This window comes from Bufo bufo, chromosome 2 (assembly GCF_905171765.1).
Source record: "Bufo bufo chromosome 2, aBufBuf1.1, whole genome shotgun sequence".
NCBI classification, from domain to species: domain Eukaryota; kingdom Metazoa; phylum Chordata; class Amphibia; order Anura; family Bufonidae; genus Bufo; species Bufo bufo.
Genome location: NC_053390.1, coordinates 447,047,170 through 447,119,258, shown reverse-complemented (window position 1 = coordinate 447,119,258; position 72,089 = coordinate 447,047,170). Strand labels below are relative to the sequence as shown.

At 45.0% G+C, this 72,089-nt stretch overlaps 1 protein-coding gene across 2 annotated transcripts; it reads right to left on the bottom strand.

Moving 5' to 3' along the window:
• Positions 1-32,593: 32,593 nt before the first annotated feature.
• On the bottom strand, positions 32,594-57,347 carry PTBP1 (polypyrimidine tract binding protein 1). Of its 2 annotated transcripts, none has more exons than XM_040417529.1 (15): positions 57,226-57,347; positions 52,318-52,348; positions 49,699-49,762; positions 47,674-47,846; positions 47,193-47,339; positions 44,818-44,988; positions 43,332-43,442; positions 43,071-43,242; positions 42,752-42,823; positions 40,011-40,159; positions 37,079-37,112; positions 36,234-36,326; positions 35,930-36,146; positions 35,770-35,847; positions 32,594-35,685 (listed from the first exon to the last, which is right to left on the bottom strand). In XM_040417529.1, exons 1-15 carry the CDS (start codon positions 57,231-57,233, stop codon positions 35,553-35,555), a joined length of 1,653 nt encoding a protein of 550 aa, XP_040273463.1. In that variant the 5' UTR covers positions 57,234-57,347; the 3' UTR covers positions 32,594-35,552. The 2 variants fall into 2 exon arrangements, with proteins under 2 accessions (XP_040273463.1, XP_040273464.1); XM_040417530.1 differs by having other exon boundaries at positions 40,011-40,138.
• Positions 57,348-72,089: the final 14,742 nt, after the last annotated feature.

Here is a 72,089-nt window from a genome sequence, read left to right as displayed (position 1 = left end):
CTATTCCTATCAGTTTAATCCCTGTTACGTCCCCTATCAGGGGACGTGTATGGAATAGATTTTAGGAACCGGAAGATGGAAAAAGATGCTTGGTTGGTCCTCTTACTTCCAATTTGGGGCACTGCGCGTGTGCCGTGCAATGTACTGTGCTACCTGATATGAGTGGTATGTTAAGTAGTACTATTCCTATCAGTTTAATCCCTGTTACGTCCCCTATCAGGGGACGTGTATGGAATAGATTTTAGGAACCGGGAGATGGAAAAAGATGCTTGGTTGGTCCTCTTACTTCCAATTTGGGGCACTGCGTGTGCGCCGTGCAATGTACTGTGCCACCCGATATGAGTGGTATGTTAAGTAGTACTATTCCTATCAGTTTAATCCCTGTTACGTCCTGTCACGGATGGTGTACAGGAAACAAGACAATACAATATGAACAATGACTCACTGGATCCACAACTAAGGAACAAAAGGGAGACCCCTGCAAGAGACCTGCCGCTCTCCCTTATTGCTCAGCCTATGCGACCACCCCAAAGGTGGATGGGCGCATATCCACGTACCTCGACTATCTTACACCTGATGACCCTACAATAGTGAGGGGACACGACTACCGGCTCCCTACACAGACACGGAGGGAGTCAGGGTCACCTGGATCCAGAAAACAGAAAATCATAAATACATAAACAAAACTTATCTTGCAGACGACTGGGGACTGTGGACTGAGAACTAGGAACAGCATGCACACACACTCCAGGAAGTTGTATAAGCCGCACACTACTGCATTCTGGGGAGGAACTTAAAGGGCAGCAATCAGTCCAACTGCATGACAGCTGAGATAGACTAACGAGATGAGGAACTTAACCAAAACAAAGAAACTCAAGGAGGAGGATCTGGAAAGCTCCTGTCAGAGCTTCTCAACTGTCTGGTTGTGACAGTACCCCTCCCTCTACGAGTGGACTCCGGACACTCAGGGCCCACCTTCTCAGGATAGGACCTATGGAAAGCCCTGATGAGACGAGTGGCCTTAATGTCCGTCACTGGGACCCACATCCTCTCCTCAGGACCATAACCCTCCCAATGAACGAGGTACTGGAAGGAACCGCGGACAAGACGAGAATCCACAATCCTAGAGACCTGAAATTCAAGATTTCCATCAACCATAATCGGAGGAGGAGGCAAAGGCGAGGGTACAATAGGTTGAACATAAGGTTTCAATAAGGACTTATGAAAAACATTATGGATCTTCCAAGTCTGAGGAAGATCAAGACGGTAGGCAACAGGATTGATGACAGACAGGATCTTGTAAGGCCCAATAAACCTAGGACCCAACTTCCAGGAGGGAACCTTCAATTTGATATTCTTGGTAGACAACCACACCAGATCACCAACATTCAGGTCCGGACCAGGCACACGTCTCTTATCTGCCACACGCTTATATCTCTCACTCATGCTCTTTAGATTATCCTGAATCTTTTGCCAAATAGATGACAAAGACGAGGAGAATCTGTCCTCATCAGGTAAACCAGAAGACCCCTCTCCCGAGAAAGTCCCAAACTGCGGATGAAACCCATATGCACCAAAAAATGGTGACTTATCAGCGGACTCCTGACGACGGTTATTTAAAGCAAACTCAGCAAGGGACAAAAAAGAACACCAATCCTCCTGATTCTCCGCCACAAAACAGTGCAGATATGTCTCCAGATTCTGATTGCCGCGCTCTGTCTGGCCATTCGACTGCGGGTGGAAAGCAGAAGAGAATGACAACCGAACCCCCAAGCGAGAACAGAAAGCCTTCCAGAATCTGGAAACAAACTGCGTGCCCCTATCAGAGACTATGTCTGAAGGAATACCATGCAATTTGACAATGTGGTCAATAAATGCCTGCGCCAGCGTCTTAGCATTGGGCAAACCAGGAAAAGGGATGAAATGCACCATTTTGCTAATACGGTCCACCACCACCAGAATCACAGTCTTCCCCGAGGAACGAGGCAAGACCGTTATGAAGTCCATGGACAGATGTGTCCAAGGACGGGAAGGAATGGGTAAGGGAAGGAGAGGACCTGATGGCCGTGAATGAGGGACTTTGGCACGAGCGCAAGTCTCGCAAGCTGCCACAAAACCCTCAACCGACTTACGAAGCGCAGGCCACCAGAATCTCCGAGCGATGAGATCCAGTGTGGCTCTTGCCCCCGGGTGCCCAGCAAGGACCGTATCGTGGTGTTCCTTAAAAATCTTGTGTCTCAAAGCGAGAGGCACAAACAACCTCCCAGGAGGACAAAGATCAGGAGCCTCTGACTGGGCTGCCTGCACCTCTACCTTGTTCAGGAAAAAGAGCAGAGACCACCACACCTTCAGCCAAAATAGGACCCGGGTCTTCAAAATTCCCACCTCCCGGAAAACAACGTGACAGGGCATCTGCCTTCACATTCTTAACCCCAGGGCGGAACGTGACAACAAAATTAAACCTTGAAAAGAACAAAGACCATCTGGCCTGTCTCGGGTTCAGACGCTTGGCTGACTCCAAGTAGGCCAGATTTTTATGGTCAGTAAACACGGTAATAGGGTGTCTGGCTCCCTCTAGCCAATGGCGCCATTCTTCAAAAGCCTACTTGATGGCCAACAATTCCCTATCTCCCACATCATAATTTCTTTCTGCGGAGGAGAGTTTCTTTGAGAAAAAGGCACACGGTTGCCATTTGGCAGGAGAGGAACCCTGAGACAAGACCGCACCCACCCCTACCTCAGAAGCATCAACCTCAACTATGAAGGGTAACGAAATATCAGGTTGTACCTGGATGAGAGCGGAAGCAAAACTCTCCTTGATATTAGAAAAGGCCTTACGCGCCTCTACCGACCAGGAAGAAAAATCTACCCCCTTTCTGGTCATATCAGTGAGTGGTTTAACAACAGAGGAATAATTCAAAATAAATTTCCTGTAATAATTGGCAAAGCCCAAAAAACGCATCAGCGCCTTCTGATTCTCAGGAAGCTCCCACTCAAGCACAGCGCGGACCTTCTCAGGGTCCATGCGAAAACCAGAAGCGGAGAGAAGAAACCCCAGAAATTGAATTTCTGGAACCGCAAACACACATTTTTTCCAGTTTCGCGTATAATTTATTCTCCCGCAGAATGAGCAAGACCTGACGTAAGTGTTCCTTATGAGTCTTGAAATCAGGAGAAAAAAATCAAAATGTCATCCAAATACACTAATACAAATTTTCCCATTAAATGATAAAAAATGCTGTTCACGAAATGCTGAAAAAACGGCTGGGGCATTCATCAAACCAAAAGGCATAACCAAATTCTCAAAATGGCCCTCAGGGGTATTGAAAGCCGTCTTCCATTCGTCTCCTTCTCTGACCCTGACCAGGTTGTATGCCCCTCTTAGGTCTAATTTGGAAAAGACTTTAGCCCCAACAACCTGGTTAAACAGGTCCGGGATCAGAGGAAGCGGATAAGGATCACGAATAGTGATACTGTTCAGCTCCCTGAAATCCAGACAAGGTCTTAAAGAACCATCTTTTTTCTTAACAAAGAAAAAACCAGCGGCAACAGGTGACTTTGAGGGTCGTATGTGTCCTTTTCTCAGACTCTCAGAGATATAAGCCCGCATAGCGACCCTCTCAGGTTGGGAAAGATTGTATAAACGAGATTTAGGCAGCTTGGCGCCTGGGATGAGATTAATAGGGCAATCGTACTCCCTGTGCGGGGGCAAATCCTGAACTCCACTCTCAGAGAAGACATCCGAAAATTCAGAGAGGAAAGGTGGTACAGTCTTAGTAGAAACCTCAGAAACAGATGTCATGAGGCAATTCTCTCTGCAAAAGTCACTCCAACCATTTATTTGCCTCGCTTGCCAATCAATGGTGGGGTTATGTTTAGTGAGCCAGGGTAGCCCCAACACTAGAGGAGTAGGCAAACCGCTAAGGACGAAACATGACACATCCTCAACATGAGCATCACTCACAATTAAACGGATATTGTGAACTATGCCCTTTAATGATTTCTGAGAAAGTGGAGCGGAATCAATAGCAAAAACAGGAATATCCTTTCCCAAAGTGCATACCTGGAAACCATGAGTTATTGCAAATTGATTATCAATGAGATTGACAGCTGCTCCACTATCCACAAAAATCTCACAAAAAATGCTTTTGCTCTCTAGCGCCACCCTAGCAGGCAGGAAAAACGGGAACTACAAGCAAACGGAAAACCTTCAATTTCCACCTCAACCCTGCCAATAGTAACAGACGGAACATTTTTAAAAGATTTTTTCCTTTTTGTTTCTTTATTACTCCCAGAAAACTGCCTGAATCTCCTAGAGGGACAAACATTTGCCAAATGATTTATACCTCCACAACAAAAACAAACCCTCCCATGCGGGCTGAATCTTCTATTGTCAGAGGCAATCAACCCCAGCTGCATGGGCTCCTGCTCAGAAGGGACTGACAGCGACTGAGACCCCTGCGCACAGAAAGAGACCGCTGCACTGTCCCGGGACTGAGTATGACAGGAAGGAGAGATCTCTCCTCTCTCTCTAAGACGCCTGTCAATACGAACGGCCTGAGACATAGCAGAATCCAAGGAGGTAGGTCTCTCATGAAAGGCAAATGCATCTTTCAATCTCTCTGAAAGACCATGGCAAAATTGACTTCGGAGTGCAGCATCATTCCAACCAGTATCAGCTGCCCATCTCCGAAATTCTGAGCAGTATATCTCTGCGGATTGTTTACCCTGGCATAACAGACGTAGTCTAGACTCAGCCAGTGCAATACGATCCGGATCATCATATATCTGACCCAGGGCTAAAAAGAATTCATCCACTGAACGGAGGGGCCGTGCCCCCTCCGGCAGCGAAAAGGCCCAGGATTGAGCGTTACCCCTGAGCAGCAATATAATGATCCCCACCCTCCGTTCTTCATCACCAGAGGAATGGGGAAGAAGGCGAAAATGGAGTTTGCAAGCCTCTCTAAAACGCACAAAATACTCACTACCCCCGGAGAACGTATCCGGGTGCGAGATCTTAGGCTCAGAACAAACTCCATGAACGCAAGCTGAACCGGTCACTTGAAACTGAGAAAAAGTCTTACGGAGATCAGCTACCTCCAATGAAAGACCCTGGAAGCGCTCAGCCAAAAGTGAAACCGGATCCATGCTTGAGACGGTTTTGGCGGCTTATAATGTCACGGATGGTGTACAGGAAACAAGACAATACAATATGAACAATGACTCACTGGATCCACAACTAAGGAACAAAAGGGAGACCCCTGCAAGAGACCTGCCGCTCTCCCTTATTGCTCAGCCTATGCGACCACCCCAAAGGTGGATGGGCGCATATCCACGTACCTCGACTATCTTACACCTGATGACCCTACAATAGTGAGGGGACACGACCACCGGCTCCCTACACAGACATGGAGGGAGTCAGGGTCACCTGGATCCAGAAAACAGAAAATCATAAATACATAAACAGAACTTATCTTGCAGACGACTGGGGACTGTGGACTGAGAACTAGGAACAGCATGCACACACACTCCAGGAAGTTGTATAAGCCGCACACTACTGCATTCTGGGGAGGAACTTAAAGGGCAGCAATCAGTCCAACTGCATGACAGCTGAGATAGACTAACGAGATGAGGAACTTAACCAAAACAAAGAAACTCAAGGAGGAGGATCTGGAAAGCTCCTGTCAGAGCTTCTCAACTGTCTGGTTGTGACACGTCCCCTATCAGGGGACGTGCATCAAATAGAATTTAGACAAACGCAAAGAGTTGTCAATAGTTGACACACTCATGACATAAATTTTATTCCTCTATGCGTCAATCTTGGTGTCGTGATGACTGTGCTCGTGCGCACGTTTGGGAGATTGCAGGCGATGGCGGTTTTTCAAAACCTATGGTCGTGCTGAGGTAGTTCGGTGACAGTTAAGTGACCCAGAAAACAATGATTCTGCAGTGTGGGCCCATTGTTGGCCTAGCAGGCTTTAATGATCACCTTAGATGATCACAAAGAAAAATAATGTTTTTTCTATGCAAAATTATCCAGCTGATCGCTTTTGGTCTGTTCACAATGAAGCAACGACCTTATCATCTGGGGTGTGCCAACATTGCCATTGCCAACACACTCATAGAGGTGATCGCTTCATTGTGATACGCAAGCCCCTTCACCACAACAAGGTAACGATCACGAAGGGGAATTGACAAATGTATGTGCCTTTTTTTTTTTTTGCAGCCACAGTGCAGCACCAGAGGCCAGAAAAATTAGGCATGTACACATGCCTGAAAAACTAGGTATTGTAGCAGCGGGCAGAAAAATGTATGTTTTCCAGGCAGAAAGTGCACTAAAACATTGCGGCTTGAACCCTAGTTGGTGGCGGAGAAGTCACGCAAGTCATCCGGCATGCAGAGATTAAATACAGCAGCGTGTTGACCATTTTTAGCCCAAGACATCTCATGAGGCCTTTTTTAGTCAAATGCATCCCATCCCCCACTGTCAGTCCCTTCGGGATCCATGCCTCATTCATCTTAATAAAGGTGAGGTAATCTAGACTTTTTTGACCTAGGCGACTTCTCTTCTCAGTGACAATACCTCCTGCTGTGCTGAAGGTCCTTTCTGACAGGACACTTGAAGCGGGGCAGGCCAGAAGTTCTATCGCAAATTGGGATAGCTCAGGCCACAGGTTAAGCCTGCACACCCAGTAGTCAAGGGGTTCATCGCTCCTCAGAGTGTCGATATCTGCAGTTAAGGAGAGGTAGTCTGCTACCTGTCGGTCGAGTCGTTCTCTGAGGGTGGACCCCGAAGGGCTGTGGCGATGCGTAGGACTTAAAAAGCTCCACATGTCCTCCATCAACAACACGTCTGTAAAGCGTCCTGTCCTTGCCGGCGTGGTTGTGGTAGGAGGAGGATTACTTTCACCTCTTCCCCTGTTAGATTCCCGTTGTGCTGTGACATCACCCTTATACGCTGTGTAAAGCATACTTTTTAACTTGTTTTGGAACTGCTGCATCCTTTCCGACTTCCGGTAATATTTCAGCCACTTTCTGCTTATACCGGCGGTCTAGTAGCGTGGCCACCAGTACAGGTCGTTCTCCTTCAGCCTTTTTATAGAGGGTCCCTCAACAGGCATGACAGCATGAAAGACCCCATTTGCACAAGGTTGGATGCTGAGCTACTCATGTCCCGTTCCTCGTCCTCACTGATCTAATTGAAGATCTGTTCTTCCCCCCAGCCACGTACAACACCACGGGTACCAGATAAGTGACAACGAGCACCCTGGGATACCTGCTGTGGTTGGTCTTCCTCCTCCTCAAAGCCACATTCCTCCTCTGACTCCTCTTCCTCAGACTCCTCTTCCAGCATTGCCGCAGGTCCAGCAAGCGATGCTGATAAGGCTGTTTCTGGTGGTGATGGTGACCACAACCCTTCCTCTTCCTCTTCGCGCTCATCTACGGCCTGATCCAGCACTCTTCGCAGGGCACACTCCAGGAAGAAACAAATGGGATGATGTCGCTGATGGTGCCTTCGGTGCGACTGAGTAGGTTTGTCACCTCCTCAAAAGGACGCATGAGCCTACAGGCATTGCGCATGAGCGTCCAGTAACGTGGCAAAAAAATACCCAGCTCTGCAGAGGCTGTCCTAGCACCCCGGTCATACAAATACTCGTTGACGGCTTTTTCTTGTTGGAGCAGGCGGTCGAACATTAGGAGTGTTGAATTCCAACGTGTCGGGCTGTCGCAAATCAAGCTGTCACGGCCTTTGGTTTGCGCTGTGACACTGTTGCCACACTTGCAGTTGCTCGCGGCAACGTGTTGCTGTGAGAGCATGCGGTGGCAGTGTCTTGGCATTCTGGGTGATTGCCGTGACATGGTTGCCACGCATGCTGTTGCCGGTGGTAACATGTGGTTTAGTATGCGTGTGTGTGCACTTCCCCTTTAAGTTGTAGCCTTCCCTTGTCTGGTGTTGGAAGGGTTAACTCCCTTCCTAGTGTCTTGTGAATACTGGGTTTTTGTGTGTGTGGGTGTGGCTGCTTGGGCTATTTAGTCTCTGCTGGATGCTTGAAGCCCAGTGTTCCTCCAGCCTTGGTGTATGCTGGCGGTTCTCTGTTCCATCTATCCAGTGAGGGCCACCCTTGTGGTCATCAATGTTATCACAGTGTCTCCTTCCCTTCCTGTCCCTTTGTGTATGGAGTGGGTTTTGATCAGGGTGTTGGTATGTCTATTTTTGGTGTTACATGTCTGGTAGTGTTTGGTGTCCAGCATGTTGTTTAGACATTCCCCTGTTTCACATTTATTGCAGCTATGAGTGTCCTGGGTCCCTGTGTGGTTCGTGGTGTGTGCTGTGTCCTTTGATGCTGGTGTGGACACTAGCACTTGTGCACAGGTTCCAGTCAGTGTGTTTGGTTTCACTTACCTGCCATCTCCATATGCTGTATGTGTTCCCCTCTGCTTGCAGCCTGGTCTTAGTTAGAGACTCCTATTCCTCCGTGTTGAGGATGAACAGGTAGTCTCTCCCCTGCTCCTATGTGAGGGATTTCCAGGGCGACTCAGGATATTAGGTATCCCGTGTATGAGCCGTCCTACCATCGGGGTCCGCTCATACGGTGAGGAGTCAGGTAGAGGATTAGGGATGCGGTAGGAGGTGACCTGCTCCCTTATCACTCCTTTTGGCCAGGCTGATCCCCTTTACCCTTTGACACCGCATGGTGGGGGGTTTCCCCCACTCCCCGTCGTGACACAAGCGCCTCACTGGCACTGTTTTGCCGCTGAATATCGGAAAAGTGCCCCATGGCCGTGTAGGAACGCCTGAAATGGCCACACACCTTGCTGGCCTGCTTGAGGACGTCCTGTAAGCCTGGGTACTTATGCACAAAGCGTTGTACGATCAGATTCAACACATGTGCCATGCACGGCACATGTGTCAACTTGCCCAAATTCAATGCCGCCAACAAATTGCTTCCGTTGTCACACACCACTTTGCCGATCTCCAGTTGGTGCGGAGTCAGCCACTGATCCACCTGTGCGTTCAGGGTGGACAGGAGTGCTGGTCCGCTGTGACTCTCTGCTTTCAGGCAAGTCAACCCCAAGACGGCGTGAAACTGTCGTATCCGGGATGTGGAATAGCCCCTGGGGAGCAGGGGGGGAAGGGGGGGTGCACTTGATGTGGAGCAAGACGCAGCAGCAGAAGAGGACTCAGCCGAAGAGGTTAGCGAAGAGGATGGAGTAGGAGGAGTAGAGGAGGTGGCAGCAGGCCTGCCTGCAAGTCGTGGCGGTATCACCAACTCCTCTGCAGAGCCACGCATTTCATGCTTGGCAGCCGTCAGCAGGTTTACCCAATGCGCAGTGTACGTGATATACCTGCCCTGACCGTGCTTTGCAGACCAGGTATCAGTGGTCAGATGGACCCTTGCCCCAACACTGTGTGCCAGACATGCCATGACTTCCTTTTCCACAATAGAGTACAGGTTGGGGATTGCCTTTTGTGAAAAAAAAATTCGGCCGGGTTCCTTCTACTGCGGTGTCCCAATCAGGGCCGTCTTTACCAAGGGGCAAAAGGGGCAGCTGCCCCGGGCCCAGTTGCTCCTGGGGGGCCCAAGGCAGCTGCCTCTTGAGCCCTGCTAGCCACTGCCCCGGGTGTCAGGCTGTCAGCTTACCAGGGGGTGCTGCCATGCCTGCCTGCACTGAGTCCAGGCATCATGATCAGACTGTGTTAAAGTTGTGTTTAGGACCTTAATGACATCATCACCATGTGACCAGTAACCTAGCAATTACTGGTCACATGGCTATGAGGTCATCACAGGTCCTGTTGCAGAAGTTAACTGTGGAGCTTTTTTGTGTGAAGATTACATCAGAAAAAGGTGACTGGGGCTGTTATGTTAATATACTGTAAACTACTGTATAGTGGTGGGCTGTATACTGTGGGGGTCTGTATACTGTGGGGGGGCTGTATACTGTGGGGGGGGCTGTATACTGTGGGGGGGGGGGCTGTATACTGTGGGGGGGGGGGGTGCTGTATACTGTGGGGGGGGCGCTGTATACTGTGGGTGGGGGCGCTGTATACTGTGGGGGGGGGGCGCTGTATACTGGGGGGGCGCTGTATACTGTGGGGGGCTGTATACTGTGTGGAGGCCTGTATACTGTGTGGGGGCCTGTATACTGTGTGGGGGGGGCCTGTATACTGTGTGGTAGGGATCGACCGATATTGATTTTTTAGGGCCGATACCGATAATTTGTGAACTTTCAGGCCGATAGGCGATAATTTATACCGATATTCTGGGTATTTTTATTTTTGAGAAAAAAAAAATTTCCTACACAAATCTGCTGAAAATTATTGTGTATTTTTTATTTTTTGTAAATCTTTTTCATTTATACTTAATATTTTTGTGGTTTTTTTTTTACTAACTTTTAGCCCCCTTAGGGACTAGAACCCTTGTCCTATTCACCCTGATAGATCTCTATCAGGGTGAATAGGAGCTCACACTGTCCCTGCTGCTCTGTGCTTTGTGCACACAGCAGCAGGGAGCGGAACATGGCAGCCAGGGCTTCAATAGCGTCCTGGCTGCCATGGTAACCGATCGGAGCCCCAGGATTACACTGCTGGGGCTCCGATCGGAGGAGGAGGGGAGAGGGGACCCTGTGGCCACTGCCACCAATGATTAATACTGGGTGGGGGGGCGCACTGCGCCACCAATGTTTTTACTATTGGGATGGGGGTAGGGGGGCGCACTGCGCCACCAATGATTAATACTGGGGGGCTTGAGGGGGGCGCACTGCGCCACCAATGAAGATAAGTCTCTCATTCATATACAGGAGGCGGGAGCTGGCTGCAGAATCACATAGCCGGCTCCCGACCTCTATGAGCGGTAGCTGCGATCCGCGGCACCTAAGGGGTTAACTACCGCGGACCGTAGCTACCGTTCATAGAGGTCGGAAGCCGGCTATGTGATTCTGCAGCCAGCTCCCGCCTCCTGTATATGAATGAATGAAAGACTCATCTTCATTGGTGGCGCAGCGGCCACAGCCCCTCCCCTCCTCTTGTTTTCTCTCCTGTCATTGGCGGCAGCAGCACAGGGGGAGGGAGACACTGCTTCCTTCTCCCCTGTGCTGCTGAGGGAACACAGAGAGCGCTGAGAGCAGCGCGTTCTGTGTTCCCAATACGTTATCGGAATATCGGCAAAATAGATGCCGATACCGATAACTGTCAAAATTCTCAATATCGGCCGATACTATCGGTAAAACCGATAATCGGTGTATCCCTACTGTGTGGGGGGCTGTATAGTGTGGGGGAGCTGTATACTGTGTGGGGGGGGGCTGTATACTGTGTGGGGGCCTGTATAGTGTGTGGGGGGCCTGTATAGTGTGGGGGGGCTATACTGCTGTACTGTATACTGTGGGGGTCTGTATACTGTATACTGTGGGTGCGGTATAGTGTGGAGTGCTATACTGCTGTACTGTATAGTGTGGGGGACTGTATCGTGTATAGTTTGGGGTGCTGTATACAGTGAGGTGTTGTATACTGTGAGGTGCTATATACTGTGGACTGCTATACTGCTCTACTATATACTGTGGGGTACTGTATAGTCTGGGGTGCTATACTGCTCTACTATATACTGTGGGGTACTGTATAGTGTGGGGTGCTAAACTGCATACTGTGTGGTGCTGTATACTATAGGGTATATACTGTAACACTAGGGTGAGCCGAGCCCCGGTCTTCTTCCTACAGAGCGGTGCCCACTTCCAGCCTGAGCCCAGCTGCACAGAGCACTGATCCTGAGCCGCTGGAGTCTTCAGAACTGGAAGTATTTACAGTCATTCACTGTACTCTACCAGGTGTGGGGATTTTTTGTGTGTGTGTGTTGTGGTGGAGGGCGTGATTGCCTGCTAAGGTGTGGGAAGGCGGGATCCAGGGGGCCCAAGTAAATTTTTGCCCAGGGTCCAATCAATAATAAAGACGGCCCTGGTCCCAATAGCTATAAATTTTTTGAAGGCCTCAGACTCCACCAGCTTGTATGGTAAAAGCTGGGGGGCTAAGAGTTCCGACAAGCCAGCTGTCAGATGCCGGGCAAGGGGGTGACTCTGTGAAATTGGCTTCTTACGCTCAAACATTTCCTTGACAGACACCTGACTGTGGGCAGATGAGCAGGAACTGCTGAAGGTGAGAGGCGGAGTGGCGGATGGTTGAGAGGGGGCAAGGAGGACAGCAGTGGTCGACGTGGCTGAAGATGCTGGACCAGGAGGAGGATGGTGGCTTTGAGTTTGTGTGCTGCTTGTACTCATCATGTGTTGATCCCATAAGCGTTTGTGATGTGAGATCATGTGCCTTCGCAAAGCAGTTGTACCTAGGTGGGTGCTGGATTTCCCACGACTCGGTTTCTTTTGGCACAGGTTGCAAATGGCATCGCTGTTATCAGAGGCAGACACACAAAAAAATGCCACACTGCTGAGCTTTGCAATGACGGCATTCTGGTGGTGGCAACAGCATGCGTTGATTGGCGTGCTGTCTGGCTGACCCCGGGTGCCGATACATGCTGTCTGACTGTGCCACTAGCTCCTTGTGACGACCTTCCCCTGCTTCCAACTCATCTCCTCCTCCTCCTCCTCTCTGTCTCCCCATCTGAACTTTCTCCCTGTTCTTCTTCTCTTCGAGCGGGCACCCACGTGACATCCACGGACACATCGTCATCATCAACTGCTTCACTTGTATCTGACAACTCAGCAAAGGAAGCAGCGGGTACAACATCATCATCATCATCATCATCATCATCATCACACAGTACGTCCATGTGTGTAATGCTGCCTGACTGAGACACATCCCTGTTATCTACATCCTCTGGCAATAATGGTTGCGCATCACTCATTTCTTCCAACTGATGTGTAAATAACTCCTCTGACAGATCAAGTGAAGCAGCTGTGGTGCTAGTGTTGGTGGTGGCGGCAGGCGGGCGAATGGTAACTTGAGAGGTGCCCGAAGCTAAGCTGGAGGATGATGGTGCGTCATGGTTCCGAGGCGGAATCTGTAGAAGATTGGGTGTCCTGTGTTAGCCAGTCAACTATGTCCTCAGAACTTTTCGAGTTCAGGGTACGTGGCCTCTGAACACTGGGCATTATTCTAGGGCCAAAGGAAATCACAGCACCGCGACCACGACGGCCCCTGCGGGGTGGCCTGCCTCTGCCTGTCAATTTAGTGTCTTTGCTCTGCCTGACCGACAGGGTTTGCTTCTTATAGTTTAGGGGGAATATAATTATATTGTGGTCACTATTACCTAGTGTTTCTCGAACAGTAACTTTTCCAACAAGCTCTGCATCATTAGAAATTACCAGATCCAACAGAGCATCGCCCCCTAGTGGGAGCTTCTACAAACTGGCCCATAAAGTGGTCCTGCAGCAAGTTGAGGAATCTTCTCCCCTTTGCGGTTGAGGCAGAACCATGTCCCCAGTCAATGTCTGGGAAGATAAAATCTCCCATTATAACCACTGTACCAGCCTGTGCAGCCCGCTCTATTTAGTTATACAGTTGTGTTTCTATCTCCTCTGTGTTGTTAGGGGGTCTATAGATTACACCAAGTATTATTTTTTCAGTGTTTTTATCCCTTTGAACTTCCACCCATAAGGTTTCCACATCCTCACCATCTGCACCCACAATTGCCTCTTTCACACTTGTCTTCAGATCACTCCTCACATACAGACACACGCCACCTCCTTTTCAATTGACCCGGTCTTTCCTAAATAGTGTAAACCCCTCAATATTAACAGCCCAGTCATGCGAAGAATCCAACCATGTCTCAGCCACACCAACTACATCTATGTGTTCTTCTAGTACCATAGCCTCCAGCTCCCCCATTTTGCTAGCTAGACTTCTGGCATTTGTGAAAATACATTTTAAATTACTATTACCTGTAAAGTTAATATTCTGGATTTTTGGGTTACCTTGGTTGATGTTTGTATGTAACAGGTTCTTGTTACCAGCAGTTATATTTTTCATAAGTGTATTGTTATGCCCAGTCTTCTCCCTACTTTCCTCACTAACCCCAGCCCCCACTAAATCCCCACTGTCCCCTTCTATATCCCACTCTCTATCTACACTATCTACCCCCTTATTAGTATGATCCCCCCACCCTCCCCCAGATCCTAGTTTAAAAGCTCCTCCAGCCATCTAACTATTCTTTTCCCCAGGGCAGTTGCACCCTCCCCATTAAAGTGGGGTAGAACAACACAGTCACAAGAATGGATGTTAAAGAATTTTTATTACCTCAATGGGTCACAGCTGTTTTAGTGGAATGAGGGGGACCTATATAATATATTAAGCAAGTAGCTTTAAGGGGACTTTATCTGGGCCCAGATCTATTAACTACAGTAATGCATGCATGCATGCTTTGCGAAGGCACATGATCTCAAATCACAAACGCCTATGGGATCAACACATGAGTACAAGCAGCACACAAACTCAAAGCCACCATCCTCCTCCTGGTCCAGCATCTTCAGCCACGTCAACCACTGCTGTCCTCCTTGCCCCCTCTCAACCATCCGCCACTCCGTCTCTCGCCTTGAGCAGTTCCTGGTCATCTGCCCACAGTCAGGTGTCTGTCAAGGACATGTTTGAGCGTAAGAAGCCAATGTCACAAAGTCACCCTCTTGCCCGGCGTCTGACAGCTGGCTTGTCGGAACTCTTAGCCCGCCAGCTTTTACCATACAAGCTGGTGGAGTCTGAGGCCTTCCAAAAATTTGTAGCTATTGGGACACCGCAGTGGAAGGTACCCGGCCGAAATTTCTTTGCACAAAAGGCAATCCCCAACCTGTACTCGATTGTGCAAAAGGAAGTGATGGCATGTCTGGCACACAGTGTTGGGGCAAGGGTCCATCTGACCTGATACCTGGTCTGCAAAGCACGGTCAGGGCAGGTATATCACCTACACTGCGCATTGGGTAAACCTGCTGACGGCTGCCAAGCATGAAATGCGTGGCTCTGCAGGAGTTGGTGACACCGCCATGACTTGCAGGCAGGCCTGCTGCCACCTCCTCTACTCCTCCTACTCCATCCTCTTCCATCCTCGACTGAGTCCTCTTCTGCTGCTGCGTCTTGCTCCACATCAACTACACCCCCCCCAGCTCCCCAGGGGCTATTCCACATCCCGGATATGACAGTGTCACGCCGTCTTGGGGTTACTTGCCTGAAAGCAGAGTCACACCGGACCAGCACTCCTGTCCGCCCTGAACGCACAGGTGGATCAGTGGCTGACTCTGCACCAACTGGAGATCAGCAAAGTGGTGTGTGACAACGGAAGCAATTTGTTGGCGGCATTGAATTTGGGCAAGTTGACACATGTGCCGTGCATGGCACATGTGTTGAATCTGATTGTACAACGCTTTGTGCATAAGTACCCAGGCTTACAGGACGTCCTCAAGCAGGCCAGGAAGGTGTGTGGCCATTTCAGGCGTTCCTACACGGCCATGGCGCACTTTTCAGATATTCAGCGGCGAAACAACATGCCAGTGAGGTGCTTGATTTGCGACAGCCCGACACATTGGAATTCAACACTCCTAATGTTTGACCGCCTGCTCCAACAAGAAAAAGCTGTCAACGAGTATTTGTATGACCGGGGTGCTAGGACAGCCTCTGCAGAGCTGGGAATTTTTTTGCCACGTTACTGGACGCTCATGCGCAATGCCTGTAGGCTCATGCGTCCTTTTGAGGAGGTGACAAACCTAGTCAGTCGCACCGAAGGCACCATTAGCGACATCAACCCATTTGTTTTCTTCCTGGAGCGTGCCCTGTGAAGAGTTCTGGATCAGGCCGTAGATGAGCTTGAAGAGGAAGAGTTGTGGTCACCATCACCACCAGAAACAGCCTTATCAGCATCGCTTGCTGGACCTGCGACAACGCTGGAAGAGGAGTGTGAGGAAGAGGAGTCAGAGGAGGAATGTGGCTTTGAGGAGGAGGAGGAAGACCAACCACAGCAGGCATCCCAGGGTGCTCGTTGTCACCTATCTGGTACCCGTGGTGTTGTACGTGGCTGGGGGGGAAGAACAGACTTTCAGTGAGATCACTGAGGACGAGGAATGGGACATGAGTAGCTCGGCATCCAACCTTGTGCAAATGGGGTCTTTCATGCTGTCGTGCCTGTTGAGGGACCCTCGTATAAAAAGGCTGAAGGAGAACGACTTGTATTGGGTGGCCACGCTACTAGACCCCCGGTATAAGCAGAAAGTGCCTGAAATGTTACCGAAATACCGCAAGTCGGAAAGGATGCAGCAGTTCCAAAATAAATTAAAAAGTATGCTTTACACAGCGTATAAGGGTAATGTCACAGCACAACGGGAATCTAACAGGGGAAGAGGTAAAAGTAATCCTCCTACCACGACCACGCCGGCAAGGACAGGACGCTTTACAGACGTGATGTTGATGGAGGATATGCGGAGCTTTTTAAGTCCTACGCATCGCCAAAGCCCTTCGGGGTCCATCCTCAGAGAATGACTCGACCGACAGGTAGCAGACTACCTCGCCTTAACTGCAGATATCGACACTCTGAGGAGCGATGAACCCCTTGACTACTGGGTGTGCAGGCTTGACCTGTGGCCTGAGCTATCACAATTTGCAATAGAACTTCTGGCCTGCCCTGCTTCAAGTGTCCTGTCAGAAAGGACCTTCAGTGCAGCAGGAGGTATTGTCACTGAGAAGAGAAGTCGCCTAGGTCAAAAAAGTCTAGATTACCTCACCTTTATTAAGATGAATGAGGCATGGATCCCGAAGGGACTGACAGTGGGCGATACATTTGACTAATAAAGGCCTGGTGATGTGATGAGATGAGCTGCCTTGGGCTAAAAATGGTCCACACGCTGCTGTATTTTATCTCTGCATGCCGGATGACTTGCGTGACTTATCTGCCACCAACTAGGGTTCAAGCCAAAATGTTTTAGTGCATTTTCTGCCTGGAAAACATCAATTTTTCTGGCCGCTGCTACAATACCTAATTTTTCAGTCATGTGTATATGCCTAATTTTTCTGGCCTCTGGTGCTGCACTGTGGCTGCAAAAACAAAACAAAAAAAAAGGCACATACATGTGTCAATTCCCCTTTGTGATCGTTACCTTGTTGTGGTGAAGGGGCTTGCGTATCACAATGAAGCGACCACCTCTATGAGTGTGTTGGCAATGGCAATGTTGGCACACCCCAGATGATAAGGTCGTTGCTTCATTGTAAACAGACCAAAAGCGAGCGGCTGGATAATTTTGCATAGAAAAAAACATTAATTTTCTTTGTGATCATCTAAAGTGATCATTAAAGCCTACTAGGCCAACAATGGGCCCACACTGCAGAATCATTGTTTTCTGGGTCACTTAACTGTCACTTTACTACCTCAGTCAGTACGACCATAGACTTTGAAAAAACCCCATCGCCTGCAATCTCCCAAACGTGCGCATGAGCACAGTCATCACTACACCAAGATTGACGCATAGAGGAATAAAATTTATGTCATGAGCGTGTCAACTATTGACAACTCTTTGCGGTTGTCTAAAATCTATTCCATACACGTCCCCTGATAGGGGACGTAACAGGGATTAAACTGATAGGAATAGTACTACTTAACACACCACTCCTATCTGGTGGCACAGTACATTGCAAGGCGTACCCGCAGTGCCCCAAATTGGAAGTAAGAGAACTGACCAAGCATCTTTTTCCATCTCCCGGTTCCTAAAATCTATTCCATACACGTCTCCTGATAGGGGACATAACAGGGATTAAACTGATAGGAATAGTACTACTTAACACACCATTCATATCTGGTGGCACAGTACATTACACGGCGCACGCGCAGTGCCCCAAATTGGAAGTAAGAGGACTGACCAAGCATCTTTTTCCATCTCCCGGTTCCTAAAATCTATTCCATACACCGGCCCCTGATAGGGGACAAAACAGAGATTAAACTGTTAAGAACAGATTTTTTTTTTTAATTAAAAAAAAAAGAGGACAGCCTCTGCGGAGCTTCAGTGTTTTGATCAGTAATTGGGAGACAAAAATCAGAAGTGGAGGCTACACAGACAAAGTATAAAGCAGAGGTGCACAACCTTTTTTTTTTTGGTCTAAGGGCACATAGCTCTAATTCAAGGAGCCGCAAATAAATAAATAAAATGTTGATCGGCGCTCATTTGCATCGGCCTATTACACAGGCCAATGTAAAGTGACTGGGGAGGAATGACCGCTATCAGTCGTTCCTCCTTCCTTTAGTTATATTGAATTATCGGTAGCACATCCCTGATTACACAGAGAGACGTGCGGCGCGATTATACCAACCAGTTATTGTGAATGAGCGTTCCTATGAACACTTGTTCCCAGTAATTGACCAGAATATCTCACAGTATATTAGGGGCTAAAAGGGATTTCCCAATAAAAAATTACTTAACACATTCATGCAGCATGGCCCCTGAAACCAAAGAGTTAAACTTACCTGCTCCCCGCTGCTTCCATTTTCCGGTCCCCACATTGTTTTCACCTGGCAGTGCATGGATATTTTTACAGAAAAAAAAGAAAGAAAAAAAAAAACAGAAAAGTGGCAACATTTCCTTCCATCCTGCCTCCTATTCATAAATCAGCGCTTTCCTTCACTGCAGAGGCTGGCATTTATTGGTTACCACCACCACCTCCTGCCCCCCAGTTATAGGCAGTAAACTTACTAATAACCAGTAAACTTACTAGTGGGGAAAGCGCTCATTGGTTAACATGTTGATGAACAGACCCTTTTTTTGTAATTTAGCACACTTGGTGATTCAAACGGTTGTAACTTTGTTTAATGTGTTGGGACTACCAAAATAATTTCTGCAACAATTTTTTACTTGACACATAGGGCCTTATAATTATTTTTTTTTGTTTTATTTGGGGAAACTGAACAAAACATTTTTAAAAAGTTTTTTTTTTCTTCAAAACTATAGCTCCTTATTCTTTAAATATGCAAACTGACACCAAAATAAATTATTATAATTAGCTCCCTATTTTGGGCCATTAATTTTTTTTTTTATATGATATGTATAGTTTCACGTGAATAATGGTGACGGTTTTGGTTGCTGTGGGCGTTTTTTCTTTTATGTATTTTATTATTTCTTAAGTTCATTTTTAAAATCTATTTCTGCTTCAAAATATTAATAAAATAAAAAAGGAAAAACTATCAAAAGGTGTCAGTGTCCCCCCAAAGGTCTTTTTATGACCTGTTGGTGGACACTGACACCTTTTGTTAGTTTTTCCTTTTTATTTTATTAATATTTTATTGTGAACAAATTGTATTAGGTTGTGACGGCTCACCTCGTTGCTCTATATGGAGCGGGTGCTTCAACCAATATACAGGGTGGGCCATTTATATGGATACACCTTAATAAAATGGGAATGGTTGGTGATATTAACTTCCTGTTTGTGGCACATATGTGAGGGGGGAAACTTATCAAGATGGGTGGTGACCATGGCGGCCATTTTGAATTCGGCTATTTTGAATCCAACTTTTGTTTTTTCAATAGGAAGAGGGTCATGTGATACATCAAACTTATTGGGAATTTCACAAGAAAAACAATGGTGTGCTTGGTTTTAACGTATTTAACTTTATTCTTTCATGAGTTATTTACAAGTTTCTGACCACTTATAAAATGTGTTCAATGTGCTGCCCATTGTGTTGGATTGTCAATGCAACCCTCTTCTCCCACTCTTCACACACTTATAGCAACACCGCAGGAGAAATGCTAGCACAGGCTTCCAGTATCCGTAGTTTTAGGTGCTGCACATCTCGTATCATCTGAAGGCAATCGTCTATGCTGTGAAGATACGAGATGTGCAGGACCTGAAACTACGGATACTGGAAGCCTGTGCTAGCATTTCTCCTGCGCTGTTGCTATCAGTGTGTGAAGAGTGGGAGAAGAGGGTTGCATTGACAATCCAACAAAATGGGCAGCACATTGAACACATTTTATAAGTGGTCAGAAACTTGTAAATAACTCATGAAAGAATAAAGTTATGTTAAAACCAAGCACACCATTGTTTTTCTTGTGAAATTCCCAATAAGTTTGATGTGTCACATGACCCTCTTCCTATTGAAAAAACAAAAGTTGGATTCAAAATGGCCGCCATGGTCACCACCCATCTTGAAAAGTTTCCCCCCTTACATATACTAATGTACCACAAACAGGAAGTTAATATCACCAACCATTCCCATTTTATTAAGGTGTATCCATATAAATGGCCCACCCTGTAGACACACCCTGTCTATGAGTCAAAGAATAAATAAAGAATATAGGTTGGTTGTGCACACGGAATATGTATACACAGAGGCTTCCTTATATACGTATTAAATATTTATTATACATATAAAACAATGTGTTAAAATATTATATGAAATCACTGATATTCAAGATATTCATCAAAAAAAGGTCTTAATATATAGTGACCGTAGTGGGATAAGACTTTAATATGGTTCGATCCTTGGGATGATTGTCTCTTAATAGAACCTAATATTTTGCCAGTGAACTAATAGTATATATAAAAATAAAATATATAAATTAATCTGTCACAATTGATCCAAGATAACACCACAATATGATATGTGCAAAATTGTGCAAAATATGTGAACCTGCAAAAGGAAAATACACTGCTCAAAAAAATAAAGGGAACACTTAAACAACACAATGTAACTCCAAGTCAATCACACTTCTGTGAAATCAAACTGTCCACTTAGGAAGCAACACTGAGTGACAATCAATTTCACATGCTGTTGTGCAAATGGGATAGACAACAGGTGGAAATTATAGGCAATTAGCAAGACACCCCCAATAAAGAAGTGGTTCTGCAGGTGGTGACTACAGATCACTTCTCAGTTCCTATGCTTCCTGGCTGATGTTTTGGTCACTTTTGAATGCTGGCGGTGCTTTCACTCTAGTGGTAGCATGAGACAGAGTCTACAACCCACACAAGTGGCTCAGGTAGTGCAGCTTATCCAGGATGGCACATCAATGCGAGCTGTAGCAAGAAGGTTTGCTGTGTCTGTCAGCGTAATGTCCAGAGCATGGAGGCACTACCAGGAGACAGGTTAGTACATCAGGAGACGTGGAGGAGGCCATAGGAGGGCAACAACCCAGCAGCAGGACCGCTACCTTCGCCTTTCTGCAAGGAGAAATAGGAGCACTGCCAGAGCCCTGCAAAATGACCTCCAGCAGGCCACAAATGTGCATGTGTCTGCTCAAACGGTCAGAAACAGACTCCATGAGGGTGATATGAGGGCCCGACATCCACAGGTGGGGGTTGTGCTTACAGCCCAACACAGTGCAGGACGTTTGGCATTTGCCAGAGAACACCAAGATTGGCAAATTCGCCACTGGCGCCCTGTGCTCTTCACAGATGAAAGCAGGTTCACACTGAGCACATGTGACAGACGTGACAGAGTCTGGAGACGCCGTGGAGAACGTTCTGCTGCCTGCAACATCCTCCAGCATGACCGGTTTGGCATTGGGTCAGTAATGGTGTGGGGTGGCATTTCTTTGGAGGGCCGCACAGCCCTCCATGTGCTCGCCAGAGGTAGCCTGACTGCCATTAGGTACCGAGATGAGATCCTCAGACCCCTTGTGAGACCATATGCTGGTGCGGTTGGCCCTGGGTTCCTCCTAATCCAAGACAATGCTAGACCTCATGTGGCTGGAGTGTGTCAGCAGTTCCTGCAAGACAAACGCATTGATGCTATGGACTGGCCCGCCCGTTCCCCAGACATGAATCCAATTGAGCACATCTGGGACATCATGTCTCGCTCTATCCACCAACGTCACGTTGCACCACAGACTGTCCAGGAGTTGGCAGATGCTTTAGTCCAGGTCTGGGAGGAGATCCCTCAGGAGACCGTCCGCCACCTCATCAGGAGCATGCATAGGCGTTGTAGGGAGGTCATACAGGCACGTGGAGGCCACACACACACTACTGAGCCTCATTTTGACTTGTTTTAAGGACATTACATCAAAGTTGGATCAGCCTGTAGTGTGTTTTTCCACTTTAATTTTGAGTGTGACTCCAAATCCAGACCTCCATGGGTTGAAAAATTTGATTTCCATTTTTTTATTTTTGTGTGATTTTGTTGTCAGCACATTCAACTATGTAAAGAACAAAGTATTTCAGAAGAATATTAAATTAACTCAGATCTAGGATGTGTTATTTTTGTGTTCCCTTTATTTTTTTGAGCAGTGTAGTTATAAGACCATCCACAATGGGACCTCCTGGATTTAGTATGTAGAATAAAAATGAATTGTCAAAGGTGCAAAACTTTCATCGGTGGACACAATTATAGGCAATATATAACCACAATGGGGTGAAAACCGCAATAATATTACTAAAAGCACGTTGCATTATATTTCATCCAGCAGGTCCACGATGTTCTCACTGCACTATGGAGGACAATTGTATTTTATCCAACAGTGATGGAAATTATATGTCATCCATCAGTATTAGAAACCACAAAAGACAGAGATGAGAAAAAAAAATCTATATTGTTTTTTTATTTGCCACATATGTCCCCCAAGAGGTCATAAAAAGCCTGTTGGGACAATGAACACTATTATTTAGCAGTTTTTCCTTTTATTTTTTTGCCACATTTTATCTCTTTTTCCTTCACACAATTTGTTTCCAAGAGATCACTGAAAGACCTTTGGGAGACAATAGATTTTTTTTTGCACTATTTCCACTGTAACTGGGTCCACCCTGCATAACTTGTCGCTCACCCATCTGAGAAGGCAGAAGCGCTGATACACTGCTTCTGCCTGCTCCTCAGGTCTCATGCAGTCACTGACAGCCAGGGACATGTCCCCGCTCCTGCTACAGTGCAGGAGCTGTAATGTTCTGTGGTGCGGCATTCATGGCAGAAACACAGCTGATTACACGATCACCTGTGTTTCTGTCCAGGACGGGGGGCCGCATGCGTATTGCTCCTGTTCTGTATTTTAGACCCATACCTTGTTTTAGGTCACAATCACTGCAGTATAAACTAGACCTTAAATTTACAAAATCCTCTGAAGAATTATTAAAAAAAAAAAAAATCCTGGGAAGCACAGTGGCAACCTGGATTCCCAAACTTCCTACAAACTCAGGCATATTACGGTGATAATTAGGGATGAGCAGTCTTCGGATGAAACATCCAAAGTCGATTCGCATAAAGCTCCATACAGTATTAGAATGTATTGGCTCTGATGAGCTGATGTTATCGCTTTGTGAAGTCTTGAGACTTTGCATAAATTAATTTGTACTGTAAAAACATTTTCCAAACTCTAGTTCAGTTCCAAGGTACCATTTGGAACCGAACCAGCGTTCGGGAATTTTTTTTTTACAGTACAAATTTATGAAGTCATTACACAAAGTCTCACAAGACTTCACAAAGCAATAACATCAGCTCATCAGAGCCAATACATTCTAATACTAAACAGTTTTATGCAAATAGACTTCAGATGTTTCATCCCTAGTGACGTGTTGAGCAAAGAGAGCTTTGGCTGTTTCATCCGAAGACTCTTCATTCAAAAATTTCTGAATACTGTATTGAGCAAATACATTCTAAAACTGTAGGGAGACAGATCTCCATACAGTATTATTCCCAAGTTTTGACCGAAGAGACTCCGGCTAAAGCATCGGAAGCGCACGGCCCTGAACACTAGTGACAATCTTCGGGGGGGGGGGGGGGTTGGGACCAGAGGAATCACTCTGGAGCATCTTCACTGGATGAAGATGACAAGTCTTCTCTGCCAAATATCGATGATTGGGACTTGTTATTGTTATGTGTAAAATGTATGGTTCAACACGTGTAAAATGTGTTCATTTTATTTATTCATAGGTGTATATGTAGTGATTTTACACATGAAGGGTCTGCAAAAAAAATAAATAGGCACAGAGGGAAAAAGCCCTCCTGTGCCAAAAACTGAGCAGCAGTCACACACATGCACACAAATATTGGTGCAGCATTAAGCCTCATGCAGACATCCATGGAACACGGTCCGCGAGATACCAGACTGGCATTGCCATGCACTCCTGCAATGCCAGCAGGATATCTCACAGACCGTGTTCCACAGTCTGCATGAGGCTTTAGAGGGTGGGGGTGGGTTTGAAGGGCAAAAGACAGTTCACAATAGTCCACTGTGCACAGAACTGGGGGGTGGGAACAACTTAGGAGATCAGACATCCTGGACCTGCCGCAAGTGATAATCAATGTAATACTGATCTCACTGCAGTAGTTGCCAGGAACATTGGTTCACCACAAGTTCCAAGAAGTCCTAGCACACAACCTCTCTGCACACTGCTCCCAAATAAAATGGAAGCATGGAGAGAGGGTTTCACTATTCCACATGCCCGTCTTGCGCTTAAGTTGGGTGGGATGACACTAGCCAATATCACACCCCTCTACATCTGGAAGTGATTGGTGCGTTACCAAACACCAATCACCTCCATTTGTGCCTACCTGCAGCCCCCACATGTTAAGGAAGCTGCAACTGGCTGTTCAGTATTAAAAGGGAATCTGTCACCTGGTTTGACCATATTAAGCTCTCACCATTGCCATGTTTAATAAAATACCTTTTCTTCTCTGCATGCTTTCATTTTGCTAAAAAAGCAATCTGTTATGCAAATGAACCCTGAAGGTGCCCAGAGGGATGTTATTCTTCACCCTCTGAGCCCAGTAATGCCCCCTGCAGTGCCTAGCCCACCTTAGTTTAGAGCCCAAGCACGCCTCCTCGCTATGCAGCATCTTTCCACACCCTAGTTTAACGGCACTGCCCCCTCTGCTACGTCCACTAATTCATTCAAGCCACGCACCTGGAATCTTCAATTCGTCCCAGCTGAAAGCTCGCGCAGGCGCAGTACTGCCTGCGCTATCCAACTGCTCCTGAGGGCAACAGCCTCAAAAGTGTCACTGGGCATGCGCCCAAGTGTCACTGTTGCCCTCACGAGCGGTTGGATCGCACAGGAGCAGGCAGTACTGCGCCTGCACGAGATTTCAGCCACACTAACTGAAGATTCCAGGTGCGTGACTTGAATAAATTAGCGGACGTGGCGGCGCCGTTAAACTAAGGTGTGGAATGATACTGCATAACAAGGTGTGCTTGGGCTCTAAATAAAGGCGGTCTAGGCACTGCAGGGGGTGTTACTGGGCTCAGGGGGTGAAGAATAATGTCCCTCTGGGCACCTTCAGGGTTCATTTGCATAACAAAGATCTCTATTTTAGCAAAATGAAAGCATGACTATAAGAAAACCACTGCAGGTAATAAGGTATTATATTAAACATGGAAATTGTGACCGCTTAATATGGTCAAACCAGGTGACAGATTCCCTTTAACCACCTCAGCCCCCCTAGCTTAAACACCCTTAATGACCAGGCCACTTTTTACACTTCTGACCAACACTACTTTCACCGTTTATTGCTCGGTCATGCAACTTACCACCCAAATGAATTTTACCTCCTTTTCTTCTCACTAATAGAGATTTCATTTGGTGGTATTTCATTGCTGCTGACATTTTTACTTTTTTTTGTTATTAATCGAAATTTAAAGATTTTTTGCAAAAAAGAAATTTTTCACTTTCAGTTGTAAAATTTTGCAAAAAAAACGACATCTATATATAAATGCTCTAAATTTATTGTTCTACAGGTCTGATAAAAAAAATATATATGTTTGGGTAAAAAAAAAAAATAATGGTTTGGGTAAAAGTTATAGCGCTTACAAACTATGGTACAAAAATGTGAATTTCCGCTTTTTGAAGCAGTTCTTACTTTCTGAGCACCTGTCATGTTTCGAGGTTCTACAATGGCCAGACAGTACAAACACCCCACAACTGACCATTTCGGAAAGTAGACACCCTAAGGCAGGGGTGTCAAACTCAAATTCATCGGGGGCCGCATCAGCAGTTTGGTCCCCCTCAAAGGGCCGGTCCCGGCCTGACCTGCAAGCGCTGACTGGGGTCACATAGCATTATACTGATTTATGATGCTATGTAACCCTTACAGTTCTGGAACGTGTTGGATAACACTGACATAATGCTGTCAGTGTTATCCAACACATTCCAGAACTGTAAGGGTTACCGTATTTTTCGCCCTATAAGACACACCGGCCCATAAGACGCACCTAGATTTTTGAGGAGGAAAATAAGAAAGAAAAAAATTTGAACCAAAAGGTGTGCTTTTGGTGGGTTTTGAACTTATGGGGGATCTGTGGGTGACACTTATGGGGGATCTGTGGGTGACACTTATGGGGGATCTGTGGGTGACACTTATGGGGGATCTGTGGGTGACACTTATGGGGGATCTGTGGGTGACACTTATGGGGGATCTGTGGGTGACACTTATGGGGGATCTGTGGGTGACACTTATGGGGGATCTGTGGGTGACACTTATGGGGGATCTGTGGGTGACACTTATGGGGGATCTGTGGGTGACACTTATGGGGGATCTGTGGGTGACACTTATGGGGGATCTGTGGGTGACACTTATGGGGGATCTGTGGGTGACACTTATGGGGGATCTGTGGGTGACACTTATGGGGGATCTGTGGGTGACACTTATGGGGGATCTGTGGGTGACACTTATGGGGGATCTGTGGGTGACACTTATGGGGGATCTGTGGGTGACACTTATGGGGGATCTGTGGGTGACACTTATGGGGGATCTGTGGGTGACACTTATGGGGGATCTGTGGGTGACACTTATGGGGGATCTGTGGGTGACACTTATGGGGGATCTGTGGGTGACACTTATGGGGGATCTGTGGGTGACACTTATGGGGGATCTGTGGGTGACACTTATGGGGGATCTGTGGGTGACACTTATGGGGGATCTGTGGGTGACACTTATGGGGGATCTGTGGGTGACACTTATGGGGGATCTGTGGGTGACACTTATGGGGGATCTGTGGGTGACACTTATGGGGGATCTGTGGGTGACACTTATGGGGGATCTGTGGGTGACACTTATGGGGGATCTGTGGGTGACACTTATGGGGGATCTGTGGGTGACACTTATGGGGGATCTGTGGGTGACACTTATGGGGGATCTGTGGGTGACACTTATGGGGGATCTGTGGGTGACACTTATGGGGGATCTGTGGGTGACACTTATGGGGGATCTGTGGGTGACACTTATGGGGGATCTGTGGGTGACACTTATGGGGGATCTGTGGGTGACACTTATGGGGGATCTGTGGGTGACACTTATGGGGGATCTGTGGGTGACACTTATGGGGGATCTGTGGGTGACACTTATGGGGGATCTGTGGGTGACACTTATGGGGGATCTGTGGGTGACACTTATGGGGGATCTGTGGGTGACACTTATGGGGGATCTGTGGGTGACACTTATGGGGGATCTGTGGGTGACACTTATGGGGGATCTGTGGGTGACACTTATGGGGGATCTGTGGGTGACACTTATGGGGGATCTGTGGGTGACACTTATGGGGGATCTGTGGGTGACACTTATGGGGGATCTGTGGGTGACACTTATGGGGGATCTGTGGGTGACACTTATGGGGGATCTGTGGGTGACACTTATGGGGGATCTGTGGGTGACACTTATGGGGGATCTGTGGGTGACACTTATGGGGGATCTGTGGGTGACACTTATGGGGGATCTGTGGGTGACACTTATGGGGGATCTGTGGGTGACACTTATGGGGGATCTGTGGGTGACACTTATGGGGGATCTGTGGGTGACACTTATGGGGGATCTGTGGGTGACACTTATGGGGGATCTGTGGGTGACACTTATGGGGGATCTGTGGGTGACACTTATGGGGGATCTGTGGGTGACACTTATGGGGGATCTGTGGGTGACACTTATGGGGGATCTGTGGGTGACACTTATGGGGGATCTGTGGGTGACACTTATGGGGGATCTGTGGGTGACACTTATGGGGGATCTGTGGGTGACACTTTTGGGGGATCTGTGGGTGACACTTATGGGGGATCTGTGGGTGACACTTATGGGGGATCTGTGGGTGACACTTATGGGGGATCTGTGGGTGACACTTATGGGGGATCTGTGGGTGACACTTATGGGGGGTCTGTGGGTGACACTTATGGGGGATCTGTGGGTGACACTTATGGGGGATCTGTGGGTGACACTTATGGGGGATCTGTGGGTGACACTTATGGGGGATCTGTGGGTGACACTTATGGGGGATCTGTGGGTGACACTTATGGGGGATCTGTGGGTGACACTTATGGGGGATCTGTGGGTGACACTTATGGGGGATCTGTGGGTGACACTTATGGGGGATCTGTGGGTGACACTTATGGGGGATCTGTGGGTGACACTTATGGGGGATCTGTGGGTGACACTTATGGGGGATCTGTGGGTGACACTTATGGGGGGGATCTGTGTATGACACATATATAGCATTTTATGCTATGTGTCATCCACAGATCCCCTCCATAAGTGTCCCTGTAGTGTGAATGACCCCCAATACACGGGCTAGGGGCCGGCATCTGCTTTTATAAAGACAGCGGGGCCCGTGCAGTGACTGTATTCTACTACACGGGCCCCGCTCACTGTATAATCCTATGTCTAATAGTTAATTGTAATTGTATGTAATCGCATAAGGAGCGCTGTGTATTACGGTACTTACAACTACAAGCGCTCGCCGCTCGGTAGGTAGCAGAGAGGAGGCAGGCCAGGAGGACAGGCGCTGGCAGCGTGAGTCATACGTCACGCGCCTGCTTCATTCATAAAGTGGGCGGCGCAGGCGCGTGACGTATGACTCACACTGCCAGCGCCCGTCCTCCTGGCCTGCCTCCTCTCGGCGAGCGCTTGTAGTTGTAAGTACCGGTAATACACAGCGCTCCTTATGCGATACACCCGATACAGGAGCCGGGAGGAGCGGGGGCCGCCTGCGGCTACGCGGGCCACATGACGAGGTCTGGCGGGCCGGATTCGGCCCGCGGGCCTTGTGTTTGACACCCGTGCCCTAAGGTATTCGCTGATGGGCATAGTGAGTTCATAGAACTTTTTATTTTTTGTCACAAGTTAGCGGAAAATGATTTATTTTTTTTCCTTACAAAGTCTCATATTCCACTAACTTGTGACAAAAAATAAAAACTTGCATGAACTCAATATGCCCATCACAAAATACCTTGGGGTGTCTTTACAAAATGGGGTCACTTGTGGGGTAGTTATACTGCCCTGGCATTTTAGGGGCCCAAATGCGTGCGAAGTAGTTTGAAATCAAAATGTGTAAAAAAAAGGCCGGTGAAATCCGAAAGGTGCTCTTTGGAATGTGGGCCCCTTTGCCCACCTAGGCTGCAAAAAAGTGTCACACATGTGGTATTGCCGTACTCAGGAGAAGTTGGGCAATGTGTTTTGGGGTGTCATTTTACATATACCCATGCTGGGTGAGAGAAATATCTCGGCAAAAGACAACTTTTCCCTTTTTATACAAAGTTGGCATTTGACCAAGATATTTATCTCACCCAGCATGGGTATATGTAAAATGACACCCCAAAACACATTGCCCAACTTCTCCTGAGTACAGCGATACCAGATGTGTGACACTTTTTTGCAGCCTAGATGCGCAAAGGGGCCCACATTCCTTTTAGGAGGGCATTTTTAGACATTTGGATCCCAGACTTCTCACGCTTTAGGGCCCCTAAAATGCCAGGGCAATATAAATACCCCACATGTGACCCCATTTTGGAAAGAAGACACCAAGGTATTCAATGAGGGGCATGACGAGTTCATAGAATTTATTTTTTGGCACAAGTTAGCGGAAATTGATATTTTTTTTTTTCTCACAAAGTCTCCCTTTCCGCTTACTTGGGACAAAAATTTCAATCTTTCATGGACTCAATATGCCCCTCAGTGAATACCTTGGGGTGTCTTCTTTCTGAAATGGGGTCACATGTGGGGTATTTATACTGCCCTGGCATTCTAGGGGCCCTAAAGCATGAGAAGAAGTCTGGAATATAAATGTCTAAAAATTTTTACGCATTTGGATTCCGTGAGGGGTATGGCGAGTTCATGTGAGATTTTATTTTTTTACACAAGTTAGTGGAATGAGACTTTGTAAGAAAAAAAATAAAAAATTCTGCTAACTTGGGCCAAAAAAAAAATGTCTGAATAGAGCCTTACAGGGGGGGTGATCAATGACAGGGGGGTGATCACCCCCCTGTAAGGCTCCATTCAGACGTCCGTATGCGTTTTGGGGATCCGAACCATGTATCAGTGGATCTGTAAAAATCATACGGACGTCTGAATAAAGCCTTACAGGGGGGGGTGATCAATGACAGGGAGTCTATATGGGGTGATCAGGGGTTAATAAGTGACAGGGGGGGTGTAGTGTAGTGTGGTGCTTCTTATTACTGAGCTACCCGTGTCCTCTGGTGGTCGATCCAAACAAAAAGGGACCACCAGAGGACCAGGTATATTAGATGCTGTTATCAAAACAGCATCCAATATACCTGTTAGGGGTTTAAAAAAATAAATTGCATCTCCAGCCTGCCAGCGAATGATCGCCGCTGGCAGGCTGGAGATCCACTCGCTTACCTTCCAATCCTGTGTGCGCGAGTTCACAGGAAATCTTGTGTCTTGCGAGATGACGCATATATGCGTGACTGTGCGCAGAGCTGCCGCCTCCGGAACGCGATCCTGCGTTAGGCGGTCCGGAGGCGGTTAAGCAGCCAATCACATCTGCATGGGGTTATTACCCCCTTACTAGACCTTTGGACAATTTGTCTTCTGTCAGGGACAGCAGCCATCTATGTACAAGCAGTGTACATAGTGGGCGTCATTTTTCAAAACGGTCTAACAGGAAAACAGTTGCCCATAGCAACCAGATAATTTTTTCAGAACACTTAAAAAATGAAAGGGGAGCTCTGGCTGCTCTGGGCAACTGCTTTGATAAATGAGGCCCAGTGACTGTTCCACTAAATATACGGCTTGGTATTTGCGGTGCAAGTAGTTAGGAGGATATGACAGTGATTTTCCTTTACTTGCCCCCTTTCCTAGAGCCATTACCTTTTTTTCAAATTTACACAGCTGTATGAGGACTTTTTTTGCACATGTACTTTCTAATGGTTTTTTTATATTGCATATGATGTGCTGGGAAACTTAAAAAAAAAACAATTGAGTTGGATTTGGGGAGAAACGATTCCATAAGTATATGGGTTTGATTAATGGATTCATAAAACTGACCAGTCGATATACCACGCAGTGCACCGCCATTGTGGGCACGGCGTCACTACATTTAGTGCACATGCGCTGGCCTCTAGTCCTCCTGTTTGCTTCTGGTCCACCCTCTAGTCACTGGTTTCATGCCTGTGCTGGCACATGCGCACTACATGTAGCGATGCCGTGCCCACAATTGGCATCACAGTGCACATGCCCATGCCGGCAGTGCACTGCGCACGCACGGTATATCGGCTGGTCCTGTGGATGACGTAAGGGACTTGCAGGGCGGGCCAAGGAAGAGGCTGGGGAGGAGTAATTTAAAAAGGCAGAGCAGCCAGGGCTTCTGCACACAGAACGCCGCCCCTGGGCACTTGCAAGCCCTCATTTGCATATGGATTAAAGTGCATTTTCCTGCTGGTGAAATTACAAAGGTACCATTTGAATTATGGATAGGTGTGCTAGAGAGCCATGTAAGTGGTGTATAATGTCATTTTGGTGCCAGACTCCCTTTAAAATAACCATGTACAGTGGATGTCCTTAACAGGTTAAAATCTACTGCTAGGATCATGGTACCAAATACCACAAGGCCCCATAGAGCAGGGATCAGCAGTCCAGCTGCTGTGAAAACTACAACTCCCAGCATGCAAATGTGCTCGACTGTTCTCACAACTCGAATAGTGAGTGGAGCTTTCTGGGAGTTGGTTTCAGAACATCTGGAGTTCCAGAGGTTGCTGACCCCCACCATTGAGGGGCTTGTGAACTCCAGACATCATGTAGTCATTAAGTGTCCATTTCACACTGAGGATTTTCATGAATGTGCCAAAATGGTTGTCAAATTTAATCAAAACCAACCACTATATGCCACCCATGCAAGCATAGCCTTTGTAACACTCTCATGCATCAAAATCCCATGGGAATGTCACACTGCAGAACAAACGTAATTATCCATTCCTGGCTAAACTGTATAAAATGGGTGCAGTGCTAGAATCAGTCCAGGTTCTCCAGATCTCACAGCAGTATATGAAGGAACTGCAGCACTCTAAATGAGCAAGATGAAATGCTGACACTGTTCATGTGACTGAAGTACTGAGTGTTGCAGTTAACCTCCAGTCAGCCAGAAAACAGGTGCAAAAATTACTGAAAATGGCCATGAAACTCATGTGAATGTAGTCTAATGTGTCAAAGATCTTTAGATATATATATATAATAAAAATAAAAATGGCAGATAGACCAGGATGAGTTCTGTAGATCACTACATGCAATGATGGGAAAAATACCAGTTTCTGCTGTGCAAGATTTACACTGCTTAACTTCAGCCAACTCATCGGAATAGGAAGTATCTACTATCTAGGATCAGCTCAACACAGACTATACAGCAAGGAGGGGACCAATAGGAAAGTTAGAAACCAAAGTAGAGTTAAAATAGTAAGCCAGGAGAAATAACTCACAAAGATAGGAAATAGCAGAAGAATAAAGTTTATTATAAGCCCATACACTGGCAGATAACAGAGCTACAGCTGAGTAAACACCTACTGAAAAGTATAAACGTTTCTTATAAAATAGTTTTAATTTGTCTTTCATACAAACATTGATTAGAGGTAATTGATTTTAAGTTTCCATCTGAGCACCCCCACAATACTGAAATCTTTCTGAAAGGTTATCAAAATATACAATTTACCACTAATAAAAAAAAGGAATATATTGTTTTACAGCTTTTGCAAGTAGGTATACAAAATGCTAAGTATTTACACTTAAGTTGATATAGGCTATAATGCCCAGTATATGAGGAGGTTAAAGCTGCTTCAGGCTATGTGCACAGCATCCAGCATGCAGCACTCCGCTGTGCACCACAACCACCATGTTCAGCTCCAATTCCTGAAAACTTGCATCATACTGCCAAGTATACATGACATTATGTATGTACTGTCCAACAGTATATCAAGCCATTCATGAAATTAGATGCTTTAATCTTGTCAACTGATCCACAATATTCTGTCCAAATACCCCAAATTCCTTGACCCAGTACAACAACAAGTGACCACATGACCTAGCCGTGTAAATTTCATGCCACCAACGGGAGTACACCGTGATAAGGCACTGGGGTAGGAAAAACCCTGCACTAATGCCACTTCCCCTTTATCAGTAAGGCATTATATAAATGATTGCAAGTGGCATTAAAGGCACTTTCTAGACATTGGAAATTATGAATGCCAAATGTTCAGGCATCAAATCTGCCAGTCAATGTTTGGAAGGCACACCAGCCCCAGCAGAAGATTATAGAATATCTAATCCAGCATACAATTGCTGCACGGGTATGCCAGTTATGTAAAGTTATCCCCTATTCACAGGATAGGTGAAAACTATTACATTGTGCAGGGTCCTAGGGCTGGGACCCCCATACTGCTTTGATAACCCCCCCCCCCAGCTCAGGAATGAACGGAGTGGCCAGCTGAGCATACACGTTCCAGAGATAGATGAGTGCTGTGCTCGACACTCTAGAACTCCTAGAAATAGAGTGGCTGTGTACATGCCCAACCGGCTGCTCCGTTCATTTCAGGGGACTCCAAGGGTTATTAGGTACTGCTCCCAGCAGTAAGACTCGCCTAATAGTTCTGCCCCATCATGTAGCTAGAGAACAACTTTACATAACCAGAAGACCCCTTTAAGTATTTACAGGTTAGCATAGACGATTGTGTAAAGTCCCTATTAGCCTGGACGATTTTCAGGGCAATTATCGGGAACAAGCATTCACAGGATAACTGGCCTGTATAATTGTGCTCCTGATCGGTCTATAAACAAGCATCACTCACTTGATTTACAGCTTTCATCACAATGAAAGATGCCGATCAGCAGCACGTTGCCCTGTGTAATCTGAATGGAACAGGATAAACAGTGGCGATAGTAATCACTACTGTGTAATTGGCCGATGCATTTATAGTCAATGGGCACTCATCAAGCAGTCCTCTAGGGCCCCCAAGACTGGTTTCAATTTACCTTGCTCTCACAATAACAGATTGAAATTCCCATGTGAAAGGCACTTAACTGTTTAAGATGTTGCAGACAAACCTAAAATGCTTTGTTTTATTCCTAGATGTTTCATATTTTTTATGTCCACATGGCACCATCTAAGTAGTATCCATTATTAATACCACTTTAATGTTAAGGCGTTCACATCCCACCTCTATGGTGACATTTCACCGACTAACAATTTGGTCCCCATTTTTTGCAGCATACAAATATGACATATGCTTGCTGAGTGAAGGGGTATTCCTGTAGTAGCAAGTCATCTTAGGGTGGTGGGAGTCCTACAGCTGCTCCACCCACAGATCACAACAAGGACCCTCCAAACATGCATTCATCTCTGAGTTCCAGAGCAGAGCTCCCAAATGCATGCGCGACCAGTTGCTCGGTTTGCTTCAGGTAGGGGGGTCCCAGCTGTAGGACACCAACAAACTAACGTAATCCACCATCCTCTGGTTAAGAGACGGCTTACTACATCGGAACACTCCTTTAAAATACAAGTACATCAATTTAACAGCATATACACAGGACACTGGGTAAGGCAATAATGTGTTTCATTCAACACAGCCAATAATCAGATTTCTGGAAACTGATACCATGAATGTACTGGGGTGCAAGGGTCAGAATATTTGGTCTGACATGGTACAGGAATGTACAGAATGAAACAGCCGGCACTCAGTTATGCTGATGTGCGGCGCACGTGTCCAGGGTCTGCATCCCGTCAGTGCGCAAGGAAAACAAACGGCACTCACAGGAGTAGATGTGATGGTCATTTTATTGCCACAGAGGAAAAATTTCCTCTATGTGGCAATAAAAAGACACATCTACTCCTGCGAGTGCCGGTCGTCTTACTTTGCTCATGGTACAGGAAAGATGAGAATGCTGCTCACCCTGCAAGACACATTATATGCCATTCAGTTAGCAGCTATTCTGCACATTTATAATAACTGAAGGCACAGAGAAAGCCAGCATATATATGTGATAACAGGCAAAGCTGAAAAATGGTGATCGTCTGATATGAAACATGGTCCTCAAGACACCTGTGCAAAGCCCGGTGCAGTTTGTGTCAAATCTAGTGGCAACTAGATTCATAGCTGGCCTCTGAAACCTCACAATTTGGTCCTAAAGCATGAAACTGCCTCAAACTGAACATTAAGTACGGAATAAAGGTATAGGGGAAACCTCCAGGCAATCCCTACCCAATAAAGATCACTATCATTGCAGTCTCTAGGAAAAAAAAAAAAAAAGCTTAAAAAAAAAGGAATAAAATCTGGAATGCAAGGACACTTGAGTGCTGCATTTCTATTGGATAAAGTGGCTTTTATCTGGAATGATGGAAGTGAGCCCTTTGAGACATTAGGTCACCCTCCAAAGGGCTGAAAGTCTTTCATCCACAAGTTAAATGGTGGACTTTGAAAATGAGACCCGAAGGTGATGATTCTCCCCCATGTCATGGTTGTGAAGTTCTATTAGTGACTCTATAGCCTCTTCAACTGAGCCCATCTGGATGAGAGCCATTTTGCGGTCTTTCCTAAAAAGAGAAATATAAAACGTATTATGCGCTTTATAGTTTTCATGCAAGCTTATCCAAGAGAATGCCATGCTCCTAACTTACTGAAAGAACTTGAAGCCTTTAACTGTGCATCCGTCATGTGAGAAGAGAAGCTTAAGATCCTCTTCACTTACATTTGGCCTAAAAAGAAATGATAAATTTGGAGACCTGGATTCATGACATACTACAGCATGAGCACAAATTCAGACAAGACAATTCTTACGGTATGTTTGAGAGGTGGAGTGTAGCAGATGGAGGGAAAATGTTCTGGAAGTTCTTGGACCCTGGCTTCTTAAACCGATGAAGTGGAGAACTTGTGAAGTCCTTTGTCAGGCCCTGGTCTTCCTGTCCCTCTTTGGGCAACTGTACAGTCTGGTGCTTTGATAATGTGATCCGAAGAGGCTTCCCATGCAGCCTCTGTCCATTTAAGTGACTCATAGCTGTAAGGAGAAACACATTTCAGTACATTCAAACCCTTATGGGGATAGATTAGCCTTCAAACTGTAGGTGAAGGAAATGGGGTTTACCGAGCTGAGCTTGGTTTCCATCAGCCATCTGAACCAGTGCATTCTCTTTTTTGTTGAAGAGAATTTTCACTCTGTGTACATCCCCATATACACCTTGGGAGAATAAGAAAATTAATAAAGCTACTGAACAAGCATCTGCATTAGCACAAACCTCCCCCAGTCAAAAGTTCTTATGCCATAGGCATGCTGAATTAGCGTCAAAGGACTACTGAACAAGTCACTAAACTCAGAATTTTAAGTATAGTCAAGTAGTTGTGCACTATCACGACACTGATGTGCTATCCTAAGGATAGGTCACCAATATCAGATTGGCAGGAGTCTGTCTCCCATCAGATTCTTGAAGGGGGGGGGTCACAGCACTCAGCTATGTCCTCTTCAAAGTTTACTTGCATGCAGCCTCGCTTTTAGTGGCGGCGTGCAGGTAAACCGAGCGCTGCGACTCCTTCAAAGAGCTTATGGGTGGGGGGTTCTGGTAGTTGCACTATCCTGAGGACAGCAATCAATATCATAGCAGCACACAACCCCTTTAAGAAACTGTCAGCCTAGTAGTGTACCAGGGAGTTTTTTTAGGGTAACATTTCACATCAAGTGCTGGCCTTTAAATACTACTTTGTTTTTAAAGGGACATAATCCAACTCTGCATGCCACTGGAAGGTACAGTTCTACAACTGATCATAGACATGCCATTGCACACCAAAATATTCTACAGATATTACAAGTAAAAAAGTTAAAACTGTACCTTTAATGCAAAAATAAAATCCCACCCAGCACAACCAGAATAAAAATGCATGCAGGACCCACCCAAACAAATGGAAAAATGAATAGTAATAAAGTGCGAAACATACCGAAAAGAATAAATAGGCATTGGGGTGTAACTCTCTTTAGAGAACAGCAGAGCAAGGCAGCGGAGGGACAGGGGTAGAGAAAAGGAGCCGAGGGAAGAGCACAGCTTGCAGAAATGGTCCACGAGGAAGGTGTCACCGGAGGAGTGGTAGGAGCAGTTGACGGATGATATTCAAGGTGGTTAATATTTGAAGGATAGGTTGGATCCGGACAGCAGGGTGTTTGGGATTTTTTTTTGGAAGGGATAGTTTATGTTTTGTTTCAAGCACAACAGGAAGCAGAAGATGCCGTGCAGTCAGTTGGCAAAGAAATTCCGGATCAAGGTATAATAAAAACCAAGAAGGGGCATGGGGGGAAAAGAAAAAAAAGTAGCAAAAACAGGTCAGTAAATATATAAAGAAACAAGTACACAAGATTTAAAAGTCTTCTAGATTAAATGTTTAAAGACAGCTACTAAAAAGGTTTATTCGGAGAAAAGTGATACATTGAAAAGAAAAAACTAAATGCTGAGACAATATCCACACTGTAACCATTACATTGCTCTACTAATGTTCAGCATGTATCAGGATTACTAATTGCCACAATCTGGGCAATTTACTAGCTTAACCTGTGAAGTAGCTCAGACTATTCTTTTTAGGCCCCATGCACACAAGGATATGTATCTCACAAAATACGGATAATGTGTTGCATCTGCATTTTTTGCAGAACCATTGACTTCAATGGGTCTGTGGTCTGCATTTTGCAGCCAAGTACAGGATGTTTACATTTTTGCGAAATGTGCCTTCTGCATCCTCAGGTCTGTACTGCAAAATAGTTTGTCAAATTTGGACCAGGGACCCATTGAAGTCAATGGGTGTGAAAAAAAATAAAGTGGATGGTACAGACCAGTGTTGTGTACTTGAGGCCTTAATGCAGTTGCCAATTAGAGGCTATTAAGTTAGCCAAAAACCAAGTGAGCTAAATTGAATTGCCATCCTAGACAGCAAAGTACTAGTGTTCTGGATATCTAGACCAAGTTCGCATTACCCAAAACCTGGGGTCTAGAATATTGTCTCCACCTATATCAAGACATCAGTATCTATAAAGTGAATACAGTAGCAAGAATAGTCTTGTTAGTAGAGTAGTAGGGGGTGACAGATACAACCTTTAGTTTTACATTACACCGTGCCATATACTCTGAGGTAAAAAGAATCAGAATGATAGTTGTGGGAGTGGAGTGGCAAAAGTAAAATCCTGCCATGTCACAGCATAGAGACATGTTTGATATTATGACGGGGGATGTGAGCTCAAATTCCCATAACTCCTTTATCAAGTCTGTGCCATTGAGTCAAAGTACCAACATTAATTCTGAATTTAAGGGGTTGTGCAGTATCAGGATATTGTTAGTCTATCCTCACTCTGACCAACATGAGAATGGCAGGGGTCTGACTCCAAGCACTCACCATCAGCTGCGGGGGTCATGTTTACCTGCAGTCTAGATTTCAGCAGTGGTGCAGTATATTACAGCTGTAATTACACTGCACCACTGATACAAGCTAGACAGAACACAGTTAAATACTAAAAGATGACGCAGCACTCACGTGTGGACCGCGGCCTCTTCAACTTAACAGGGGTCCCTGGAATGGAATCTCTGCCAGTCTCATTAAGTCCTCAATATCCTGACAATGCAAAATCCCTTAAATGTTGTCGCTAAACCATTCCCACCAATAATTACATGTCAGTTAAAATTCAGTGTTTAACAGGGTTCTCACAAACATTCACCAAACCACAGAATAAGTGATAAAAATTTGATCACAGGGGCCTGACCAGTTGCAATCCTAGTAAACAGTCAGAGTCTCCCCTCCTGTGTAGGTGGAGTAGGAATGTGCATGTCGGTACCTTCCGATTCACTTATATGGGCCTGATGGAGCTTGCTTCACAAAAGTGAAAAGAATAATGGACTGACCTGCACATCACCGCTCCTTTCAGACAGGTGACTGCTCATGTTCTAGGGGTTGTGGGGAGTCCTTGTGATCAAACCCCCCCCTTTGTTTACAACAGTTAACTTATCAAAAAAAACTTAACTGACCACAAATATGAAGAAACCTGGAGCTGATCTTAGGGTACTTTCACACTTGCGTTTTTCTTTTCCGGCATAGAGTTCTGTCACAGGGGCTCTATACCGGAAAAGAACTGATCAGTTTTATCCCCATGCATTCTAAATGGAGTGTAATCCGTTCAGTTTGCATCAGGATGTCTTCAGTTCAGTCGTTTTGACTGATCAGGCAAAAGAGAAAACCGCAGCATGCTACGGTTTTATCTCCGGCTAAAATAAACTGAAGACTTGCCTGAATGCCGGATCTGTCCTTCCGGTATGCGCAGACTGAAAAAAGGTGAAAAAGTAAATGCTGGATCCGTTTTTGCCAGATGACACCGGAAAGACTGATCCGGCATTTCAATGCATTTTTTCAACTGATCAGGCATTTTTAAGACTGATCAGGATCCTGATCAGTCTTACTAATGCCATCAGTTAGCATACATTTTGCCTGATCCGGCAGGCAGTCCCGGCGACAGAACCGCTTGCTGGATCTCTCTGCCGCAAGTGTGAAAGTAGCCTTAGTGCGATTACAAGCTAGTGCTTTACAACAGAAGCTAGTGTAACTGACATCTGTACGTTACCAAACTACTGATTATGAAGGTTCTCCTGTTTGAAAAAGCACTAATGCATTAAGGATAGGGCTACACAGTGACATTCTTATGAAAAGTCAGTGTCACACCACGATGTGACAAAGTTGGATTTTTGTGTGAATGTTGCATGTCAGTGTGACACCATTCACCATTATAAAAATGTTGAATGACTTTTCAAAGAAAGTAGCATGACATCTCAAAACAAAGGTTTTACATAAAGGAACAAGACTGCAAAATTCTAAGACACCAAAAAAATATGCAACTAACCTCTGGACTAAGGTTGCTGATGAGAAGAACATAGTTTCCAGGAATTCCTAAACCATGTATGCCGAGTCTGCTAGCAGCAGCCGCTGCAGCTGATGGAAGTGTTAGGGGTGTAAGTGCTCCATGGACACCTTGCAGAGAGGAAAAAAAGTCTGTGCCACTACACTAATTATTTGATGAAATGAAGCTACTCAAACAAATATGATATTGCAAATTTTTAAGTTATTTCCCTCTACAATCAATAGTCATCCCCTATCCACAGGGTCCAACCGCCACCAATTATGAGAATGAGATTTGTGCGTCTACAGTTTCAATACAGTGGCAACTCCATGCAAATTTATAGGCTTATTAAGAAATGCAGTGCTGTGGATAAGGGGATAAAGTACTGCTTGTGGAGAAAACCAAAGCATATATATCAAAGAAAGTAACAATTTTATAATGCGGCTGTATAGTATCAAACACTGATATTAGGGATGAGCAAACTTCATATTTTGAAATTCAAGTTCGGGTTGTGGTATAATCTGAATTGAGTTATGGATTCCATTACCACAGACCATAACGCAATTCCATGACAGAATGCATAACAGAATTCCTTTAGAGGCATTCCATTTGACCTGCATAACAGAGCCGTCCGGTTTCCATTATACTGGAGTCAATTCCTGCATAACGGAAACCGGATGGATCAGTTATGCTGGCCATAGACTTCTATTAGGACTGAACGAACAGAATGCCTCTAAATGCATTCCATCATGGAATTGCGTTATGGTCCATGGTAAATAAAGCAGTTCAGATTATACCACAACCCGAACTTCAAAATATGAAATCCGCTCTAACTGATATGTTACACATTGAATGCCTGGTATTGTAGGCTTTGTCCCACCGCTCTTGTGATCAGCTCGACCCCACAGGGTGTTTTCACTGTAACTGGGGCTCCTTTAGATGTCCTAGTTACACTGGAAAAGTGCTAGAAATGGGAGGGGGTGGGGGTCAAAGGTCCCCGAAGTCTTACCCCCTTAGTGACCAGCCTATTTTGGGTCCTGGTGACCAAGTGCTTCTTTTCATCGTTTCATTGCAACAACTACAATTTACTTTTGTTGATGTAGCCATATAAGCTTTTATTTAGCATAAATAACGATTTTCTGGGTCAGTACAATTAGTGATGCCAATTACATTATATTTTACTACTCTTGCACAAAAACACTTTTGCAATACTGCATTCCAAGACCCATAACATTTAATTTTTGTTCTATTGAGTTGTGTGAGGGATTGAGTTTTAATCAAATTTCTTTGTGACAAGAAATATAGGAATTCTGGCTTTTTTTAACTGTTCACTGTAGGGGATAAATTACATAATTGTGTACTGTGTCATTACTTGTATTGAGATACCAAATGTGTAATTTTTGCAATTTCTTTTAATTGAAAATAGTTTTTCCAATGGAAAATGTGTATTTAACTTTGAGATTTGCTAACGCTAACCATTTACTAGCCCCACAAAGGGGCTAAAAAGGCAACTTTTTGATCTCTTGTATAATACATTTGTACCACTTAAGCTTTACAATGAATTATACTGTCAGCAGCCATAAGGGTGCGCCACAAGCACAGCCTGACGACATTGTAGGCAGGCCTGAGGCCTTCATTTGCTCCCAGGCTGCCACGCAGACATCAGCACTCGATTTCATTCGTGGTGTGCCTATGGGAGAGGGAGTCTCCTCACTAACCGCTTCTAAGGGGTTAAATTGCCTGGATTGAGTCAATTAGAGCAGGAGCCAGCTGTCATGTGAGCAGGGACCTGTCCAGGACTTAAACTGAGCCACTAAAAAGCTGGAGGCCTAGCCCGAGTCCCCTTAATGGCAGCCATAAAAAGGCATACTAGTGGTAACTAAGGGGTTCAAGACCTCTTGATACATGTGACAGAACTATAGAAGGTAAAACTACAAAAAAGATGCCCATGTTAAATCACAAAAAAGTCTGGTAATTAAGGTGTTTTCAGGCCTAGTCATTAAAGGGGTTATCCCATGACAAATTTTAAAAAAAATGACAGACATCATAGTACATAACCTCTTTCAAACAAAGCTAGAACCAGCCCTGTACCTCACATGGATCCAGAGATCTCCCTATTCATTGCTCTGCTAGATTTATATCAAACTGACCTCTCGGGGGAGTGTCTTTTCTGCTGCAGCTAAGGGGGTGTGTCTCAGCTCTCCCTATCACAGCACAGGAGGCAGTTAAAGGGTGTAACTGAGCATGTGTGACCATCTCAATGAGATGGACAAGAAAAGCAGGTGGCGCTATACAGATACATTTTATTTACTATGCTAAATCTTTAGTTACATGCAATTACAAAAGTATTCAGATCCATGTGCTGGTTTGAAAACTAGAATATTTTCATGGGAAAAAACCCTTTAAAGCCACAATTGATAAAAACTGAAGACTAGTGCAAGATTCCCATTGGTTTCTATAAAGCCCATTTAACTATCTACCAATTGATCCACTACAGTATGCCCTTCAGAATGAAGGAACAAATGAGGTGGTATTAGGCTGGCACTACAGACTTTGCCACCATGACTGTTGCAGTTTGTGTAAAGATGTGGGTCATTTAACTGCTGCACAACTTCACTCCAAAAAAGTGAATTTGTGTCCAGGAAAAACAGCCACAATAAGTCTGCATTGCCCAAGCAGTGTTATTTCCCCCCCACATGTACACAGCAGAGTCAAATATAAGATTTAAGAAAAAAACAACTCACCTTGTGGAATAGCAAAGGCTGGAGGAAAACCTGCACTAGCATATGGGTTGGCAGAAATCAGTCCAGGGGCTCCTAGGCGTAGAGAGTTTTTATTAGAACTCAGAAAACATTTAGACAGTCTACACAAATAGGGGCCACATAAATGGAGTCAAAAATGTTGAGACATTTTAGCACTAAAGTAAAAAGCCTGATACTATCGACTACAATGGGAACCACTGGCTGTGTCATTGTAACAAAATGGCACACCAAGCTGTGACAGACTATGAAAGCCTCCAGGAACCCAGAGCACACCAGTAATGATCCTAATATTCATTCTTACCAAAGGCAGCCATGGTTTGATCCAATGAAGGCTGTCCATCTCCAGATGGCAAGTCGGGGCGTGTGTAATCTCTACTTTTGTCGTTGTTGTATTTCACATTAAGGCTTGTAAGTTTTGAAAAGTCAATTCTAAGCGTACAGCAAGCATTGTAGATGTTCTGGCCATCAAGGGACTGGAGGAAGAAAAAAAAAAAAAAAAACATGTGAACAATGCAAAGACCTTGAATAGAGTGGTACAACTTCTATTGAAAATGCTCCTTACCAGTTTGGCATGCTGAGAGCTTACAGGATCAGAATACTGCAAGAGTGCCTGAAACTGATTGTTCTTTGTGAAGGTTATTATTTTAAGCACAGTTCCAAATTTTGAAAAAATCTGAAGAAGAAAACAAGTTTTAGTACAGTAGCCTTTTTATAAGGGTTTATGGGTGATTTTCAAGTCTTAAGAGTCACTTCATTAAACCCGTGAAGACCTATACCATACATTTTGGCATAATGGCATCAAGGAGGAATGAGCAGTCTCAGGAGAGGGTATCAGGTGTGTAATACAGGCAATACCTGCCAGCAGTGACCAGACTAGAGATAACTGAGCCCAGTCATTCAATTCCTACGATGACAAGGCATCTGAGAAATTAGTCCAAAGAGGGCTTCCATCTAACCTTTAATAGGCACCCTGCAATTTCACCACACGGGTGCCTGTTTCCTAAACTGCCTGGTGCCTTGTGGAGACTACCAGGCCAGCCACTGTAAACTGCCCATTAAGCAGTGACACCGGTTATCACACCAGAGTTTTTGCTGTGGTTTTTTTTGAGCCAAAGCCAGAAGTAGTCTGGGAGGAAATGAGAAATAAGGACTTCTACACTTTGATGGATCGACTTCTAGGTTTGGTTAAAATAAACTTGCATCCAGAGCTGCAAGAAAAAAAAAAAAAGTGCAACACCCTTCTAGTAAAGCAAAAGTTTGTTATTTCTGTAACAACCAGCATAAAAGGTAACCTGCGAGTTCCGGCTCACAACAAACTTTGTGAAAAAACCTAAGTGGCAGAATTGGTTGGTTGCATTTCTCTTAATTTCTGAATGAAAAAGTAATAGTCATGGCTCAGAAGAGAGCAGGAACTAAGAAAGTGAAACACTAAATGCTAAAGGGGTGTCTCACTTGTTACAAAATAGATTGGGGGTCCCAATAGTAAGGCCACCACCAATCACAAATAGGGTCCCCATACCCTGTGGAGTTCCCTGAAATGAACAGAGACCACTCCATTCATTTCTATTGGAGTTAGAGAGTACAGTGACTGGCCATCTCCAGAACTACCACAGAAGTTAATGGAGTGCCAGTGCACCTGCCTGTCAAGCTGAGGTGGAGGTAGCAAAGCTATGAGATCACTAGCTATACTTTACTGCAGTGCACCATCAGCACTTCTGCATCTACACTGTACATTACATTTTCCAAATTAATATCTAAAAAGTGGCACAAACTTGCATAATTCTAACTAGGGTTTCCACACTTTGCACAAAAAGGGTGGGTTTTATTTGAAAAGGAGCATGCAGCAACATGCACCATTTTGTGCCAACACTGCATCACAATTCTGGTGTAAAATTCTGTCAGAGTAAGCCAACCAATAGTAGGTATAGAATTAAAGTGTCAGCCACTGAAATCTAATGCATGTCTAGATAGAGTAATTTACCATTTATAGGACTGGTACATTTGGAACAAAGCCACAAACTAAATTACTGCATTCCATACAAACTTACCTGATGCAAGACATCTAGTGTAACTGGATAGAAGAGATTTTCCACAATTATCCTAAGAACTGGACTCTGTCCCGATATGGACATGCCACCGTCCAACGTGACAGCTGCAGTTGACAGGGCAACACCACCAGATTGTACAGAGTTTACTGCCTGGAGAGCCGCTTGTGCCCGCTAAGGAAAAAGGCCATAGAAGAAAAATTTGTTACACACTAAGCCTTAAAAGAAAAGCATAACTGGTCAAGGAAGCTAGTCTTTCACTCTGCAAGCTGCTACAGAAAGTTTTAGCAGTCAGAAGTGACTCCTTCCTCCCGGTCGAAACAGAAAGTGTTTCCCTGGCACCTAAACGACTAGTCTGCCTATATCTGTCTAGGCAAATTTGGGTCAGAAGTCTTATGGAGCTGTACATACTGTCTATATAATGTTATTTACATTGTGCAACTAATCCAGCTTTCCCAGGACCCTGAAAAGAAAGTCTGCCTAGCTATGGCACTATTTAGGAATGAAGGAATTATTTAGGTAGTGGTTCCTATTACAGCTCAAAATAATTTGCTATGCTACAGCATGGAGGGTTTGATGCTGGGATTCATACTCCCCTCTTCTAGGCTCCTGGCTACCAAATACATCTAAGTATTCTACAATGATTTACCAGAGAATAAAGGGTGATCTGGCATTCTGTGGTCTAGGAAAGCTGGGTGTAAAATACACACAATATCATGTCACCAAGGCAAGAATCTGTCACCCAACGCAGCTCTACAGTCTTGCCAGCCAGCTTTTCCAGAACCATGAATGGCAAGTCAGTCTACCTATGAAGGGATTTCTCTACATACCTAAGCAAATTTGGGAAAGCCAAGTAACCTCTGCAGGAATTTATTAGGGAGGCCACACCTGGCACAACCATTTAGTAATCAGGACAACTGTACACTCACTGAGTAATCAAGTGATGCAACCAAAACAGAACCCCCTTCTCCTAAACTTCCTTCAAGAGGGGTACAAGCATAAGAATACACTGCTAGACTAAGTTTCATGGAATTCAGTGGTGATATTGGACAGAAGGGAGGTTAGGGTTGTGTCGTTTGGATTCTGTGTAGTGTCGCTTTAAGTTCAGAGCCTTCACCCTTCCCCAGTTACAATCCCTTCACTGCAATGTCAATATAAACACCAGTCTCACACTTTACACCGTCTACTTTGGCAGTGAATAGTCTGGTCTTAGGCCAATGTCTACTACACAGGGACAGTATCCAACACATGACAGCTAGTGTAAACTTATCTGAGCCTAGAGAGGTTACATATTCACTCACAAGCCATGTTTAACTTCCTTTTATTAGCCAGCAGTGACAATGCCAGGACAGGAAATGTATCCCCATCCCAGAAAGGGAAACCAAACGGCATTCTGCAGTTTTCAAAACCAGCTTCTGATCTGAATACCTTTGTAAGTGCATGTAATTAGAAATGTAGTAAAGCCAAACATCTATTCAATAAACTATGTGTATAGCACCACCTGCACTCTTATTTCTCTGTCTACTTCACTGAAGGACACTTAGTTTCATCCTTTACCTACCTCCTGAGATGTAAAGGGGAGAGCTGCAGCAGAAAGGACACTCCTGGAGCTGCCAGCTTGAAATAAATCAGCAGTGAATGAGGAGATCTCTGGATCCATGTGAGGTACAGGACCAGTTCTAGCTTTGTTAGAGACTCATGTATTATATGATCTCATTAATTTTTTACATTCATCTTGGGATAACCCCTTTAATATCCTCCATTAGGTGTTCAAATTTACACACTAATGCTACATGCACAACAGTAAAAAAAAACTAAACTCTGATAGACTACATTTTATTTAACAGACTTTCTACTGATGCCTTCCTGAGAAACTGATGTTAAAAACTGACCCATTCAATTATATGGGGGCAGTCAGCAAAAAACTGGCAAAATTGAACATGTTCTATTTTTGAAGTGTTATTCACTGGCCGTCAAAAAACTGCCGTATGAATAACCCCATAAACTTACATGTGACATGGCATAATACTTAACCAATACTGTTCCCCTGTGTAGCAGACCACTCCACACACCACTACTATATTGATGGGTAACTCACGGTTAGTTTACTTAAAATCATGTGACAATTTTTTTTTTTTATATCCATCTGTTTTTGTAAAAAAAAAAAAATTGACTTCACTTATTGGTTGCTAATGTGATAAAATGAGGATGGTAGAACCTTTTTGATGCTATTCTAATCTATTTAGTGATTTACTGATCCTATTCTAGACAATATATTTTGATTCCAAGAGGTTACTACCATCCATTGTGCATGAACAATGCATCAAACTACATAGGACAATATCAGCCTTGATCTTAGTGAACTATACAGTGCTTACTGCTTGGTTTGGAGAATTGTCGGTCTTCAGTTCCTTGTGGTTGGAGTACTGAATGTAGATTGGCTGGCTTCTGAGCACTGGTGTGACCGTGGCAAAGTAATTTACCATTGTATTAGCAGCTTCTTCTGTACTCATCTCTATAAAAGCCTTAAAAATAAAAATACTGTCAATGGAAACACTTCAGACGCAACTTTAGATCCACACTAACTATGAACAAGTCATGTGAATGGCAGATTCCCAACTATCAACCGGATATCTACTGTCAGATGGAAGAGGAGTCAGGCATGTAGCCCACTTATGTTTCTGCCAGTGGCTTATAGACTTTCCCCATTGAAATAAAGCTCACGTTAATGTTTGCGAGAAACTACAAGATGAATGCTTGTTCAACCTTCAGCTATGTCATGTGTATGCTCGCCTGACCAACCATCCTGCTAGGTCACCAGTATCCTCCACCCCAAACAGTTTTCTAAAGCCGGTTTACCTGGTTTTTGCCTTTTAACATCAATAGATTAGTCACTTTGCCAAAAGGAAGGCCAAGAGCTACAACTTCAGCTTCTGTAACATCCATTGGAAGCTTTCTGACATGAATCACTTTTGAACCAACTCCTACAGATCTGTTGTCTCCTTTAAATTTCTTGCTGTCATTTCCATTTGCTGCAAAAAAAACAAAGTCATCTTGGAAAGTTACAGCATTATACAGTATAAACCTAGCAAGAAGGCAAATCAGTAATTTTATAGGATGCCAATTAAAGCATTAGAAGGTCTGTGGAGTATATCAGGAAACTGAAGTATAAAGCCCACAAGCCAGTTACCCAGTTTGTCCAGTAAGCTGAACTGGTTTTAGCACTCATCTGACATCACAGCAATAATGAGCAGCAGGTAGAAGACCAGAGTCGGTGGCAGAATGCACATTTCTGAGAACAAATGTAACACCTATTCTTTTTTTCTAAGGAACGGGCAACACTTTCCGACTTGGTAAAACAAATACCAAGAGCTTAAGGGGCATTCCGGTTACACAAACCTGCATTTATGTTAAAAAGGCATTGGCATGAAATAAGCATCACAAGGCTATTAGAAGTTTGATCTAGTTAGTCAAAAAAAACTAAAAACTTTTGGCTAACCGTAATTCTTCTAAGGGATTAAATCCTCATATCTAATCACTGGCATGATTTGTATCAGCCTTGGGCTTCATTCACACATCCGTGGAACATGGTCCATGAGATATCAGACTGGCATACTGCTTAGTGCAGGAGCACACGGTGTCATTGATTGCTATGACGCCATGCGCTTTGTGCTGTAGTACAGTAATAGATCATACAAGTGTATTACTGTACTGCAGCAGCACAAAGCGCATGGTATCATAGCAACCAACACCGTGCGCTCCTGCACCAAGCAGGATGCCAGTCCGGTATCTCATGGACAGTGTTCCATGGACGTGTGAATGAAGCCTTAGGGTACGCTCCCCTTCACCTGTAGTTGCCTAATACCATCGTGCCGTACAGGCAGATGCTAAAAATTTTGGTTGCCAATGTAAACAATTGTTTTAAATGAATGTAGCATTTGGGTATAAAGTAAGAAACTTAATAAAAAATGAATTTCAACATGAAATCATTAAAGGGAATGTCACAATTTTTTTAATTTTTGGTTTTAATTTTTCTTTTATGTCAGTATATTTTAAAAAATTGGATACAATTCTGCAGGTTTCACAATGGTTACTAGGCCTAAAATGTCAAGACTTCCTGTCCTGAGAGCAGCTACGCTGGACAGGATGGGACCCCACTGACTTCTATGGGAGACTTCTATTCATGCTCTGTAACCTGTGAAGGTCAGGAGGGAGGAGAAGCTGTGATATCACCTACTGTGGATACTGGATCCTGTGTTATCTATACAGAGGTTACTGGTGAGATAATGACTACTGAAAAGTTACCTGTACAGTAGGAAATCATGACCCCATTAGGCCTAGTGGCCAGTGAGATAATTGCAGGATTATACACATTTTTATGATTTTCTGATGACACATTATCTTTAATCACAGCTCAAAAAAGCCATGTAAAGACACCCATAAAATATAAAGGATTAACACACCCCTAGCACGTCAACCTCCCAAAGATTTCCCAGGTTTCAGTGCATCATGCATTCAGAGGCAAGTCAAACAGGTGTCTTGGCACACTATAATGGCCTGTAGCATATTACCTAGTAATTCCAGCTACTGTTTATCTGCTTTGTAGGCCGATTGCGGCCCCCAGCACAGATACAAACTAGGACGGGACTAAAGTTCTGCATGCAGGACTTTTATGTATGGTAAAGCAGCATCTAGAATGGAAATTTTATGGATCCCATAATAGTCTACCATTATGGGGGGGGTCTGTCCACCTCTGCTTGTGTCCTTATTTGCTGGCATTTCTACTATTTTAGTTGCTCTGCTCCTCTGAGCAGAACAGAAATTACGCACACTGAAAATGAACTAAATAAAGCCAGGAAACCACACTAGAGGGAGAAACGTTACCTGCAGAGCTGCTCATGATGTAAGGTCCGTTAGTAACACAAGAGAAAAGCTCGTCAGATCCCCGCTGGAAGACAAGAAAAAGCGTAATGAAGGGAATGGCATGAAAGCACAGCAAAGATGTTAGGCTATTAATCACCAGTAGAACCTGCAAGATTCAAGTCGGTATTAAATCAGTATTCTATTCAAAGATTGCAAAAGCGGCGGAGAACAATAAGGGTGTGAAAGATTCTTAGGGTACTTTCACACTAGCGTTATTCTTTTCAGACAGTTCCGTCCTAGGGGCTCAATACTGGAAAAGTAGTGATCGTTTTACCCTAATGCATTCTGAATGGAGTGTAACTTGTTCAGAATGCATCAGTTCAGTCGTTTTTCCAGATGACCCCGGAGAGAGATCTGGTATTGCAATGCATTAGAGACCGATCCGGATCAGTCTCACAAATGCATCCAGATTGGACTCCTCTGCCACAAGTGTCAAAGTACCCAAGGAGAAAAAAAAAAAAAAAAAAAAAAAAAATTACATTCAGCAAATAAAAAGTTAAAGTTGAACAATTCTACAGGTCAGTTGTACCTCACATTTCTCCTCAAAACATTCCTTCTGAATGCAGCAGCTTTGTAAAGAATACCTTGAAGTCTGCACTTTGAATAAGCAATCAGAAAATACAGGTTTTATGGCGATTGCCAGGCTAGCAATTGTGTTTTTTAAACTCTAGTGACACCTCCAAAATCCACTTTAGGCAAGTTCTCCCGAACAGAAACAGAATTTACCCCATTATAGGCAACAGGATCCGTTCCTGTCAGTTACGTGTCACTGGCACTTCATAGCACCAACACAGCTACCCTTCCCAAAAGTGCCAAATAAAGGGTCAGAGAAATACCTGGTTCTGGGAGATTCCTAGCAAGTGACAATGGTGGTCAACCTACTACATCATGTACACTGCAGACCCTGAAAGGATTCAAACATCCTGTAAAATCCTGTATCCTATGGAAATCCATATACAGGAGACTTATTCTAGCCTTGGCTCATTGTGACTGAGGGTGATCACCTCTCACGAAACAATGGCAGCACTTATTGGTTAGCCATAAAACAGGACAACCTTCTATAATGTATCCATTGTCAGTTACACATCCCACCATTACTGTGAGGCACAGGACAGCGAAGAATCCAGCAGGGTAAGCTGTGGGGCATCATGGCACAAGCCATTCTGTACCTACAGGTGTAAGGGGGGAACCTGCAGGGACACCATTGTGTAATACTCTACTAGAAAACGGGGTATAAAAAAAAGTCTCCTTAGAACGCAAGCAGTGTTCTAAGCGCTGAAATGTGGGACATACAGAAGTATCTTCTCAATGTTCCAGTCTACAGAGCTCAGTAGAACACTAAGGGTCCATTCACACATCTGCAAAATGGGTCCGCATCCATTTCGCAATTTTCAATGAGGCTGGAATGTGCTGTCCGCATCTGCGGATCCGCAAAAAATAAAACCTGTCCTATTCTTGTCCGCAATTGCAGACAAGAAAAGGCATTTTCTATGAGAGTGCTGGCGATGTGCGATCCGCAAAACACATATGGACGTGTGAATGGACCCTAAAGATGGATTCTCCTTAGCAATGCTCAGTGTTGCCAAGGAGAATCTTTATGCCACGCTTTCTAGTGAAAAGACATACCTTTCCCTAAATATATTAAAATAAAATTTACAAAAGTGCTTAACCTTGTCTCTACAAAGTATTAAAAAAAACAACACTTTAACGTCTGTCAAGTCTATGGGTAGAGCAAGTAAAAAACCAAGCTGTTCCAGTAGAGGGCTCTGTGTAATAGGAGTTAACAGATTCTCTGCAGAACCAGACTCCAGTCTTCTAAAGACTACTTTACCAGATAAGGAATGACAGAACTAAAATAAAGACAGGAAACTTCTTTTAGCCAGCCATTACAAATTAGGTCATAAAGTCCAATAGCCTATGCTGTCCAGAGCTAGGTAAAGAGCCCGAGGCAGCAGCCTTCATGTCATTATCCCGCCCTGTAAACCGGCACAAAAGGACTGCCATGACTACACCTGCAATAAATGCAGGGTGGGGCCACATTCCTAGGCTGGAAGAGGACTGCAGTAATGCAGACACTCCCAAAGATTGCTTCAAGCAAAACGAGCTGACCAGATCAATGGCTGGGGCGTTAGATGTGCCCTTGTAACCACCATTATACAGGCCACCTCATCTTACATGCTGCAATAAAATTAGGGGGAGTTGGTCAAGTCCTAAATTCTGCCTTCCAAAGGTTTCAAAATCAGGCTTTCCAACCTTTTGGGGTTGCACAATATTTTTTTGCAACTTACCATTTGACACCACTCACAAATCCCTCCCCTCCCCCATCGTCTGGTGCTCATTACGGGCATTTGCCTGAGGGAAACGAGGAAGCAACCACACAGCAGGGGACATCTGAGATAAAAGCGCACACCCCATGCAGTAAAGACGTCACCAGGGGGGCCACATGCTTATCTGATCATTTAAACCATAGAGGATAGGAATTTCAGAGCACATTCTTGGCAGGCAACCAAAGGTGCCAATTGCCATGGTAACAGGGCAGCCGACCTTACAGGCCACTGAACACACTAAACAGGTTCTTACCTTAGTACCAACTGTAATATCTTGGACAATGCTGTGAACAGAGAAGACAACAGATTAGGCGCAGGAAACTTACCACCGTACATAGCAATCATTTCACAACAAAAACTGCACTCCTGAACACAGAGTCCAATTCTAAGTACACAACCACAGTGGTTGTATAGGGTGCCCCTTTATGAGGAGATGAACCCACTCGTGGCCACGGCCAAGCCATTCCAGCACCACCTACCTGCTGCCAGCCAATCCCAGTAATTCAAGTGCATGTGACCACTGAGGACATGTGGCAGGGGTGCTGGAACAGCAGAAATCGGACACCTAACCACTGGTGTTGTCTGCTTGACAGTGAAGTCTAGAGAACATTAAAGGGGTTGTGCCGCTAATGCATTGCACCCAAAACATATTGCTGAGATAACTTCCCCAAATATCACCTTAACTGTCAGCCTACCATAGCACCCTGTGGCAGATTAGTGCTCATATCCTGCACTGGAGGACGCACCAGTGTTATTGGCTAGCAGATTTAGAGGGGCTGTCCGACTTCACCAAAAACTCCTCTAAGGAATGTAAGCTGTAGGAGTGTGACAACCGCTTAGGAACATCAGCAGAGGAGCACTGAAACGCCTATTCACAATAGGCTCCATCTGGTTTCTGGCAGAGCCCACATGCTTGCAGGGAACCCAACAGATCCCATTATAGTGAACAGGGCTTAATCCTTCAGTTTTTACACTGGCCACTAGGCCTAAAATATGTTAAAGATGACCTGTCACCGCTCCTGACATGTCTGTTTTAATAGCTTCATGCATTCCCCATGTAGTAATTCTGGAGCATCTATTCTTGTCTGTATATTGTGCCATTCCTTTATTATTTCTACCAGAAGTTATATATGGATTGCTAGCAGTCTGCAGTAAGGGTATAGAGGGGTGTTACCAGTTGGGGGTGTACCTGCAGTCTCAACATGGCAGCACTGACTGGATTGAGCGAGACTGTGGGTACCCCCCCCCCCCCCCAACTGGTAACACCCCACTGTACCCTTACTGAAGGCTAATTGCAATCCATTCATAACTTCTAGTAGAAATAGAGCAGGCATCCTACTGAACAGCATTGTGGAAGTTGTAGTTTTACAACAGCTGGAGGATGCCTGTAATAGAGGAATGGTACAACAGAGCCATAAGAATAGATGTACCAGAATTACTACATGGGGAATGCCTGGAGCTATTAAAACAGACATGTCAGGAGCGGTGAAAGGTCCTCTTTAAGATTCCCTGTCCTTTGAGAACAACCACATGGGCCATTGATATAATGGACTGGAGGGGACCTCTGTGAAAGTGGCATAAGGCTTTAGTAGTGTTTGTGAGCCAAAACCAGGTGCCGGTCAAAACCAACAATCCTTTCCCTTATACCCCATTTCTGTGCAGCCTCCTCCTGGTTTCGTCTCACAACCACTGATGGAGGCACGGAACCCCATAGAGTGCTTCCATGGGGTTTCTGTCCATGCCTCCGTACCACAAAAACATTGTGCACAAGTACTCACATCAGACGCGTCAGGCTTTTCTTTTTAATGTTGCATGGCCGTTTCCAGAACGGGGACAGTTCATGGGTGCAATCACACTTTACGGACTGAATACTGGCCAAAGACCAGCACAGGTCCTATTTTGGCCATTTTTCAAGGAGGTGGTTTTAATGGCTGCTTTCAGAACGGCATCCATTAAAACTGACAGTTTCACCGGTTTAACATGCTGCATTCACATGACTGAATAAAACAGGCCAAGGCCTCATGCACACGACCGTTGTGCGTTTTGAGATCCACAAAACACAGGTGGCATCCGTGTGTGTTCAGCAATTTGCAGAACGGCATGGACAGCCATTGATATAACTGCCTATTCTTGTCCACAAAACAGACAATAGAAGAGGTTATATATTTTTTTTTAAGGACCACAGAACGGAGGAACAGAAGCTGACAGCATGCCGAGTGCTGTCCGCATCCAAGCTGCAAAAACTGCGGCTCGGATGCGGACCAAAACAACGGTCATGTGCATGAGGCCTAAGGGTGAGTGCCCTAGGCATAATCTGTGACCTGTGCAGAGGTCAGGAGGGAGTAGATAAGCTGTGATATCACCTATTGTGAATGGTGGATACAGAGATGAAGTGGTCACTGTAAAGGGCATATTAGATTGCGTGATTATCTTTGAATTTTCACATAATCTTAAAATTTGAGAAATTATCACAACTAACAGCAGGCAAATGAAATTACTTGCTTTCCGTGAATCTGCCCTTCTGAAATATAGCTAAATCGCCACCATATCCTTCATCTAATCAGAAATCTGACAGTTGATGGCAGAGTAAACGCTCTTGGGAAATCTAGCAGCAAGCACGAGAAAACAGTGAAAACCTCTGACTGGTGTAACTGCGCACATCTAGAACACAACCGACTCAGTACGTCGTCACTAGATTTACTTCTCTGTTAGGACCAACTCTTCCTGCGACAAGTTCCCTTTAAACAAGGTGTGATACGTAGGGGGAAGCAAAAATGGCATGAGAATTGAGGCATGCTCCGGCCCAGCATCCCCCCGCGTCTACAGGAAATGCTTTGTTACCGTTGCCAGTCAAACTGGTTCTAAACTCTGTACAAGAAAGCCAAAGGAATGCAAGGGTTGCACAAGCTAATCTCAGCCCAACATGGTAACAGGATATGAGTAAGCAACTCTGTGCAAGATGTGCATGGGAAGCAGTATAAAGCCTACAGCGGCCCAACTGACCCTTACCAGATTCACCCTCTCACCGGACAGCTCAACCACCACAACTTCCTTAGCAACCTCACTTTAAAGAGCGCTGCCATACGAAGGAACCGCCACAGATTGCGGATTTCTTTGAAATGCACACACCGCTGCGTTTTGCAGGGTGTAGATGAGCTTAATCTCTGGGCCGGTACTGTAAAATAAAGTGGATCTGCAGCATTTCTAGCCCATGTGGACACACGCTTACAGAGCACTCAAGACTTCAAAGGCTAAGGATCAACTCAACTGCAATTATGGGCTAGAAATCGTATTAAATATTCTGCCATTTGGCTTCTGCAGCCTGCATGCCTCAATACATAGTAAGAGCTGTTACTGTATGAGCAATGCCACAAGTATATAGTTTGTGTTTCACTTAATGTATTCTCTTTCCATCACCATACTCATTTGAGTATGCTCTGAAGGGGGCATGGCGAGCTTTCATACCATCCTGGAGTGTCACTTTTTTAGTATTTTATGAGGTGAAGCTGCAAACCCGCCATTTTGATTTTTTCTTCTAGTCACTGTACAGCATAAACACATTCATATTTAAATAGTTCAGGCATTTTGGGATGTAGAAAATATATATTTTTTTTATTTGAGAAAAGGGGGGGTGATTTGAATATATTTTCACTTTTTTAGGCTCTGATCATACAATCAGATTACCATTTCTATACAGTAATGCGATTAAATGCTTTACTGAATAGAAAACACAGCATATGTAGTGCCGATACCTGAGGGCCATCATTGAAATATACCTGTTTTAGGCACCAGCCTCCAGCAGGCTCTGGCCATTCACAACCAACGAACAGCCCCCAGAACCACAATGTGGCGAAGACGTTCCAGCCACGAGAACGCAGCACTCCCGGTTTTTCTTTTTTTCAGCGCTCAGATGCCGTGGTCATATTTGACCACAGCATTTGCAGATTTACATGTCTGATCTAGGTTAACCCCAATGGCAGACAGCAGGCACCCGATAGCAATGGCGCCCGCTCTGCACCATCTCCAAACTCATGTACTTTCAGCTGTGCTATTCCGGTACTCCAGTGGTGACTACAATAGCCACTGTCCTAGTCTACAGTGGTTTTGCACCCAAGTGCTTAAAAAGTAAAGTAAAAAATGTTGCTGCTCACCACTTGCACCAAAATAGGAGACTGATCTTCCAAGAATGCACAACATTTGGTAAACTAAGGCAAATGAAACTGGATAAACCACCTTACAGGAGTAACGTGTGACCACCCCTTTAAAGCTGGCCATAGGGATCAGCAACCTCCAGCACTTTCTGAAACTACAACTCCCAGAAATCTCCTCTCACTTCTGTGGGAGTTACAAGTACAGACAAGTAAGAATGCATGCTAGGAGTTGTAGTTTCACAGCAGCTGCAGTGCTGGAGGTTGCCGATCCCTGATCTAGAAGACGGTCGATCACTTTGAAGACACCGCCATACACATCTTACTTTGCATCACCGGTTCTACTGGCTCGAACTGCCCATACCTGTTCTGTGAAACCGGGCGACGGATTGAACATGTTACTGGGAATGTTCTTTCAAAGAAAAAACTCAGAACATATCGACTTCTCAATCGATTACGGTCATCAGTGGCCTTAAACTAACCAATAAGTGTTCATTCTGGTCGAGAGCGACCATTTTGATTGATGTGTACGGGCTAGGAGGCATCAGGTTATCTAGCATGGGTGGAGCATGCAATGGGCAGCTGAAAGCTTCAAGCACCAGTATCAGATAAGCTAACTAGCCCCCCCTAGTCCTTTGAAGTAAGAGCCCAGAGCCCACACCCCGGTCCTGAGCACCAGCCCAGCGAGAAGCGTGTGCAGACAATGGAGCGGAAGACGCCAGTGAACTTTGCACAGGGCCAGGCGAGCGTGCCCCAGGTGACTGCAGAACACACCACGTAGGCAAGTCAAGATGGAAACCAGCACACACGGGTTAAACTCGCTGCCACATCATCTCCGCGCACAGAGGAAGTTCCGCCAAGTTACCCTACTACACACAGTACACGCCACCATTTCCCATCCCCGCACAAACTGCCCAACGTGCCCCGCAACCGGTCCCTGCACCACCCCCCACTAGTGTGAGGCCCTGACGTAAATAAGCGACCAGGTGAGCCCCACAGGTAACTCAACTCACCCTTCCATGACACACACAAGAACCACCCGCTTCGGAGAGGAGGCGCCGTAATAACTGAAGAAAACTAAGCGACCGCCTCATATAGAGTCTCAAAATGGCGACCGGAGTGACGACGCAGAGGTGATTGCTGGCTATTGGGTGTTTGAGCTGTCCGTCTAGGCAGGAAGGCGGGGCTATAAGAGCAGCCTACGCCCCCAGCGTTCCCGCCAAGTCAAGGTGCGTCATGCAGCGCGGACACTCCCACAGAAAGTGTTTGAGACTTGAGATGCTACCGTTGGCTTGGCTTGGGTGTATGTGTGGAATACGGAACCAGATATGGGGAGGGGATTGGTTCGTTTATGTTAGTACGAGCTTTGTCTGGTGACTAGTTCTTATGGGGGCTGAGAAAAAGCAGCTTCTGCTGGCAATGACCTTGTAACTAGATATGAGCTGACTGAACCGTGCCTCAAATTGATGGTGAACTGTCCTATGGTTAGAATGGCTGAAGTACTGTCCTGTAAACTGGTATCCTGTAGCTTCTATGTGTAGTCAGAAATGGGTGATGCCAGCGGAGTGGTAAGGTGGTGGCAGCTCTCCTGCTTGCTTTGCCCAACCAATATGGGTGAGTCTGGCACCAGGTGTAAAGGGGAAGACATTGTCATAGGGGCTGTACCAGTGTGGGAGTGTGTAGGTGTAGGAATGGAGAATTCCCACCTGCTTGGAGCCAAGCTAATCTTGTAAGCCTGTAAAAGGAAGTTCTCCCACCTTGTAGGAAAAGGTGTGTCCTTTATTTAAAGGGAACCTGTCACCGGGATTTTGGGTATAGAGCTGAGGACATGGGTTGCTAGATGGCCGCTAGCACATCCGCAATACCCAGTCCCCATAGCTCTGTGCGCTTTTATTGTGTAAGAAAACCGATTTGATACATATGCAAATTACCTGAGATGTGTCCTGTCCCTGAGATGAGTCCAGCGTGAAGGAGCCCAGCACCGCCCCGCATCCTCAGAATCTCCTCCTTGCTCCCCGACGACAGAAAGCCAGTGCGCCATAATCTCACAATGCGTAAATTAGTGCATGCACAGTGTCGTCAGTGTTCCTTCCCTGTGCTGGCATCAGCCGCAGGGAAGGAACTGCGTGAGATTACGACGCTCTGGCTTTCGGACGTCTGGGAGCAAGGAGGAGATTCTGAGGATGTGGGGCGGTGCTGGGCTCCTTCATGCTGGACTCATCTGACATACAAGACTCATCTCAGGTTAATTTGCATATGTATAAAATTGTTTTTTTTACACAATAAAAGCACACAGAGCTATGGGGACTGGGTATTGCGGATGTGCTAGCGGCCATCTAGCAACCCATGTCCTCAGCTCTATGCCCAAAATCCAGGTGACAGGTTCCCTTTAAAGCGTGGGAGATTTAAACCCCCATGCTCCAGCGGCTTATATAAATATTCTAATTTGAGTCTCACTCGTTTTCTTCCCCAAATCAAATCATTGATTATTCTTTCCATTAATTTGAAATATTTATCCTCTATCCAAATAGGTATATTCCTAAGGACATAGATGAATTGGGGTAGAATTACCATTTTAACAAGTGAAACTCGGTCAGCTCTAGATAAAGGAAGTCTCAACCAAATCCCTATTTTTGCACCATTTTTTGTTATCAATGGGGTCAGATTAAGATGTACAGAATTTTCAACCTTGGAAGATATCGTCATACCCAAGTATTGAAAAGTATCAACAACATCTAACTGGGTTATCAAGGACTCCTTTTGGGACACCGGGTCTATTGGCATCAGAATGGTCTTTGACCAGTTTATATCCAGGTCTGATACTTCACCAAATAGTTTAACCATGCGGATAATTCTTGGGACAGTTATCTCTGTATTATCTGCGAAAAAAAGGACATCATCCGCGTATAAAGAAATACGATCTTCCACTCCTAATGTTCCAAATCCTTTAATTTGGACATCCTGCCTAATAGCCAAGGCCAGGGGCTCAATATAAATATCAAATAGAAGGGGAGATAATGGGCAGCCCTGGCGAGTACCTCTATTTAGATCAATACTGGCAGTAAGGCTCCCGTTGAGACTCAACTTGGCCGTAGGGATCTATAAAGTATTTTGATCATATTTATAAATCTCTCCCCAAAGACCATCCTCGCCAAAACCCTTCATAGGAACCGCCACTCCACCCTGTCAAAGGCCTTGGAGGCATCTAAAGACAGGATGGAGCGAGCAGACCCCCCAGGAGCCTGTATATTGGCAAAAAGCCGATGAAGATTATGGTGTGTACCTTTGTTTTGAATGAAACCGTTCTGGTCCGGATGGACAATGGAGGAGATAACCCCAGAAAGTTTCTTCAGATATATAAATGAAAAAAGGAAATTAAAACAAGGAATAACTAAATTAAAAACAAAGGACGGAAGGTATGTAGAAGAGAATAAAGGGCTAGCCGACTGCCTTAATGAATACTTCTGTTCAGTTTTTACAAAAGAAAAAGGAGAAGGACCTCCACTAGAAAGAATGACTATTAAATCGTTTGATGCATGTATCTTTACAGAGGAAGATGTTCTAAGTTTGCTGTCTAAGGTGAAGACAGATAAGTCACAGGGGCCTGATGAGATACACCCAAAATTATTAAAAGAGCTTAGTGGTGAGCTGGCAAAACCGTTAACAGATTTATTTAACCAATCATTAGTAACAGGAGTCGTCCCGGAAGATTGGAAATTGGCAAATGTCGTGCCCATTCACAAGAAAGGTAGTAGGGAGGAATCGAGCAACTATAGACCAGTGAGTCTGACATCAATAGTAGGCAAATTAATGGAAACCCTATTAAAGGATAGGATTGTGGAACATCTAAAATCCCATGGATTGCAAGATGAAAAACAACATGGGTTTACTTCAGGGAGATCATGTCAAACAAATCTTATAGATTTTTTTGACTGGGTGAATAAAATAATAGACGGTGGAGGTGCAGTAGACATCGCATATCTAGATTTTAGTAAGGCTTTTGACACTGTCCCACATAGAAGACTTATCAATAAACTGCAGTCATTGAGCATGGACTCCCATATTGTTGAGTGGATTAGGCAGTGGCTGAGTGACAGACAACAGAGGGTTGTAGTCAATGGAGAACATTCAAAACAAGGTAATGTTACCAGTGGGGTTCCACAGGGATCTGTACTGGGACCGATTTTGTTTAATATCTTCATAAGTGATATTGCAAAAGGCCTCGCTGGTAAGGTTTGTCTTTTTGCTGATGACACAAAGATATGTAACAGGGTTGATGTTCCTGGAGGGAAACGCCAAATGGAAAAGGATTTAGGAAAACTAGAAGAATGGTCAGAACTCTGGAAACTGAAATTTAATGTGGATAAGTGCAAGATAATGCACCTGGGGCGTAAAAACCCAAGGGCAGAATATAGAATATTTGACACAGTCCTGACCTCAGTATCTGAGGAAAGGGATTTAGGAGTAATTATTTCAGAAGACTTAAAGGTGGGAAGACAATGTAATAGAGCAGCACGAAATGCCAGCAGAATGCTTGGATGTATAGGGAGAGGTATAAGCAGTAGAAAGAGTGAAGTGCTTATGCCGCTGTACAGAACACTGGTGAGACCTCACTTGGAGTATTGTGCGCAGTACTGGAGGCCATATCTCCAGAAGGATATAGATACTCTAGAGAGAGTTCAGAGAAGAGCTACTAAACTAGTACATGGATTGCAGGATAAAACTTACCAGGAAAGGTTAAAGGACCTTAATATGTATAGCTTGGAAGAAAGAAGAGACAGAGGGGATATGATAGAAACTTTTAAATACATAAAGGGAATCAACTCGGTAAAGGAAGAGAGCATATTTAAAAGAAGAAAAACTACCACAAGAGGACACAGTTTTAAATTAGAGGGGCAAAGGTTTAAAAGTAATATAAGGAAGTATTACTTTACTGAGAGAGTAGTGGATGCATGGAATAGCCTTCCTGCAGAAGTGGTAGCTGCAAATACAGTGAAGGGGTTTAAGCATGCATGGGATAGGCATAAGGCCATCCTTCATATAAGATAGTGCCGGGGGCTATCCATAGTACTCAGTATATTGGGCAGACTAGATGGGCCAAATGGTTCTTATCTGCCGACACATTCTATGTTTTCTATGAAAGTCTTTTGGCCAAGATCCTCGCCAGGAGCTTTACATCCGCGTTCAACAGTGAGATCGGTCTGTAGGATCCCAAATCTGTGGGGTCCTCACCTTTTTTTGGAATTAATATTATTACAGCTTCCATCATTGAACCCGGCAGGTTCTCCTCCTCCACCGATTCAGCAAGGACCTCCAACAATCTAGGAAAAACATCCTTTTTATTTTTACCATAAAATTCATATGGGAGTCTGTCTGAACCGGGGGTGGAGTTTCCCGAACAGCTCCTGAATAGAGAGATCGGCATCAAGTACCTTCCTTTGAGCCGAAGTGATAGTAAGTAAGACTATACCATCAAGATAAGAGTCCATCATTTCATCCGTGATCCTACAATCGGCTCTATAAAGGTCTGAAAAGTAATCAAGGAAGGCCTTCTCTATGGAGTCTTGTCCCCTAACCATCCTCCCATTGGCCAATCATATATTATCTATATTCTTTTTGGATTCCTGACTTGAAATCACCCTAGATAGGAGTTACCCCCGGTCGCCCCGATTTAGTAAAATATTTTTGCCCTTTGAAGAATAAACTCTGTTGTGCCTTCTCCAGCAAGAAGTCAGAGTATGCTTGTGCAGTCTTCTGCATATTTTTCCTATTTTCCTCTGTCCTATTTATATAGAAAGATTGTGTGGCTGAGGAAGCTTGTTCTTTTAACTGTCTTCAGTTCGTACTTGTTCTTGGGGCATTTTCCCTTCAGTTTTGTTTTCAGCAAGTGAAATGCATGCGCAATTGGATTCAGGGCAGGTGATTGACTTGGCCATTGCATAACATTCCACTTCTTTCCCTTAAAAAACTCTTTGGTTGCTTTTGCAGTATGCTGTTGGTCATTGTCCATCTGCACTGTGAAGCGCCGTCCAATGAGTTCTGAAGCATTTGGCTGAATATGAGCATATAATATTGCCCGAAACACTTCAGAATTCATCCTGCTGCTTTTCTCAGCAGTCACATCATCAATAAATACAAGAGAACCAGTTCCATTGGCAGCCGTACATGCCCACGCCATAAGGCTACTTTCACACTAGCGTTCGGGGCTCCGCTTGTGAGTTCCGTTTGAAGGCTCTCACAAGCGGCCCCGAACGGATCCGTCCAGCCCTAATGCATTCTGAGTGGATGCGGATCCGCTCAGAATGCATCAGTTTGGCACCGTTTGTCCTCCGCTCAGCAGGCGGACACCTGAACGCAGCTTGCAGCGTATCGGGTGTCCGCCTGGCCGTGCGGAGGCAAACGGATCCGTCCAGACTTACAATGTAAGTCAATGGGGACGGATCCGTTTGAAGTTGACACAATATGGCTCAATTTTCAAACGGATCCGTCCCCCATTGACTTTTAATGTAAAGTCAAAACGGATCCGTTTGCATTATCATGAACAGAAAAAAAAAAGTTCCATTGGCAGCCATACATGCCCACGCCATGACACTACCACCACCATGAGGTGGTATGCTTAGGATCATGAGCAGTTCCTTTCCTTCTCCATACTCTTCTCTTTAGATCACTCTGGTACAAGTTGATCTTGGTCTCATCTGTCCATAGGATGTTGTTCCTGAACTGTGAAGGCTTTTTTAGATGTCGTTTGACAAACTCTAATCTGGCCTTTCTGTGTTTGAGGCTCACCAATGGTTTAAATCTTGTGGTGAACCCTCTGTATTCACTCTGGTGAAGTCTTCTTTTGATTGTTGACTTTGACACACATACACCTACCTGCTGGAGAGTATTCTTGATCTGGCCAATTGTTGTGAAGGGTGTTTTCTTCACCAGGGAAAGAATTCTTCGGTCATCCACCACAGTTGTTTTTCGTGGTCTTTCGGGTCTTTTGGTGTTGCTCAGTTCACCGATGCGTTCCTTCTTTTCAAGAATGTTCCAAACAGTTGTTTTGGCCACGCCTAATGTTTTTGCTATCTCTCTGTTTTTTTTATTTTATTTTTTCAGCCTAATGATGGCTTGCTTCACTGATAGTGACAGCTCTTTGGATCTCATCTTAAAAGTTGACAGCAACAGATTCCAAATGCAAATGGCACACTTGAAATGAACTCTGGACCTTTTATCTGCTCATTGTAATTGGGATAATGAGGGAATAACACACACCTGGACATGGAACAGCTGAGAAGCCAATTACCCCATTACTTTTGGTTCCTTAACAAGTGGGAGGCACATATGCAAACTGTTGTAATTCCTACACCGTTCACCTGATTTGGATGTAAATACCCTCAAATTAAAGCTGACAGTCTGCAGCTAAAGCACATCTTGTTCGTTTAATTTCAAATCCATTGTGGTGGTGTATAGAGCCAAAAATGTTAGAAATGTGTTGATGTCCCAATATTTATGGACCTGACTGTACATAACCCAGTTTACCACCATCACCGAAGAAGAGCTCTACACCTTAATCTCCAAATCAAACATTGCCACCTGTGTCTTTGACCTAATCCCATCCCACTTCATCCCTAACCTCACCACTATAGTTATCCCTCCCCTAACCCTCCTCTTCAACCTATTGCTAACTATTGGAGTCTTCCCTTCCTCTTTTAAACATTCAGACATCACACTCATACTCAGTCTTCCATGGACCCATCCTCTTTATCCAGCTATCGCCCCATCTCGCTACTCCAGTTCACATCAAAATTTCCCCTCACCCATGATGGCACCAATTCGACTAGGACCTCCCATCCAGGACAGGAAACCTGAAGAGAGAAAATGGTTCACACCCCTCACCACACCTCAGTTCAGGTTTCCTGTCCTCCAGATAGGAGGTACCTGAGGAGGTCTGGCTCCTACCGTTGCTTTGGTTCTCACCTCGGGAGGCTGGGGAGGTCCAGGTCTACTATACCGTAAAGGGACCTATCCCTGGCGGCGTCAGTCTCCTTGGGAGTTGCTGCCCGAGCCTGCTCTTCTTCCTGCCTCCTCCCAAGCCTCATTGGGGTGCTGTTGTGTCTGTGTTCAGGCGGCTTCCGATCCATTGCGGCATTTCAAGATGGCGGCGCGCGCTTCACTTGCGTTCTGCGCATGCGCGCCGGGACGGCCACTTCCGACTCATTGATGTAATTGCCGGGCCGGAAGAGGTGTGGGCATCCTCGTGTTGGATTAGGCATTTTTGGGCCTGGGGGTTAGCCAAGGTGCGTTTTGATAAATTGGCAGCAGGAGAAGGCAGCCAGCCTTGTGTGCAGAGCTGTGGAGTCGGTAAATAAATGCTCCGACTCCAACTCCTCAGTTTTTGGTACTTCCGACTCCCTGACTCCTCTGTATTTAATATGCAAATGTATTTTATACATTCCTTGAAGGAAAGAAAGACAACATACATGTCATTACCACAGAACTATTGGATAGGAAGCCAACAGTCTACTGTATTGAACAGTTTAAGCAAAAGACAAACACAATGAAAACAACAATTTATTTTTATAAAGTGGCTGGATAGTAGCAGCAGGCATAAACATCAGGAACAGGAACTTTACCAGTTTAAAAATGGTGCTGCTGCCTTCTTCTTTGTGTGCTGATCTTCTGCTGAAGATAGGGCAGTGGGAGGATCCAGGAAGGGGCATTTATTTTAAAACATGATTTCCCTAGTAGAATCTCATAGTCCTGTTTAAAGTTTAAGCTAACAATCTGAGTTTACAAGGTTTTATAGCCTTAGTTGAATGACAGCAGTTTTTCAAATGGTTTACAGCTTCAGTCTTGAACTATTGACTATGCATTCCCTTCACTTATACAAGTGTCTCTAGTCCTGCAAAAAACATATTTACTTAGGCTACTTTCACACTAGCGTTCGGGGCTCCGCTTGTGAGTTCCGTTTGAAGGCTCTCACAAGCGGCCCCGAACGGATCCGTCCAGTCCTAATGCATTCTGAGTGGAGGCGGATCCGCTCAGAATGCATCAGTCTGGCAGCGTTTGTCCTCCGCTCCGCTCAGCAGACGGACACCTGAACGCAGCTTGCAGCGTTCGGGTGTCCGCCTGGCCGTGCGGAGGCGAACGGATCTGTCCAGACTTACAATGTAAGTCAATGGGGACGGATCAGTTTGAAGTTGACACAGTATGGCTCAATTTTCAAACGGATCCGTCTCCCATTGACTTTCAATGTAAAGTCTGAACGGATCCGTTTGCATTATCATGAACAAAAAAAAAAAAAACTGATCCGTTCTGAACGGATCCAAGCGTTTGCATTATAGGTGCGGATCCGTCTGTGCAGATACCAGACGGATCCGCACCAAACGCAGGTGTGAAAGTAGCCTTAATCCGTTATCGGTGAGAGGCTAGGTTAACCATGGGCGTTGTGTTCCCTGTAACCTGTAACAGCGGAACACAACACAATAGAAAGTATAAGTATTGCCGTTCCTTTAAGGGGTATTATCATCTTTATAATCATCTTTCATTACACCACCCCCCCCCCCCCCCCCCCCCCCCCCCGAGGCTTTTCCTAAATATAATGCTTTTTCTAAATCTTATAGTTTTTAATAAAAATGAAAATTCTTATTTTATTGTTTATACTCGCCCATGGATATGGCCACCTATCGCCGGCCGCATCCATGGGCCGCGCCTGCGCACTTCATACTCTGCGATCTTGTGGCCGGCCTCTTGTGAACGCGCACGTCTTATCTCTTTCGGGTGTCCGCGCATGCGCAGTATATCCATCGCGTCTGGGATAGAGCTGCGCATGCACGGGCATCCGAACAGTTTGGGCGAGTCAGCGGAGCGAGCGGACGGACGTCGGAGGACCGGGATACTCTCTCCTAATAGGTAAGCATAATTTCTACTGCCCCACTAATCCACCAACGATTATTGAATATGTGCCAATGAAGGGGGTTCATCCTGAATTCAAAGGGGGCAACTGTATGAATTGTATGTACATTGGGGGCAACTCTATGAATTGTATGGACACTGGGGGCAACTGTATGAATTGTATGGACACTGGGGGCAACTATATGAATTGTATGGACACTGGGGGCAACTATATGAATTGTATGGACACTGGGGGACAACTATATGAATTGATGTGGGGGGTTGAGTCAGCACAACCCGTATGTAGGTGCATATCACTATGGCGAAATACATATACAAACGGAAAATGCAAATGTGATCGCACTCTACATCCAGCACTCTGCCCTGCCTCCATGCTGGATGAGACATTGGTGTACATTTTGGCCAAAGCGTAATAAGCCACTCACCGCGTCAAGGTCGTCTCATTTGAGTGGTCCCTAACACTAGTTCCTACCTGTTTATGGGCCATGACAGCCACACAAAGTCCAGGGAATGCAGGTCAGCATGCAAGCCAAGCACACTCTGCTTTTAACCCCGTCCGGTGCCATTACAGATTTCATCGGATCCAGGGATGCAAGTACCAACATGCATGCTGAGCCCACCATATACTTCTCCTGGAGCCAAATGGCTACTGGTAGGTTCTATATAAGCAGACTCAGTTTTATACTGACTTTAAAACCAGCCTCCAGGACAGATTGACTGGTCAGGTGTGCATGACTCAAAGGAGATCGCCACGCCTCCAATATAAACTACAAAGAAAAAATGTGGGGGGTTGAGTCAGCACAACCCGTATGTAGGTGCATATCACTATGGCGAAATACAGTCCAGGGAATGCAGGTCAGCATGCAAGCCATGCACACTCTGCTTTTAACCCCGTCCGGTGCCATTACAGCTTTCATCGGATCCAGGGATGCAAGTACCAACATGCATGCTGAGCCCACCATATACTTCTTCTGGAGCCTCTCCTTGACGCGGTGAGTGGCTTATTACGCTTTGGCCAAAATGTACACCAATGTCTCATCCAGCATGGAGGCAGGGCAGAGTGCTGGATGTAGAGTGCGATCACATTTGCATTTTCCGTTTGTATATGTATTTCGCCATAGTGATATGCACCTACATACGGGTTGTGCTGACTCAACCCCCCCACATTTTTTCTTTGTAGTTTATATTGGAGGCGTGGCGATCTCCTTTGAGTCATGCACACCTGACCAGTCAATCTGTCCTGGAGGCTGGTTTTAAAGTCAGTATAAGGGTCCATTCACACGTCTGTTTTTTCTTTCCTGATCTGTTCCGTTTTTTGTGGAACAGATCTGGACCCATTCATTTTCAATGGGTCCTGAAAAAAATCGGACAGCTCAATGTCTTATTTTTTTTCAGGACCCATTGAAAATGAATGGGTCCAGATCTGTTCCGCAAAAAACGGAACAGATCAGGAAAGAAACAACGGACATGTGAATGGACCCTAAAACTGAGTCTGCTTATATAGAACCTACCAGTAGCCATTTGGCTCCAGGAGAAGTATATGGTGGGCTCAGCATGCATGTTGGTACTTGCATCCCTGGATCCGATGAAAGCTGTAATGGCACCGGACGGGGTTAAAAGCAGAGTGTGCTTGGCTTGCATGCTGACCTGCATTCCCTGGACTTTGTGTGGCTGTCATGGCCCATAAACAGGTAGGAACTAGTGTTAGGGACCACTCAAATGAGACAACCTTGACGCGGTGAGTGGCTTATTACGCTTTGGCCAAAATGTACACCAATGTCTCATCCAGCATGGAGGCAGGGCAGAGTGCTGGATGTAGAGTGCGATCACATTTGCATTTTCCGTAACTATATGAATTGGATGGACCCTGGGGGCAACTATATGAAATGGATGGACCCTGGGGGCAACTATATGAAATGGATGGACCCTGGGGGCAACTATATGAAATGGATGGACCCTGGGGGCAACTATATGAAATGGATGGACCCTGGGGGCAACTATATGGAAGGTAGGGAGGCACTTATGGGGGCAGATGGAGGAGGCACTTATGGGGGCAGATATGCAGAGATGTGTATGTGGCGGTTTAGAATCAATGCGGGTGAAAGATAGAATCAGATGTAGCAGAGCTGAATAAGCGCTGTTCAGCCACAGTACTAATGGTGAAGGAAATAGATGGATTTAGCAGAGATGTGTATGTGGCGGTTTAGAATCAATGCTGGTGAAAGAGAAACAGATGTAGCAGAGCTGAATATGCGGGTGTTCTGATACAGTGCTGTTTGAAGAGAGAAACAGATGTAGTAGAGCTGAATATGCGGCTGTTCTGATACAGTGCTGGTTGAAGAGAGAAACAGATGTAGTAGAGCTGAATATATGGCTGTTCTGATACAGTGCTGTTTGAAGAGAGAAACAGATGTAGTAGAGCTGAATATGCGGCTGTTCTGATACAGTGCTGGTTGAAGAGAGAAACAGATGTAGTAGAGCTGAATATGCGGCTGTTCTGATACAGTGCTGGTTGAAGAGAGAAACAGATGTAGTAGAGCTGAATATGCGGCTGTTCTGATACAGTGCTGGTTGAAGAGAGAAACAGATGTAGTAGAACTGAATATGCAGCTGTTCTGATACAGTGCTGTTTGAAGAGAGAAACAGATGTAGTAGAGCTGAATATGCGGCTGTTCTGATACAGTGCTGGTTGAAGAGAGAAACAGATGTAGTAGAACTGAATATGCAGCTGTTCTGATACAGTGCTGTTTGAAGTGAGAAACAGATGTAGTAGAGCTGAATATGCGGCTGTTCTGACACAGTGCTGGTTGAAGAGATAAACAGACAGATGTAGCAGAGCTGTATATGAAGCTTTTCAGACACAGTGCTAGTGGGGGATTAGAAGAAAGATGTAACAGGGCTGTATAGGAAGCCATTCAGCCAAAGTGATGTTAGGGGACTGGAGAAGACACATGTAGCTGAGCTGTATATGCATCTATAAAGATACATAGTGTGAGGTTTATACACAACTGGAGTACAGCTGTAATGGAAACAAATCTGCATCAGTGCTGGTGGGTGGGGGTTGGTCAAGCTTTTGGGCTAATGTATAATATGGAATTATAGTTTTTGTTGCACAGAATGGGTTTGTAAAAGATCAGACAGATATTTTATGTGTAAAACTGCAGAACAGCCACCTGTTACTGTACACTGAGCTCACTTCACATGGCTCTCTGATTCCCCAGCAGGGGGAGGGGCCTCACAGACACTGCAGGCTGCCAGACTGATGAGTCATACTCTTCACATGAACTAGCACGCAGGACTCAGCTCTCAGAGTGATGTCATAAGGAGGCGTGGCCAGCCTTCACTCTAGCTGCCTAAGCCCGCCCAGCCTTAGCTGCATAAAAACCAGGAAGTGAACAGCTAGCTGGCAGCAATTGAGGATGAAGTAGCAAGATGAGAAAACCCCTTTAACTGTGCGTTTGCGTGCCATATAGTGAAGCATATGAAAAGCATGCTTCTTCACGGTACCTTAACGTGTTCGTTTTGCGGTAACGTGACGCACTGCATGCATTGGCCTTTAAATTATAACTTTTTGTGAATTGGGACATTCAAGCTTGTTTTTTTTTTTTATTCCAATTTAAATTTAGTAGGAGTCAGTCGGTTCATTTTTGCCGACTCAGAGTAACCAAAATTGCCTCAGACTCCATAGCCCTGCTTGTGTGCACACGGCGCTGTGCAGAATCTGGGTTTCCACCAGCATGTCGGAACCAGGTGATGCAGGACGCGCCGACCCCCTGGAGCCCTCGAGGCCCACAAGCCCGGTATTGGTCCTGAGGAGAGAGGAAGCTTGACTCTCCTAATTAATTTTGGGTGTTGTTTTTGCCTTGTTGTTGTAGGTAGCAAAAACACCAAAGAAATCATCCAGAAAGACTAAACATAAAGAATGTGTAAGATCTAGAGTAGCTTTAGCAGCCTCTTATGTTAAACCACTATGTCAAGCGTGTATAGATAAGTTGGTTATAGAAAAGTGTCTCGCAGCTTATCTAGAAATATTAAGGCCTAGGTACGGTCAGAAGTTAAATCTTCTATTAAATCACTCGGTCGAAGTCGCCCAAGTTCTCCAGAAAGGTCTACCTATAATAAGGACTCTGATTCAGATTTTTCTGGGGAGGACGAGGATAGAGAATCCAGCCAGGCCTTATCAGATGATTTCTTCTCTTCAGATGAGGATTCAGCGATGAGGGCTCTTTTTCCACCAGAAGATACCGAGCCTTTACTTAAAGTCTTTAGTTACATAAGACCCGCTAGCACGTGTTTACTTAAAGCCAACATGCAATTAGAGGATATAAAGCAACCAAAATCTGTTGCTGACCAGGTTTTTGAGGGTCTCAGCCCTAAAAGTCATAGCGTTTTCTCCGTTCATAAAAATATGGAAGCCCTTATCAGAAAAGAATGGAAAAATCCTGATAGAAAATTAATTCCTAATTCTGTAAAAAGAAAATATCCATTTGAGGAGTTAGTAGCGGGCGTCTGGGACAGAGCCCCCATGGTAGATGCCCCGGTTGCTAAAATAGCCAAAAAAATCGGCTCTATCATTTGATTTAGGCTGCTTAGGAGATCCTTTCGATAAAAAAGCAGACATTTATCTTAGACGTGTTTGGGAGTCTGCTTCAACAAGTCTTAGGCCGGCCATTGCCGCCTCTTGGGTCTCCAGGTCCTTAAGGCTATGGTTAGATCAGCTGGAGGCTCATATTAAGGAAAAAATACCTAAAGAGGAATTACTATCTTCCCTCCCTACATTTTCTAAAGCCGCAGACTTTTTGGCAAATGCTTCCACTGATGCGATCCGCTTTTCTGCCAGAGCAGCTTCCATGTCTAACGCAGCTAGATGGGCTATCTGGCTTAAATTGTGGAAGGGGGATCAGGGTTCCAAGTCTAGACTCTGCTTTCTTCCATGTGAGGGTTTAGGCTGTTTGGTTCCTCGCTTGATGACATCCTAGAGAGGGCCTCAGAAAAAAAGAGGGGTTTCCCAGTTCTTTAGAAAACTTCCTTTTTTCATAAATCCCAGGTCAGTTTTAAAAGACTAAGGGGTAGGCAGAGAGACAAAGAGAAATTTCCTAAAAGATCTTTTTTTTTTTTGTTTAAGCCCCAGGACAATAGACCAAAGGACAAACAACAATGACGCCAGATCTCAGGTGGGGGGAAGACTGTCTAAGTTTCTCCCAGCCTGGAGGTCCATTTCTCAGAACAAATGGATCCTAAGTGTGATAGGTAACAGATTCCGGCTGGAATTCCTTTCTCATCCAACAGATTTTTTTGCCCAGACAGCGTGTCCCAAAAATCCGGAAAGAAGAAATGCTTTGGAGTTAGAAGTTTTCTCCCTCTTGGACAAAGGGGTAGTTTCCCCGGTTCGCAAAACAGAGAGGGGCAAAGGGTTTTATTCCCCTCTATTTTTGGTGAAGAAACCAAATGGAACATTCAGAGTGATTTTAAATCTAAAAGAAATTAAACCTCTGGTCTACAAAAAATTTCGTATGGAGACGATAAAATCAACTCTAGATCTCCTCTTCCAGGATTACTGGATGACAAGCTTGGAACTGGAAGATGCATATTACCATGTTCCAATCCATGCTTCCTCCCAAAAGTTTTTAAGAACAGCAGTCTGGGTCCAGGGAGAGTTACTGCATCTCCAATACACTGCCCTTTGGGGTTTTTTCAAGCTCCCAGAGTCTTTACCAAAGTAGTAGCAGAAGTAGTGGCTTTTTAAAGACTGGAATTACACTATTGCCCTATCTGGATGATTTTCTAATAGTCTCTCAGTCAAAAGAGAGACTAGAAAAAGAATCTAGGATGGAAAATAAACTGGAAAAAATCATACCTGATTCCTTCTCAAGTTTGTATTTTCTTAGGAATACAGCTTGACTCAGCTTCAATCGGGAAACAAGTATGGCCAGTCTTCCTTTCTTACCAGTGTACTTTCAGGGAAGCAATGGCGGCA

Coding starts and splice junctions, on each gene's coding strand:
- PTBP1 (XM_040417529.1), bottom strand. Junction 49,763..52,317: donor ATATTACAGTTGGTACTAAG/GTAAGAACCTGT, acceptor CTTGTCTTCCAG/CGGGGATCTGACGAGCTTTT. Junction 37,113..40,010: donor TCAGCAACCTTAGTCCAGAG/GTTAGTTGCATA, acceptor TGTTCTCTAAAG/AGAGTTACACCCCAATGCCT.